This window comes from Oreochromis aureus, linkage group 14, assembly GCF_013358895.1.
Source record: "Oreochromis aureus strain Israel breed Guangdong linkage group 14, ZZ_aureus, whole genome shotgun sequence".
Lineage (NCBI taxonomy): Eukaryota > Metazoa > Chordata > Actinopteri > Cichliformes > Cichlidae > Oreochromis > Oreochromis aureus.
Window position 1 is genome coordinate 40823832 of NC_052955.1, and position 72089 is coordinate 40895920.

The following is a 72089-nucleotide window of genomic DNA, read 5'->3' on the forward strand; positions in this document are numbered from 1 at the left end:
CCCCCCATGGAGGCACAGAGTTAGAAAGATGGAGACTTCAGATTTTGTTGTGATCTGATAAATCATTGGTGTGATCGCTGTCTTGGTCCTTATGCATGTTGTGCATGTTGACGAGTGAATGAGTGTAAAAGCGGCCATGTTTACACAAAATAGCAAACTAATATTTAAATGGTATTTCGGGATTTGTAAAAATGCAAATTACAGACTGATTTCCAATGTCTCCATGTGTTTTTATGTGTAATGTCTTTACTCATATTGGTAAATAAACTTTAGTGAACAGGATTTACAAAGAGGATATAGATCAAATTTAAAAATCACCTCTTCTTTTGTGACTCTGTGTTATTGTACCTACATATAACCAGTCCGGTCCTGTTTGGGCTCTAAAAATATGTTTACAGAACTATTGTTATATTTTTTGCAATTTCAGCTAAAAAAAGGGGGAAAAAAATACATTTTTAATGCCAACGAATTTTTTAACTGGGTAGATCAAAGATATATAAAAGTCACTTTGCCATAAATTGATTGCGTTGTGACAGGAATGCTGTTTGTGGCTCACGATGACTTGATATCTTTCGTGAGGCATACATTTGAAATATAGTTCACATATTATAGGCCAACAAGTCATTTACAGCAGTTCAAATACGGGCGATCACTTTTTGGCAAATACCGGAAGTCAGTTTTTGGCAGACTATCGCCTCCGAAGCCTTGGAGCCTGCCCCAATCGATACGTCATAGCTCGCAATACAGGAAGTAAACAAACCAGACCGAGGAGTTGACGCCGAGAAGCTCACGAGACCTCTCACTGAGTGCTGGACGGCTCGTGCAGGGTGCAGGTCTGTTTGAGCTCGCCTCGCGCTGTAGTTTGTTGAATGCATTTATAAGCAGGCGTCGCGCGCTCCTGGAGTAACGTGTCTTTGGAACAGGTTGGTATCTGCGTGCTGCAGCTCTCTGACAAATACAGCGCGGTATCTTCATTTCAGCATCTTTACAAAACAGCAGCACCGATGCCACTCATATTTCCAGCTACCTCTCAGCCCGTCTCTGCTGCTGTTATTGACGGAGGAAGCAGATAAAGGGCAGACATTAATCTTGACATCTTGCTCCGCTACTGTCACAGCCTGTCGGACGCACACCATCATGAAACAAATGACATTTAAATGGTCACATTTCTGAGCGGAGTTCGGTCTCAGCACGACAGTTAATGCCTTTTGGCTAACGCTAGTACCACCGTTAGCAGACGGAGCTTATTATAAACGATAAATACACACAAATGACCGTAGCCTAGCTACACCGGGTTAGCTAGTGAAGCATGTAAACGTTCATTTACTACCGAAGCACGGTACAACCAACGTTAGCTTTTAGCATACACGCGCTGGCTCAGCAAATAAGTGCCAGTTACGCATTTTATAACACTTCTTCTGTTTGCTGTCAATACGTGATAAGCATCGTGGATAATATGTTTGTGTTACACATTCATTCCTTTTACTTCAACTTAATCCCACTCTGCTTGCACTCAGCTTCTCGTCCTGTTTCCGATGTTACACTCAGTTATTATTGTTTTGGTTCTTTAAGGAGTGATGGTACCCGGCACGCCTGATCTTCACTTCTCCAGTTGAGGCCATTGAGACAGTAACCCCTGCAGCATTATGGCTGAGGTGTGGGGACAGAGGAGTTTGCTGGGCGTCGGTGTGGTGTTGGCCTGGCTTGTGCTGTTCCACCTGCTGGTCAACATCTGGCTGCTGTGTGTCTTCACCAGCCTGCTCTTGGTGCTCGGGGGCTGGCTCGGTTCACAGACTGTTCTGGAGTCCAACAGTGTGATTCACCTGGAGAGGTTTATCACCTGGGAGCAAGTAAGTCTATAATTAATGATGGTTTACTATGAGGTGCCGTAAGGGACATTATTACTGAAACGCTCTCACACACACTACTGAAATGTTAGCTCTCACACACACAACTGAAATGTTAGCTCTCACACACACTACTGAAATGTTAGCTCTCACACACACTACTGAAACGCTCTCACACACACAACTGAAACGCTCTCACACACACACACTACTGAAATGTTAGCTCTCACACACACTACTGAAACGCTCTCACACACACACAACTGAAACGCTCTCACACACACACAACTGAAACGCTCTCACGCACTCCACTGAAACCAGAGGCATTTCCGCTGAACAGGAAGTTGTTTCCTGACGAGTAAACTGATGGAAAAAGTGGTATATTTCAAAACACTACAAGGATGTCTACTCAACAACCTGCTAGTACAGCGGTCCCCAACCTTTTTTGCGCCACGTACCATTTATGGCCGACAATAATTTCACGTACTGGACTTTAAGTTGTCTTGGATAAATACAGTAAAATAAAACCAGTACCGCTACCAAAAAAAGAAGATTTATTCATAACACACGGGAAAAGACCCAGGGAAACCGAGTTAACAATATAAACGATATAAAAATAAAAAAACAATAAATACCCTGAAAACAATAAATTTCAAACTCAAGCCTCAACTCTTGCGACCCGGTACCAAACGACTCACAGACCGGCACTGGTCCAGGACCTGGGGTTGGGGGGGCTGTGCTTGTAGCCTAAGTGAAGCAGCCGCATTACTTAACAATATTTTAGCTTCCTTGAATCAAGGAATGGATTCAAGGTGCAACAGGGAATTAAATCAAGTATGTCCTGTTTCCCTAAGCTTTTATATTGGCAACTCAGTTGTTAACACTATTAATCAAAAATTCTAACGACATACAAGGAATATCAATTTTTAATAAAGACTTCAAAATAAGTCAATTCGCAGATGATACATCTATTTTTTTGAAAGATAAATACGTGGTAGAGAAAACTAAATTTTCTCTAAAGCTTCTCGTTTATCTCTCAGTATCAAAAAATGTGAACTACTCCCGATTCATACAAGCTCTGACTCCTCAATAGCTTTGGTTAGAGTTGAATCTAAAGTTAAATATATAGGGCTGATAATAATATCTAAAAAACCCAATTAGCAGAGAAGACACTAATATTTCTAACTGTATCATGGAGATGAAGAAATCACTTAGCCACTGGTTAACCAGAGACCTCGCTATTTTTAGCAGAAACATCCTATTTAAAGCTGAAGGCATCTCCAAATTGATTTATCCTTGTCACTCTCTATATATCTCCTCTAAAAACATTAATAAGGCTAACACAGTTATTTTCGAATTTTTGTGGAGGAATAAAACCCATTACATTGAAACATCTCAGCTTGTGAAGGAATACAATAAAGGTGGTATCAAAACTCCAGAATTAGAATTTATGGTTGGCACCCTTAGAATTAAATGGTTAAAATCTGAGATAATGAGATATACCCACAACTTCTCCCCATAATTAAACCTTATGGAATCCTAGGGTAATAACTGAAACGCCTTCCTATTCAACTGAAATGCCTTGGTTTTTCAGTAGTGTGTGTGAGAGCGTTTCAGTAGTATGTGTGTGTGAGAGGTAAAGTTTCAGTAGTGTGTGTGTGTGTGTGTGTGTGTGTGTGAGAGGGTTTCAGTAGTGTGTGTGTGTGTGTGTGTGAGAGCGTTTCAGTAGTGTGTGTGTGTGTGAGAGCGTTTCAGTAGTGTGTGTGTGTGTGTGAGAGCGTTTCAGTAGTGTGTGTGTGTGTGTGTGTGTGTGAGAGGGTTTCAGTAGTGTGTGTGTGTGTGTGTGTGTGTGTGAGAGCGTTTCAGTAGTGTGTGTGTGTGTGTGTGTGTGTGTGAGAGCGTTTCAGTAATAATGTCCCTTACGGCACCTCATAGTTTACAGCTTGATTTTTTTAAAATATATATGGATGTGATTATAAACAGTTTGGGCTAAGATAACCATAGACTCCTCTCATTCTCACTCATTATGGTATTATTAATTTTCAGATTCCAAATTCTGAGAAGGATGAAAATGATCTGGACCAGGAGATCCACAACACAGTGAAGAAAATCATCAGAGACTTTGTCACCTCCTGGTACTCCACCGTGTCCTCTGAGAGTGCTTTTGAAACAGAGATTGAAGAAGCCATGATCTCCATGGCCACGAGGCTGAAACTGCGAGCAAGAACAGCTGACAGGAAGGTGCTGAGCTTTAAAGGCTCCTGAGCAGGGAGCTTTCACAAGGTCTAAAACTGTGCTTGCAAGAATTTTCTGTAGTTAATATGAAGGGCAGGCAAACAACAAGTACTTGAAGAACAAGTGTTTGTATTAACCTGCTTACAGTTGTTGTTGTTCTGGATGAGGAGCACTTGTAAATCTGTATTAAAATCTGTAAAGACATTTCCCAAAGTCTTGGATGGTTAAAACCATCTATTAAAATAATGTCTACAGTAATTGTTCCACCAGTGTTGATAAGTGTTAGTAAACAAGACTGTAGCTGGGTAAATATTTAAAAAGGTGTGACCCATTACCACAGGTCATGTGACTGTTGAGGAGTTCTTTGAAGATGGACTCAGACAGGTTTTTTTAGGAACCAGAAATGCACAGACCAAATGAAATGAATATATATTGTCCTCTGAGATTTAAACCAGGACCTGTTAGGACCCAGTGTCCTGCTGACAGTGCTGGCAGTAGCTTATACTCATATTCCAGGTTTAAGGTTAACTCTGCACGATTAATACCTTTTATTGGCATTGTTGTAGCGCCTTGAAGACTGGACTTTTGACTCATCGGGGTTATTTAACAGTCGCTGACTTCAACATTTGAAAATTTGGGCATTTTTATTGATAGTACATTATTGTAACAAAATGTTTACGACAGAAAATAAGAGAAACCGCAGTAGTTCCCTTTATGTAACAGCTCAGACTCTGAGAACCGTGAGCTCTATAAGAAGCACTGTGACACATTGGCAGCAGGGTCCTGTGAGTTCTGATTTAGACTTCAGGTAGTTCAAATCCTCACATGAAGTATTTCAGCACATCGACCAACAGCTCAGCACCGGTCTATGGTATTCACCACAGAGTTGCTCTAACCCTGTCTTCTGCCTATTCGATCTTTGTCAGTGTCACTTTGGTCATTTTTCTTACATCCAGCATAAAACAGAACGGACTGTTTAATTGTGCCATCTTACAAGATGATCAGTAGTATTTGCCGCACGAGGGGTCACACCGTTATTAGTGTATGTTATTTTATATTTGACCATTAACAGCAACGTTCACAGGAATTATTAAAAGATTTCTTTGCTTGTAAAGAAACTAAATTAACATGCAGAATTAAAAACAGAGAATCAGAGAATTTCTCTAATGGGTCGTGTAAATGTGTGATTTCTGCAGGAACTGACCCAGAGGGTCCTCGATCTGTTCAGCTGCCATCTGCAGGACTACATCAAAGCCAAGGAGCTGGTGACCGAGCAGCAGGTGTCTCTGAGAGCAAATCGAAGCAGCGAGAACGAGCAGCTGTGGAAGGCTTATTCCAGCATCAGCACCCCTCACCTCGCCGTGACCAGTGAAACAGTGGAAATCAACTATGTTAGAGCAGTCACAGACTTGCTGCTGCATGTTTTAGTGCCTTCACCTCACTTGGAAACGCGCACTGGACGGTTTGTGGTTGGAGAGCTGATAACCTGTAATGTCCTGTTGCCTCTCGTTGCCAAACTGTCTGACCCTGACTGGTTAAACCTTCTCATACTTAAAATATTTGTCAGCCAACCGCCAGAGACAACAGAATCACCAAATTCATCCCCGCTGCTACCCTCTCCACCTAATGACCCAGAGGTCGCTCCAACATTGCAGACAGCACATGTTCCTCAAAAGAACAGCGACGTTCCTCTGCAGAGAGCGGAGGCTGAAAAGATCAATCACACAGAGACTGCCACGCCCACGCCCGCTGCCTATGATGTGCCCGACTCTGCGGAGGCGGACTTTCCACAATACAGCGCTGAAGAAGATGAAACTGTTCGACCCTTTTTAAGGCGTTACACAAGAGGAAGCAAGTCAAACCCATTTTACCAGGAAAATGACTCTGACCCGGATTCTCCTTTGGCTGATTTTAAACGCAGTTCCAGTGATTCTTTGGTCATGATCGGACAAGATGATGGTCTGGATGACAGTAGGAAAGATTGCGCCACATGTGTCGAGACCAACGACGGGTTGGATTTGGAGGATGTTTGCCACAGTCCAGTGGATGGCCAACCCAAATTCGTGCTGAGTTCAGAATTGGAGGAGCAGACTAATGGCTGTGTCCTGCCATCGCTCAGCACAGCAGAGGGGGGCTCCAGTATCAGCAGGCTTCATTCCTTGGAGAGAGAAGGAATCGCCAACAGAGGCCTTATGGGCGCAGAGCAGACTGGGGTAGTGAATCCCAATGAGCTGAGTGTTGTCAGTACATTGCAGTGCTGTTCCTCTGTTCCCACGTTCAGTTTTGAGCCCCTCAGCAGCCCCGAGGGACCCGTCATCATCCAAAACCTCCGCATCACTGGAACCATCACGGCTAAGGAGCACCGAGGCACCGGCTCGCACCCCTACACACTTTACACCATCAAAGTAAGGACAATGTGTTTGTGACTTTGATACGATTGGGGTCTGGGATGCGGGGCCTCCCTGCTGCTGTGGAACCGGTGGTGGTCTGCTTGTCTCCACCCCGGGAGAAAGGGTTACATCTCCTGGGTCTAGGTGCAATTTCCCCCTCTGGGGGCGAGGGTATAAAGTGTTTTTGGGGAGTGTGATTGTGTGTACTGTGTCCATTTGTCTGTCTTTACGTTGGGTGAGTGCTGTGTATTTGCATATGTGTGCATGAGGGTGGGAATGCACGTTTGTGTCTGCGTGTACCTGTTCGTCTGTGTCTATATGTCAGGTCGGGTCTCAGACTCCGCCTCTCTGGGAACATTCTAGGCCCTCCAAAGTATGGAGGCCTATCTCCCCCCATCACACTCCCTGCCGGTGGCTGATGCCCTCAGGCGTCGGTGCGTTGGTGGTTCTTGGTGTCCGGGGCTGGGCGCTCAGGTATGTACCGGCTCACTCCCGGTGGCTGCTTGGCGGGGCCCGGCGCCCTTCGCTCGGTCGGGCCTTTTCTGGGGTTGGGGGGCCCTCAGGCCTCCAGCCTCTGGGCCTGGGGCTCGGTTCACTCTGGCGCAGCTGGCTGCCTGCAGAGCCCGCGGCACGTCACTGCAGCCCCCTCTGGCTTCTGCTCCGTGGCTGCTGAGTGACCCCACGTCTGGGGCTCTCCTCAGCTCTTCTCAGGGGGGTGGCACAGATGCCCCTCCGATGGTCCTCCCTGGGCTCTCGCACTCTGGAGTCTTTGGATGTCTGGGGCCTGGATCTCCTCCATGCCTGCTTCATGCCCTGGGGGGAGGGGGCTATGGCTCCCCACACCATCTAGCAGATCAACAACATTCAATATTTAGCATTTACTGTTATTTACTGTTAGCTAGGTTAATGCGATGGTGCTGTGTTTATTATGTTGCTCTTTTTTTGCTTGTTCTCCCTTTTTGTTTTTTTTTCCTCAACAGGTGATCCAGGAGATATTTTTTCTTTTTTAAGTGCCCTTTCTCACTGTCCCCCTTCCCCTCTGTTTTTCTTTTCCTTCATCTTTCTTTCTCCCTTTCCTATCCCCCAGTCAAGTCTGTCCCATCTGTAACAACTGAAAAAAAAAAAAAAAAACATAAATAATAATTAAAAAACAAAAAAAAAAAACAGGGTCACAAACTTCATATTTTCCTGCACTGACTGATGGGATAGCAAATACAGTCACAAACATTTGGCCTGTACTGGTGGATTACTTACTATCACTGGGATATCAGTGAAGCCTTACAGTTTGTTTTTTATGTTTACAGTATGAGACAGCAATGGCTTGTGAGAACCAGGCAAGCATCCAGGCAGGCTTTGAGGATGCAGAAATCGTACAGACGGGCTGTGAGAATCCATCTTCTGCTCAGTCTGTAGCCTATCACATGGTCAACAGACGCTACAGCGAGTTCCTCAATCTGCAAACACGACTGGAAGAAAAAACAGAACTGAGGAAACTCGTCAAAGGTACAGAAGACGCGTCAAGTTTTATATTTTACTCGACATTTGAAAAGCAGTGTTGCATTAGACCAGGGGTCGGCAACCCGCGGCTCCGGAGCCGCATGCGGCTCTTTAGTCCTTATTTTGCGGCTCCGGGTGGTTTGGGAAAATAGAAGTATTTCGCTGAAGTGCATTTTATTTGTGTTTAGTTCTTTTTTTTAACTTGTAGTTCTAAATTGGAAGATTATTGTGATTTTGAAATATAAAAATAAAATTATATCTTATTCTTTTTTTCATCGCTCAAAATAAGCGTCACACTCGCGGAAGCCGGTGTACCCGCCGAAACGCCGTGCATTTATCGAGACTTTCAACCCCAGGTAGGCCAATTATGGATCTTTGGATCCACATTATATCGGCAGCTGTCCTCCACCGTGAACTATGTTAAAAACAAACACCGCTCACGCCTCACAGATGACAGCTTACAGTCCTGCGTAAAGATGAAAGCCCCGATTTGCAGACGCTGTGCGCAGAGGTTCGGGACCAGAAGTCTCATTGTAAACATATCACGGCAGACCCGACGATGTTTGCATGAACACGCTTTTCAGCATCTCTTTATTGACCACTTTTCACACACGGTTGCTGTACGCATACAGCCGGCTGTAGCTTCGCAGCTCACAGCCCGACAACACAACAGCAGAGAGAGCACAGAGTTTAAGGCGGCGAGGCGCGATTGCGGGTGCCGCTCAGGTGCGTCCGACTCCCATGCAGCGGCACTGCAGACCACGCCCCGCCACACACATTAACAAGGTAAAATAGATATTTAGGCAGAATTTTGCAAATATCTATTTTTTTTAGCGGCATAGTGCTTTTTTTTTTCAATTACTTTTTAAAAGTCAGGTCAAGGCTTTTGGAGCCTTGACCTGAAAAGGGTGGTGGCTCACAATGGTTTTTGTTTGCTACATGGATCATTTTAGTTCAGCTGGGTGTCTTTCCTTTTGTTATATTTCTTTAAGAGTTCAAAATGTGTTAATTACATAAATAAAATGTAATTTTCTCTGTAGCACTTCATGGATTTCATAAGCAGCACACCTTAGTTTCTCTGTGGATTCTTTTAAAAAGCAGTTAAAAACCTTTCTGTTCAAACAAGCCTTTTGTTGATCTACGCATTTTATATTCTTTACATTGTTTACATTTGATCTTTTACATTGTGTATAAAGTCTATTGATTGTATTGTTTATTTTAATATTTGTATACAGCGCTTTGTGACTGCCTGTCTGTGAAAAGCGCTTAATAAACTTTACTTACTTACTTTAGTTGTTTACACAAAGCACAAAGGTAAAAAACAATATATACAGTGTTATCTTCATTTTAGATTTCAAAAAGTATTTGCGGCTCCCAGTGTTTTTTTTTTTGCGTGGAAACCGAGTCCAAGTGGCTCTTTGGGTGTTAAAGGTTGCAGACCCCTGCATTAGACCTTTGAGAAACTTAGAGAGTTTGTTTGTTTGAGTCTGACTCATCTGATCTTTTTCCAGGCGTGAAAGGTCCAAAGAAAATATTTCCAGACATGCCGTTTGGAAACATGGACAGTGACAAGATAGAAGCCAGGAAGGGCCTCCTGGAGAGCTTTCTAAAAGTCGGTGAAAAACTTTTCTGTATTCCACTCGTGTTGTTTGTTGGCCTGCTGCTACATTTCTGGTGGCTTCTTTTGTTTCAACCTTTTCAGCAACTGTGCGCCATCCCTGAAATAGCCAACAGTGAGGAGATGCAGGAATTTCTCGCTCTCAATACAGATGCCAGGATCGCCTTTGTCAAGAAACCTTTCATTGTGTCACGCATAGACAAGGTGAATATTTCATTCTAACATGAGTGAGTGACACATGAGTGTTTATATGGAAGAAATAACCTGCACTGGTTTGACAGTTTGTGATGCCTCGTGGCAGCTGTTGTTGGGATTTGGTGCTCGATAAATAAACCTGAATAAATGGAATTAATACAGCTCATACGTGTTTACTCGTGCAGATTGTGGTGAATGCCATTGTCGACACCCTGAAGACGGCGTTTCCTCGCTCAGAGCCTCAGAGCCCCACAGATGATAATGACACTGAGGTGGATGGAGGCAAAATAGGTGCCGATAAGAAGACCAGGTGAGACACACATGCAGGCTTTTTGCAGTCTTCTTACTCTTGACTTGCTTTTTAACCCGTCTCAGTGAAGCATGCTCCTTCCTGCACCCCCTGCGTCTATCTTGTGATCATCTCACCATCAGAGCTAGCTAACAGCAATGCTGTGAGGACTGACTTTTATGTTTTTTAGAGTAGCTGCTGCACAAGAGTTTGAGCAGGTCATCCACGAGTCAGAAGGTCAGCGGTTTGAGTCAGGTTAGGTCACAGAAGTCAAACGTATTTTTTAATTTTTGTGCTCCAGGTGCTGAATGTTTGTTTTTCTTACAGATGCAACATTTAGCGATACACTGTGCATTTCTATTTGTACTTTTATGACGTCTTTCCCAACCCGTCCTGCCTTAGACATTGTCATACTGTATACCACCTGTATAATGTAAAAACTGAAATAACAGCAGTAGAAATGGAGAAACAAACAGATCAACTCTGAACAAGGGGAGCCTTGGAGGTCTTGGAAAAGCAAAATGGCACCACAGTTATGATCTGAGTGCACTGTGTGTGTGTCACCAGTGCATTCAGCTCATAAATCTGACTGCAGTTCTTACTGAACTTTTACTGACACACACTGATGCAGAGCTGTTGTTCCCGACAATGAAATCAACCCAGACTTAAGCTGGGAACACTGAAGAGGCCCTCCATGGTTTCAAAGCTGAGTGAGACGCCTGTTCAATAGTATGGATCTTTACTGGTTTAACACATCACTTGTCTTTGTAGTGGGGATGATTGCGGTACATGACGGTTATTACTGTGTAATAAAAATCAGGCTTGTTTTAAGTCAGGTTCAATAATTGCTTGAGTTGTTTTCAGTCATGTTTATTGATGTGTGTTTTGTTTGTTTCAGATCTCGTCTGAAGTTCTCCAGTAAAAACGTTCCCTGTATGAATGGCTCAGACATGAGACCTCCAGTTCTGTTCAGTATGGAGCAGACCAGCACAGTAAGCAACTTCCATCACAGCTCGGGTGCATGCTTTTGAAATGATGCAAAAGCTCAAACTATGGAGCTTCTTTTGTGCCTTTATCAGTGAATCAACCAGACTAAGTTAACAATGAATTAAAATATGAATCTACATGTTTTGTAAATGCAGACCTTCTGTTTGCTGATGATAAGAATATTGTATAGCGGACCAAGAAACTCAAAGAAGTCCGGTCGCTTTTCTTTCCAAAGGACAACTTTTTGCAACTTTCTGCCTTGAAGCAGATGGCCTCTGGCAGCAGTAGACCAAAGGGCTGCCACTCCTGTCAGCTAAGGAAACAAGGTCATAATTCATATGGGCTCACCAAAACTGGACAACAGAAGGGCGAAAACAACATTTCTACTGTGGCATTCAGATAGTCGGGGCTAAGTTCGATTCAACAGTTCAGGCTCGTGGTGGTGGTTTAACCGTGTGGGCTTTTTTTTAGAGGCATACCTTGGGCCTCTTACTGCCAACTGAGCTGACCCTGTCTGTGCCTTTATGTCGATAGTGTGTCAATGGCTGCTCCCTGCAGGCTAATACAAAATGTGTCACAAAGCTCAAATCATCTCAAAGTCATTTCCTTAACATGACAGTAAGTTCACTGTGGTCTCCACAGTCTCCAGGAGAGGAGGAACAGGAGATTTACACCTGAAAACCCTCCCTGAGCCTGGTTCTACCGGAGGTTTCTTCCTGTTAAAAGGGAGTTTTTCCTTCCCACTGTCCCCAAAGTGCTTGCTCATAGGGGGTCATATGATTGTTGGGTTTTCTCTGTATTTATTATTGTAGGGTCCTCCTTACAATATAAAATGCCTTGAGGCGACTGTTGTTGTGATTTGGCGCTGTATAAATAAAATTGAATTGAATAGCTGCAACCACTATGTGACTCCATCATGTCAGCATGGACCAATCTCTGAGGAATGTTTCTGTCAACCTGCTGAATCTGTGCCATGAAGAACTGAGACAGTTCTGAAGGAAAATGGGATCCAGCCCCTTTGCTTTCACTGAATGTTATTAAGTGCAAACCTTTTCTTTTGAACTGTATTATAGAGGACCGTACCAAGCTGATTAAAGTTTAAATAACTATTAAAAAAGACTCTGTTCTGTGATTCCAGATGTTGAATGGGATGTCTCTGGGATATTTGCAAGCCTTTATCAATGAACAGGAGAAACAGACCATGAAGGATGAGACAGAGAGAGGGACCTGTGCAGGATTAAGAGAATTTGGAGGCCATCTGGATCTCAGGAAGAGTCGGGAACATGGTAAGGACATGGGCTAATATTGGCTTCACATTGGTTTATGAATGTTTCAGTGCTGCGTGTGAATTTAAACCAATCAAGTAAATACTCAATAAGACTACTGAATAAAATAAAACTGGCCATCATCACCCTCAGTCACACCCAACAGCTAACACAGCAGCACAGTTCCAGCAGTTCTGTAATCTGTATGTTTTTGAGGGTTTTTGTTTAAACTACTGCAGAAATCATCATGTGGCCTTTGGCTGATGTCACTGCAGTAAGATGGATAAACTTAAACGGAAAAGTTAAAAGCCAGTGTTGGATCTCGAATCACCATTATCACAACTATCATCATGTCTGTGTGTGTGTGTGTGTGTGTGTGTGTGTGTGTGTGTGTGTGTGTGTGTGTCTGTGTGTGTGTGTCTGTGGCTGTCTGTGTGTGTGTGTCTGTGGCTGTCTGTGTGTGTGTGTGTCTGTGTGTCTGTGTGTGTGTGTGTGTGTGTCTGTGTGTGAGAGTCATGCTGGCTTGTCTGCTTTCGTTTTCCTTTTTGTCTGACTAGCTCACTGACTCATTAAGTCACTACCACTTTCCATTCAGTATCTGTCTGTGATTACAGCTGGGAATTCTGTTCCATATTCCAGTCACTGCTCCAATGCATCAGACCATATGTTCATATTTTGGCAAACTGACATGCTGCTGTGGATACAAAGAGTGAGGCAGCAAAGCAAGAATTAGATGTGAAACCTAGCTTTGTGTTTGAAATGAAACGTCCTGCTTCAGACGTTCTCACAGAAGCCATTATATTTTGTAGACTAAACAGACGTGTATATGAACACAAATGGGTGTTGGTCTTTAACTTGTCATGGGAGGATGGCAGTGGGTGCCTTGGGGGGGCATTTATGGGGAATTCTGAACCGTGGGCTTCACGTGTCCTTTCCCCTGCACTGTCTGTCCAGGCAGCTCCCTCACCAGCACCAGACAGAGCATTTCCTGCTGTGTGAAAGCAAAGCTCCTTCCTCTGTGAGATTAGACACTTATGAATGGGTTTAATGTAAATATTTATGAGTGCACTGCGTGTCTAGAAAACAGGAAACTACAGTCTATTACTACATTAGGTCTAAAACCGGCATCTGTGGCAGAGATCCCGGCTGCTGCCCAGGTTGGGCGTTCCTAATCTGTATTAACCATCATTGATGGTTGGTCAGTCACTAGTTAATCTTTAATCAACAGTTGTTGTGCTGCTAAGAAATGATAAAAGATAATTTATTGGCACAAACAGGTATTTCTGGATGTCTTGGTATACACAGGTGTGAGGGAAATGTCCTCGTTCCATCAGTTTCCTCTGAGTTTTCAGGCTCATTGAGTCCTCGAATATGATCTGTTCATAGCAGAGATTGTATAAAAAGTTGGATGCCATGATGTCTCCCTGAAGTGTGTCAGAAATGTTAAGACATTCAGACCAAACCCAAAACATTAACTCTTATCTACCTTTAACTCTTATCACAAAGGACTTGTTGCATCATGCAGTGCTCCATCATTATAAAGAATTACCACAGGAAAAACCGAGGCCCTTCCCTTCTTATGCTTGATGCTGTAATGAGACATTTACTGTTTAATAAATCATTTTTTCACAGTCAGCCAGCGAAGTGTGAAACTATCAGACTCTAGTTTCTTCTTGTTTCTATAAGAGAGGATGAAGTACATCATAAACTGCTTTAAATATTGTATTGGTATGATGGACAGGCACATGTCTGCTAACAAGTGCTAAGTAACAGAATAATATAATGCTAGAATTTCATCCAAACTGAAGCACAAATTTCATTAACAATTGTTTCAAAAAGTATCAAACATGATAGCGGACCAGCTAGGCGGCTAGCCAAGGTGAGGCCAAACAGACAGCCATCAACTACAACTGTTGGTGTTACTACAACTGTCAGTAAGAGCTGCCACACCCCTACTTTAACATTAACGTACATGTTTTGCTTCTGTTTTGCTGGTTTGTTTCAATTTTAGTTACAACTTCAGACCCAAAATTGGGAAACTGTGAAAATGTAAATAAAAAGAATGCAGTGATTAGTAAACCCATATTTTATTCACAACAGAACATAGAAAACATGTTTAAATGGAGAAAATGTTAATGGATCTTAACAAAGTTCCAAGTAGAGCTTCAACATGCAACAAGAAGAAATTGGAGTGAGACAAAACATTATTTTGAGCATGCAGTTTACTGAAAACAACACTTAAACTGAAACAGGCTGTTTTTTGTGGATTCACTGTCATTTTCTGTCAGGTAGTCAAACTGTCATGATGCTCTGATGGCAAAGGCAAAACAACGTTCCCTTTTTGAACGTGGTCGGGTTGTTGAGCTGCATAAGCAGGGTCTCTCACAGCTGCTGAGGTGGGACGCAGTAAGACAGTCATTTGGAATTTCTTAAATGATCCTGAGGGTTATGGAACAAAGAAGTCAAGTGGGAGACCCAAAAAGCTTCATCAGCACTGAGCTGGAGGATCCAGTTGGCTCTCTGTCAAGACACTGGACGATCCTCGACCCAAATGAAGGTCGTTACTGGTGCCGACTGCAGCCCCATAACCATCAGACGGCATCTGAGACTGAAGGGCTGCAAAAACAAAACACGTCTTCAAAGGCCTCGTCTCCTTGAACGCCACAGAACTGACCGTTTGGACTTTGCTACGGAGCACCAAACATTGGACACTCAAAGGTGGAAGGTGTTAGCCTACATCAGCTCATGGCTCAGTTTATACTGTTCTACACAAACACTTGACAAATCTTATCTGGGTCATGCTGTGCATGCTTTATCCTCTACCCAGCTGCTGTGCAAATGCAAGCTGCTTTGCAACCCACCTGTCGTCACTCCACCTCATGTCTTCTGCTGCCAGTGATGGATGCTGTTATGTGCTGGCTTGCCATGTATTGCACATGGAAGGTCAAGGTGACCCTTAACAGAGCCCTGGCTCCATTACTGCAGATGGGATTCTTCACTCTGGTCTTCCTGATCGAAAGTTCATACATGTGACAGCCAGTAAATGTGTATGCATTGTTGTAGTTGATGTGGCTTTTCTGCAGTGAGTTTTGCCAATATTACAAACATTTTGTTAGTTACAGCAGAGTATTTAGTACCGAGGCGTGTGTTTGACCTTTAGGTCAGCTTCTGTTGTTTTCTGAATCAGATTTTACTCTTATGTTTAAAATTCAATGCAAAAATCATTTAGAGGCAAAGCTGAGTGAGAAACCTGTTGCTGAGGCATGGTAGCATTTGAGTCCAGCCACATGAGGGCACTATTGATAAACATATGAAAAGGAGCATTGGTATGCTCTTCAGATCTACACTGCATCAGTTATACAAAAGTATGGGGCCAGCCCTCATTTCTTTATATTTAGCTGGGAAAATGTGAAATAGGTGCAGCGATTTAGTGAAAGACGAGCAAACATTAAAGGAAATACAGTATATAAGGAAAAATAGACTGTATTATTCTAATGAGCTTGAAAGTCAATATTGGGTGTGCCCACCTTTATTCTTCAGCACAGCCTGCACTCTTACAAGCTGTCCTGTGACTCCTTAGTCACAAGCAGGAGCAGCTCTCCAGGCTTCTTGAAGGACACTCAAAGCTCTTCTTTGGTTGGTGGCCTCCTTTTGTCCTGTTCTCTGTGAATATGCTCAGAGAACAGAGAGGTCTGGACTCTGGGGAAAGCAGTCCATGACTGATAGTATTTAATTGTGTGTTTTTGTTGTATCTGGGATCGTTGCTGTACAGAAAATTGAACCAGTTTGTGAACAGACACTTTCCAGATGGTATTACCAGGTGCATCAGTCTGATGGTACTTTTATTGCTTTAAATGAGAATCTGGCTCAAAACTTTTGCACAGTTCTGTATGTTGAATGTGTCACCGAAAACAGATTCTATTACGTTAATACATGTATGTCTTTCTACGCCATGCTGAGTTAACAGTCATGTGATCTTTAGCTGTACCACAGTAATAATGTGGCTGGATGTATTTATGCATTTATTTCTTTTGTTTGTTCCTTTTTCAAAGGCATCAGCTTTGAATCTGAGATGGCGCTGGCTGAGGTGGCTCTGAACATCCTGTGTTTACTGATGAAGGAGCAGTGGAGCTGGCTGTGCATGGAAAACATTCAGAAGACCATCAGACTTGTGTTTGGGACCCTTATTAACAGGTGACCAGTTTTTTAACAGTGGTGAAAGTCAACATACATAGAAGAGGATAGATTTACATTCATGCATAAAAGGAATAAAAGCATGTTAATGGTTGGCAAAGTTGTGCAGTCCACCACTGTGGTACAGGCTGTTCCTACCTACACGACTCAGTTTTTATTATACCAAATGTAATACATTTCAAAGTAGTGACTGAAAAGCTGCAGCACACACAGACAGTACACGGGCAGTGACTGAGTAGACTGAGATGTTAGCCTTTGTGAACACTGTGATAGAATCGGTTTACACGCAGTAACTACAACATTTTAATAACATGTTGTTGACATAAAGTTGACGTTCAGTTCAGACCTGTCGCAGCACTTGCACATTCAGCCTCATTCTGGATGGCGTCTGCATTACTGATGGTGCTCCAGGTAAATTAACAAAACAGCCACTTTCATGCTAACAGAGTATAACGACGCAGCAGCACGGTGACTCAGTGGTTAGCACTGTTGTCTCACAGCAAACCATGTTTTTAACTGTGTATATGTTTCATAGTTTGGAGGTTTGGAGTCTGAGCTGTCATTTGGCAGGAGGTGCGAGACATCCTGCAGAGGTCATAGTCCATTACAGGGCAGGATGAGTTAAATCACACAGCAGCTTTAGCTATATATTAAATGTATAAAAATATAACCCACCCATTGTGTTAATGATTAAAATAGGGGCGTAAAAACAGCCAAAATGTGGGAAGAACAAACATCTGAAGTACCTGTTACATTACTGTGGTGTGAATCTATCACAATAATATGCATTTACATTTAAATCTGTCTTTCTTTTTTGCACTGTAGTGGGTTAAATTCAGTTCAATTCAATTTTATTTATATAGCGCCAAATCACAACAACAGCCATGATTTGGCGTAAATGTCATAGCTCAGGTGTTCTAGCACTTTCTAGTGGATCAACATCCTTCCAGGTCTGCTGTAGAGTTTGCCTTTGGTTTTCCTGATGACCATACGCAAACTCTGGAACGACTTCACCCTACAGTCTGGTACACGTTGAGTACGGTTGTCATCACTGCACCAATCTGTCTCTGGCCCCCTCGTCCATCTTACCCCGCATGTAATCAAGCCTCAAAGCCCCTCTCTCAGGGAACCAGCTTACTCCAAACCAGACCTGGGCAACGCACCAGAATTTCTTCATCTTCTTAATTACAATGATGTTTATTCGTGTAACATTCCAGAGACTAAACCTCACTTAGATGCTGTACATGTTGTGCTTTTGGCACCTGAGAGCTACTTAGTGCAGCTAAAACACTTCATTGGTGCCGAGGCATCACTGAGCTCATTTCTCACTCTCTTCACCAGCAGCAACGTTTTGAAACAGCCCAGAATGACTTTCCAAGTAAATCTGGCCGATGCTGCTGCAACCTGAGGTGCTTTTTACAAGGCTTTCAGCTACAAAGCGTCTGCGTATCTGTGTGCCGTAAAGTCTCCGGACGGAGCCAGGTCAGGACATGAAGACACATGTTTCCTCGTGGAAATTCCACAGAGAGGGCTGTTTATGAGCTGGAAAGGCAGTCTGGGTTTTGTGCAGTCGTTAGAGAAAAGGAGTTGAAATGTTAGACGAGGCTTCGGGACGATCCTTTGCAGCGGTCCGTGTGAAAAATGTGTAAATAAAAATCTAATTCAAGGAAAGTGCCCCCACTTTTTTGAATCCCAGTGTTTTCATGTATGCTGTGAGTCTGTGTGAACATGCATGTCTGCACTGCCTGGCCTCTGAAGAGAATGCAGACACCAACTCCCCAAACATTTGTCACAGATGGGTATAGCTCCCACTGCCAGTAAACCGGAGACAATGTTCTCGGGTTGTGGCGTTTGTGCCGTCAGTCCTGTGACCTCACGTTCCCTGGGGTGTTAGCACCAGAATATCTAGCTTCATATTGATACCGAGTCCTCTATTTTAAGAGGGTCTGCCATCCAAGTATGTAAGGCCTTGTGCTTTTGTTTGGCCTCGTCTATATTAGGCAGCAGGCTGTCAGCGTCGCCCTGACAGCTCTGTCCTCTCATCACAGGTTTGTCTGTGCAGATGAGGTGAGATGCTGTCGATAGAACCGCTACATATGAAACTCTCGTCTTATGCAGTTTAAAGCAAATGAACTGTGGCTTATAAACAATAACACAAGCTTAAATAATAATTCCTGGAAGAACTGCTCACAGTGTAAATTATAAAAAAGCTTTATGTAAACGTCCTGCTGCTGAAAGTGAAAATGATGTGAATGATGGTGTGATGGCTCCACTTACAGCCACACAGTGGTAATATTCACCATGTTAGTGTAGAGGCTTATAAGTAACATTGCATTCACATTTGTCTTTCTTTAAATATAGGAATTCATTTACAGGACAATAAATAACTGGTTTTGGTTTAGAATTAATTCACATATCTACATAACACTGCATTCTAAAATAAGTGCGCACATTTTAGTTTACACTGTTATGTATGATTAATCTTTTGTTTTCTGAGTTACCTTAGTTGCAGCTGTTCCAGTCCCTTGATTAAGGAGCCAAGAGGTGGAAAAGGGGCGGAGCGAGCTTTAAAGGAAAACTGCAAATTGGTTCATGCCATAACTCGGGACCATGGGGGGGGGTTGGAGTTCATTATGTTTGGTTTAGTTAGGTTTTGTCTGTTTTACCCCTTCTCGTGTTTTTTGTGGGCTGATCAGCCACTATTTAAGTTTCCCCTTTGTCTCGTTAAGTTAGGTCAGTTTGTTTGAGTTATCAGTAGTTTTGTCAACTTTGAGTAGAGTTCTGTTATTTTGACCTCTTTTATGGGCCCAAGATTTTGATTCTTTTTGCATGATTTAACCAATTATGTTTTTTGGGTTAAATAAAAAATCATTTCTTTGGACTTTAACCTGTGCCTAAGTCTCTTTCACTGCTCGGTCCATCACAGATGGTTAGAAGTGTTTTAAAATGTCTCAGGATTTAGTGATAGTTACCAGAAGCCTGCCTCAGCACCTCGGGGGACGGTTGTAGCCTTTCTTAAAAGCAGCTCGTTGTCAGTGAGAGGCAGACGTGTTGCTCATTTTTCTGCTGTTTCACTCAGGGCTGAAAAAACCTCTCACAGGCATCCATGTCTGTCAGAGGATGATATTTATATTCTGCTGCCTTCCTCCACCATCACACTTGTTGGTTTGTGTTGAACTGTACATTAATATTGCATTTTAAAACTTGATGCACTGACCTAGCTCTGTCAGTATTGTATTTAGCCAGTGTGATACTAGTGTAGGATTAATGAACTATAATCTGAATAATAAATTAGAATGAAACCAAAAACTGAAACAATGAGCTTATTTTTCATCTCTTCACCAGCAGGAACAGTTTCGAACAGCCCAGGATGGTTTTCAAAGTCAAACTTGTAAAAAGTGTTTTTCTGTTATTAACAGCGGGACACATTTTTCTGCATCAGTGTGCAGTGCTAGTTACTGAAATAATTAGGGTTAAATGGATGGGTAACTACATCATGCTTTTTACTACAGGCCACGTTTAACCATCACACTCACAGTGATGCACAGGGGCTCGTTTGAGTGCAGTCCTTTGCTCAAGTCCACATTAGCATGCAGACTGAAGGAGTAAGGGTTTGAAACTTACTTACAGCATGTGATCGTGTTGCACTTCTGGTCATTGCAGTTTTGTTTTTTGACACTTTTCAAACTGTTTCAGTCTGATTTTTAAATGATTGATTTATCTAAAAAGGGCCCAAAAATCTGCAGAGTGTATCCGAATGCTTTGTGATAGTGTTACTCTGCCACGAACAGCATCCCCGCTCTGCTGTGCTCACTGGGTGAGTGAAGAGGTCAGAGAGTAACAAAGGGCAGAGATGTGAGAGAACCTTTGGGTTCTTCTAACTTTGTCTCTGAGTGATCATGGTACACATAATTATAGTTGCAATCACAGCATCTCCTGTCCAACTCATGCTTGGGATTCTGTCTCAGTCAAGCTTTCAGTTATTCACTGTTGATGATTACCAACGTTTAACAATGATATTCAGAGACTGGGACAGACCTAGAAATATGCAACTGTTACATATCCACTACACTCAGTTCATATGAATTTGCAGTAAGACCATGCAGTGCTCCTAGCTGCCATGAAAGTCCGTTCAGGTGCAGAAATACCTGGAGCCTACCTTGCTGAGGTTTTTATATATTTTTATAGCTGTTTAGTGGGAAGCAGCAGAAACCTCGTCGCAGGTCAGTCAGGCTTGAATTTGAAATGGCGAGTTGATAGAGAGCTTGTGTGTGTGTGTGTGTCAGAGAGAGATGACGCCAGGATCCAGTGGGCCAAATCTGGGTCTCTGTGTGTGTGTGTGTGTGTGTGTGTGACATGTCTGGCTGGAAAAGCCGTCTCTCCTATAAATGGGGTCCAAGGCGAGACTCTGGTTTGGGAGATGTCTGATTTTTATGGACTGGAAAGTGGGACGGTTTAAAATGAGTATAGTCTCTTTCTGTTAGACGGCAGTCTGGACGGAAAATTCAGCTGCAGCCAGATTGTTGTTAGTGTCTAGATGTGCTGGTGATATAGCAGCGAGTGCAGATGTCTGCGTCAGGCGTCTGTAGTCCATGTTGTGTTTGGTTAAATGTGGCTGTCAAGATAAAATGTCAGTTGAAAGTTGTAGATGACCATCCTGAGGTGAAATAAAACTGTGAACAGGACACACTGAGACCTGTGGAGGCTTAGAAATGGGTACAATCATGTAAGGTTGCAGTAGAAGGAAGTATGACACTCCTGTACTCTGTGGATCGCAATCGTGTGATAGGAAAACTGGGTCAGTGATGATGATGATGATGATGATGATGCACTGTAATGAATGCAATTAATCAAATGCAACAAGGGCCTGAGATTTTCTCGGAAAGCCGTTGGACTAAGTTTTAACTCTTGTGCAAGTGACTCTTGTCTGCACACTCCACCTTCGTACTGGTTCCTTGACAGACGCCCACAAACGATTCTCGGGAACTTTGTCATTGGTCTGAAGGACGTCCTTATATGTTCACTACACGTTTGGCTTCACCAAACTGCATGTGGCATCTCTCCTCTGCCAGTCTCCTGTTGCACCTGTCATACAATATGATTCTTTATTTTTACTGCCTAAAACAGCTCATTAATAATTCCATAAACAATTCAAACATTACCACCAGACCTCGCTGACAGCTTGATGATGGAGGTGAGGATGAAAGGGAGCATGGAGGATTTAAGCCCTGTCAGCGGCTGTCACGGCGAACACTCGCGCTCTTTTTTGTTTGCTCGCTCTGGTTATTCCTCTGCCGTGCTGTTAATTACTACCCAGAGATCCCACTCTGACATCCAGTGCTCTGCTTGGGTTTCACTCGTGGTGAACAAGTTGTTTGGCCTCGCTGACTGCTGCAGTATTTAGCCCGTGATCACACTGTGGCATTTGGACAGAAGCGTAAATGTGCCGTCAGAACTCTGATGCTAAGAAAATCATGACTTTTCTGTCTATTTGATCTAATTCTCTGTGTGGCTGCTTTGAGCAGGCCGATTGCTTCAGAGCAGTGGAGCGAGGATTCACGAGGAACACTCGCAAATGTTGAAGGACCTCTGTGTAGACCTCTGTTTGTGGCACAAAAAGAGAGCCTGGTGTGCGCCCACACTCAAGGGCGTCCACATGCTCACGTTCGCTTAGTGCCAGTCTCAAGTTTTGATATATTGGAGCAGTGTGTGAGGAAAGGTGCTTGCTCTATGTGTTTGATATAGCAGCTTAAGTAGGAAGACAAGCAGAAAGCATCAGAGGAATAAAGGCAGACGTGTTGTTCTTGTCTTGCAGATGTTTCAAAGGTTAAAAATGCACGACTGATTTTGATCAATGAATGATCTACATAACACCTAATTTTCACTGGTTTAGCATCATGGATGCATCTTTGAATGTTTGGCTTCCAGAGCCACAAAAAATAAATAATTTTAAAATGCAACATTTTTTATTTTTGCTGGAGCTGGAAAACCAGATGTGTCTGTCGCTCCGCATAAACCACAACACAGTTCGAGCTCCATGCTGCTGTCTCGCGTTGAGCACATCCAAATGCAGTTATGTTTACCCGCATCATCATTAATCTGCTGCAGTGTCGCCACTGAGCAAAAAAAGATTGTGCAAGTTAAATAGTTCAGATGCTCTAATCTAAACTTATTACATGTGAAAATATGTATTAGCACACACTTAGACCAGGTTATTATGAGTGTAAGAGAATAGTCGTGAGTCAGGTGTTGAAGACGAGGATATTTTTAATCTTCCACTTGTGACTTTATGTTGTTATTGATAGAATTAGAGTTCACATTTTATCATAACAGACAACATCATGCCTTATTACTGCATGAAGACCAGATGCTTGTTTTTGACAGTGCTGTGGGCTTTAAATCAGTGATTGACCTCGTTGACACGGAGAACATGATATCAGAGTCGTCCACTGTTCTTACTGTTGTGCTGCTGTCCCAGGGCAGGTGTGACACGTGAACAGAGATCTTGTGTCAGCAGGAGACTAAAAAGTGCAGGTGGGCAGAGGGGTGGGCCACGCATGACAGAATATTGGTATAGATGGTAAGCAGGGAGCGGGGTGTTGGATGTAAGAGAGGCTTGTTACATAATAGTACAGGCTGTCTGTCAGCTTCTGTGGGCTGGAGGAGGTGTGACATCCATGAACAGGCCGTTACTCACAAGATAAATCAGACTTTGTGGGATCAGCTGTTGTTTTTATCTCAAACTGTTTAAGTTGGAAGTTTTCTCTGTATCATGTCACCGACATGGCATTATTCCCTCTCGACAGGTGGTCCTCCACTACAAATATTGTGTTATGTTACGCTCCTATTCCTGCTGAACTATGCAATCGTCTCCCTGGGACATTACAGATCAGATATCTACATCATAGCCCCAGTGTGCCATCGGTCAGAGCTCGCCTTCCTCCTTGTCTGTTTGTCCTTAGCTAGCTTTAGAAACTTGCAGAGACACCGAGTCCTTGTTTGGCAGGAAATAAAAGTTAATATAACTCTTTGTTGTTCACATTCTTGATAAAGTTAGATGGAGGGCGAGAGGTGCATGTTTAAAGGCTGTGAGGATGTTTGCAGAATAAACATGTCTTAAATAAGGACAGGAGCAAGATGGAGTTGTGTCCTGACCCGTTGGCCTCTTCACTTCCCTGGTGTCATGTTTTCACCGCTCACCTGAGCCTGTGGCCTGAGATGTGGCTCCAAAGTCACGGTTGATCTTCTGTGTCCAGAGACATACTTGAGAAATGACACGTCTGTCAGAGTCTGGCTGCGAGCTTATTTTAGTTCAAACAGGACCTGGTTGTACTTTTCTGTCTTTACCTTAAATGGTTACTGAAAAAAATCCCCCGGCCGTGCAGCGCTGCTTGGCCTGCTCAGCTGGTGTTTTTGTTCTGTCCCTCATTATCGATTCGCTGCCAGGTTTTCAAAGCATCTTGCTTTCCTCCTGATTGTCGCTGATTGCTGGTTTAGTATATTGCTCTTGTTTCTGTAGGTTTGCCTCTATACTCCACCACAGTGGATTGTAAATAATACTATCAATATGGCATTGACGTGCACACTTTCAGCTTTAATTCAAGGTGTTTAACAAAAAGTTTGCATCACATTTAAACAAATTAACATAAATGTAAATATAACAGCTGTTTTTAATAACTGGATGAAATAAAGTCTGCAGCCATGCAAAGTATGAAGGCGCTCTTTCATTTCAAGGCTCCTCAATAATGACCGGCCAGAGAAGCTGTGTTTCTGGCTGAGCACAGACGCGCTTATCCGGCAGTCTTCTTCTTTCAGTGGGTACCCACAGCTGTAGGTGGGAGTGGGAATGTAGATCAACCACTAAACGTACAGCTGAAACCTTCACGCTCAGCGTTCACAACAGGCTAATACATCATCTGCATTCCTGAACAAACCTGTACCTACGTATATATCTGCATGAAGTTTGAAGGATGATGGCTGATTACATGCACATGATTGCAAATTCCTTCTGAGCAGATCCTAACATGTGTATCACAGTGATTTTAATGTGGTTGTACAGTATGTTTTGTTTAATTGAAGCCACATTAATCCTCGTGGCAGAAAGCTTTGCTTGGGCACTTTCCTCTTAATTTTCCCTGAAAACATGTGTCTGACAGCAGAGCTGGAAAACAACTCTGGTGGTTTTCATGGTGGCAGTAATGCTGTAGTGTCTAAGTTTCTACCAGACCACAATCACTCATATAGAATTACTTGGCGTTTGTTAGCCGTCACTGGTCGAAAGCGCTGTGCTCTGTTTGTATGTGTCTAAATCTGTGTGTGCGTGTGCCAAAGGGAAAAGTAACATCTCTGCTGACTGCCATGCGGCTGCAGCAGTGATGACAGTACACACAGAGTTTGCTGGATGTCACTGTAACGTGGACACGGACCCTGACGTGTGTGTGCATGCTTGCACCTTTTAACTGGTCCCCTGCAGTTTTGTCCTTTGTGTCACGTACGCCGGTGTGTGCACTGCTGTGACACACATGGAGCTGTGAAAGTGTGAGCCTCTGTGGGCCATGTGTGATGACAGTCTGGCTCATGCTGTAACATTACATGTCTTTGTTTTGACCAGGCATGGGGACTGAGGCGCCACAACAGTCCCAATAAAAGCAGCCTGGCATGTGTGCGCTCACACTCAGGCATACAGAGAAAAGCTGAGCCAGACTGCAGGGCCGAAGGCTGGAAGTCAGCACCGTGGCCTGAATGAAGGTGTTGATGTGATGAGCCTTGAGCGGATGTGTGTGTTTCGCTGAGAGTAGGCGCATCACATCAGGGAACACTGTGGACTAGTGTGTGCACTGTGGCTGTGTGGGCTACTCGATGAATACGTACAGATTCTGTTGATTTTTTTTCAATTCCTGAAATGGTGTGTTATGCCTTATAGCCATGGCCTAATGTTCTTCACATCATATTTCACATTTTGTTCATCATACACAAATTCTGAATACATTTAGTGTAAAGAAAAGACGACACTGAAAGCTTCTCCTTGAGTTTTCTTATAAACAAACCAAAGTTTTTGTGAAACAGCTGGCTGGGATCTGTGCCAGAGGTGTGCACCAGGTCGGCGAGCAGAAATGAGGCCACAGTTATTAGTACAGCCTAACCTCTGGACGTGCACAAGGTCATCAGTGTAAGTCAATCTAAAGCTAGGATTTGTTTTTGTCTCCATGCTAAATATAACAGTTTTCTGAAACTAAATGTTACCTTTCAAATAAACTCTCAGTGAGTGAGTGTCTTCGTTTGGTAACCTAAGCTAAAACCTGTCAATAACCATAAATGGTGTGTTGGATAGAAACAGGTTAACATCCTCAAGAACAGAAATGGAACAAGGTCCTCATGTAAACCGTTTCCCCAAAGATGAGATCGTTTAAGTGAAAAAGGAGGAAACGGAGGTCATGATGTGGACCGGTCAGAAAAGGAGTCACGCAGAGAAGAGCATGTCCAAAGACCAAAGGCTAAAAGGACACTGAGTTTCTACATATAAGCACACCGCAGAGTCTCATGAGAGCAGAAGCTGTGGTAGAAGTGAATGAGAGCAGGACTAAAAGAGAGTGTGCGATCAAGTTTCTGGGTTCTGTCTTCTGCTTGAAGCAGTCCAGCTCAGGGTTTTCACCTTTAATAGTACACTGCTCCATAATGTTTCGTATTAGTGGGTCCGTCAGCACGCTGCTGACATAATACAAAGTCTTTCACTTGACTGTTGGAGATATTAGTGCACTAAGAAAAGCAGTAATACTTTAATGGATGAAGGAAACAGACTTACACTTTAAGAATTCAGGCTCCATGAAATATGACTCACTTAATTTTTTTACATGTTAAATATCTCCTTTTTAAAAATAACCTATTACATGAATAAAACTTTAAAAAGTACAGTATAGTATAGCTATGGAAAGTCATGACAGCCCAGTAAACTGTGACATGAGGAGTCATCAGTGTTTCCAGTACAGTTCAAGTGTATTTGTAATGGTAGCAGCACAGCTCGAGCATTGTCAAATCAAAGTTGTCTATATCAAACAGTGCATTCAGAGCAGGATTAAAATTGCTGTAACACTCATGCATTTTCAAAAATAATCCAATCAGAAGTAAATCCTGTCCAAATGGGTTTAATACTCCTCAGGAAGTTCCCAAGAGGCCCATTGAAGCAGGACAAAGAGTGCAAATCATGTGGTGACTGAGCTCTACCATCACAATTAATCCCAGACATTCAACATAATGTCCTTTTACTTAACTACCCTGATATTCATCTCCAGCAACGATAGAGCCTTTAAAACTTTACAAGTTTTCATTGTTTCTTTTACTCTAAACTCCTTTGTAGTAAAAATACAGTCAGAGCTCCAAGGTCAGAGCCAGGTGCTCGCCTAAACCGGCTCTCTGCAAACTGAGAAGCTGGGGTAAAATTAGAGGTTACTCACGATGATGACGTGTTAATTATCTAGTGTTAGCAGCCAACCCTCGCTCACAACTGTCATGGATATAGATGGAAGTGGAGACTAAAAGTGATACTACATCTTTATTTATACATTGCATTTATGGATATAGTAGCATAAAGGTGTTTACAAAGTCATACTGGCTACTGCTAAATCAACAGGTTTGCTACGTGTTCTGTAATTTTAGTCATGTATCTGAACAGATATGAAGCATGCACGGCCAGTTTTGATTTGTAGCCAACATCACCAAACAAAAAATGCCAACCAAGGTAAAGTCTGACATCGTACTGGGATAATAGCTTTGCAACAAGTACAGTCAGGAAATTTCCTCATTACTAAACATTCCAGATCCAACTGTTAGTGGTGTTATAATAAAGTGGAAGTAATTAGAAACGGCAGCAACTCGGCCACAAATTTGGTCGGCCACATAAAATCCCAGCGTCGGGTCAGTGATACTGAGGCGCACAGAGATCGCCTGCTTTCTGCAGACTGGATCACTACAGACCTCCAAACTTCATGTGGCCTTCAGATTAGCTCAAGAGCAGTGCCTAGAGAGCTTCATCGAATGGGTTTCCATAGGCGAGCAGCTGCATCCAAGTCTTACATCACCAAGTGCAATGCAAAACAAAAAGCAGTGGAGTAAAGCACACAGCCATTGGACTCTGTGGAGACATGTTCTTTGGACCAACGAATCACCCTTCTCTGTCTAGTGGTGTGATGGATGAGTCTGGGTTTGGCGTTTGCCGGGAGAACAGTGCTTGTCTGACTGCACTGTGCCAAGTGTAAAGTTTGGTGGAGGGGGGATTATGGTGCGGGTTTGTTTTCAGGAGTTGGGCTCAGCAACTTAGTTCCAGTGAAAGGAACCCTTAATGCTTCAGCATACCAAGATATTTTGGACAGTTTCATGCTCCCAACTTTGTGTGAAGAGTTTGCGGATGGCCCCTTCCTGTTCCAACAGGACTGCACACCAGTACACAAAGCAAGGTCCATCATTTTTTAAATTTTTATTTTATTTAACCAGGGAAAAAAATCCATTGAGATTAGAAAATCTCTTTTACAAGGATGTCCTGGCCAAGATGAGAAGCAGCAGCACAGTGTGCAAAGTGCAAAACAAGCCAATTTCTATTGTAGAGCAACAATGTATAAAATTATTCACATTTACCACAAAATATGAAGTAGTAAAATATATAAACATTTAACATAATTTAAAGCAATTTGAAATTCCAGCCATTTAAATTTTACAGGTACAGTTTGTGAACCTGTCAGTCTTTGTTTAGAGATTCCAACCTCAATCTGAGACTCAGATCAAGACCACAGACTTAACTCTGTGCTCGCAAGGGGTACTTTAAACCACAGCCAGCTCCTGATGTTCTGGAGGGCAATGAACTCGATGTAGATATTTGATGACAGTTTTCATAGAATGGGTTTGTATATAAAAATATACCAGTGCTTCATCCTTTGATTATTGAGTGAATTAAATCCAGCAAGGGTATACAAAGTGCAGTGATGAGTCATGAAGTGTGTTATATTGGGTAGGGCAGCACGGTAAATGGGGTCTAATTTAGCTAAGGTAGGCAGGCAGATGGATGGACGGCATCACCGTAATCCAACTGAGATAAAAACGAGCTTAATACAAGTCGCTTACGGGAAGCAATAGAGAAACATGATTTTAATCTATACAAAAAATGTACATTTGAGCTTTGTTATCAAGTATGATGTTTAAAGTCGAGATCCTTATCAAATACCAGGATTTTTGTATGAGTCAGCAACCTGTATGCTATCACCTTCCAGAGTTTCGATGTTCAGAGCTTCAGACAACATAACGTTGGTTTTGCCAGCATTCAGGACTAATGAAGAGCAATCTGACAAAATCAGTCTGTTTGTGTATATTTCATCCAGAGAAGGCGCTGACGAGTATAGAACTGTATCATCTGCATACATACGGTAGGAAGAGAATTTGAGCTGCTCACAAATGTTATTATATAAAAACATGGATCGGTGAGTTTGATGTGGAAGAACTTGAGTGGCCTGCACAGAGTCCTGACCTCAACCTGATCGAACGCTTTTGGGATGAATTAGAGCGAAGACTGCGCGCCAGCGTTCTCATCGCACATCAGTGTCTGATCATCCAAAAGCATGGCCAAAAAATCCCATAAACACACTCAAACCTTGTAGAACAGGGGTGGGGAAATATAGTTATGGTGGGGCGTGGTCTGCGGGGCCGTGCAGGGAGGGCAGATGCACCTGCGGCATCCTTAATCACGCCCGCCGAGTTAAAACACGGGGACTCAGGGGTTGGTGTGTGTTGTGGTGTGATTTAAATAAAAAGGCTCAAAACTATGATCCCTGGACCCGCCGAGTCTCATTCACACCACACTGGCGCCGAAACCCAGGAGGCGGCATGGCGGGTCCTTACTGGAGCCAGGGAAGGGAGGAGCTGGCCCAGCAGGAGCAGGCGGCGGAGGTGCGCCGCCAACAGGAAGAGCGAACGCCACCTGGGGAGGATGATGGAGCTGGCGGCACTGCTCCAGGCCTGGGCGACCTCGTCACCGCCACCCCCACCGGGGTATCCTGACGGTGGGAAAGCGGTGGAGGAGCCGTGTGGGGCACCTCGGCAGCCGGAGGTGGTGGACAAGGCGCGCGGGGGTCTGCGCCTGCCGGAGGAGGGGGAGCAGCCAGGTGAAGGGCTGCTCCTGCCGCTCGAACCGGGAGAGGCGGTGGCGGAGGAGCCGCGCGAGGAGTGATCTAAATAAAATGGCTCAAAACTATGATCCCTGGACCCGCCACCACAGTATTCAATTCAATTCAATTTTATGTATATAGCGCCAAATCACAACAAAAGTCGCCTCAAGGTGCTTCATAGGTACAGAGAAAAACCCAACAATCATATGACCCCCTATGAGCAAGCACTTTGGCGACAGTGGGAAGGAAAAACTCCCTTTTAACAGGAAGAAACCTCCGGCAGAACCAGGCTCAGGGAGGGGCGGGGCCATCTGCTGCGACCGGTTGGGGTGAGAGAAGGAAAACAGGATAAAGACATGCTGTGGAAGAGAGACAGAGATTAATAACAGATATGGTTCGATGCAGAGAGGTCTGTTAACACATAGTGAGTGAGAAAGGTGACTGGAAAGGAAAACTCAATGCATCATGGGAATCCCGGCAGCCTACGTCTATTGCAGCATAACTAAGGGAGGATTCAGGGTCACCTGGTCCAGCCCTAACTATATGCTTTAGCAAAAGGAAAGTTTGAAGCCTAATCTTGAAAGTAGAGATAGTGTCTGTCTCCTGAATCCAAACTGGAAGCTGGTTCCACAGAAGAGGGGCCTGAAAACTGAAGGCTCTGCCTCCCATTCTACTTTTAAATACTCTAGGAACAACAAGTAGGCCTGCAGTGTGAGAGCGAAGTGCTCTAATAGGGTGATATGGTACTACAAGGTCATTAAGATGGGGCCTGATTATTTAAGACCTTGTATGTGAGGAGCAGGATTTTGAATTCAATTCTGGATTTAACAGGAAGCCAATGAAGGGAAGCCAAAACAGGAGAAATATGCTCTCTCTTTCTAGTCCCTGTCAGTACCCTTGCTGCAGCATTTTGGATCAGCTGAAGACTTTTCAGCGAGTTTTTAGGACATCCTGATAATAAAGAATTACAGTAGTCCAGCCTGGAAGTAATAAATGCATGAACTAGTTTTTCAGCGTCACTCTGAGACAGGATATTTCTAATTTTAGAGATGTTGCGCAAATGGAAGAAAGCAGTCTTACATATTTGTTTAATATGTGCATTGAAGGACATGTCCTGGTCAAAATGACTCAAGGTTCCTCACAGCATTACTGGAGGCCAAGGTAATGCCATCCAGAGTAAGAATCTGCTTAGATACCATATTTCTAAGATTTTCAGGGCCGAGTACAATAACCTCAGTTTGATCTGAATTAAGAAGCAGAAAGTTAGCGGCCATCCAGGTCTTTATGTCTTTAAGACATTCCTGCAGTTTAACTAATTGGTGTGTGTTACCTGGCTTCATGGATAGATCGAGCTGCGGCAGATATCAAGCATACCTGCCACTGTTGTCAAGTCCTGTGATCTTGTTGTGTGTTTCAAACTCTTCACCAACACGAGCTACACAAGTTGCAGAATTTTGGTCTATTACCCAACAATAGTTGTGTTTCAGCTTGGGTTCTGCCAGTGGTCAGTGACACTGGGGACAGAAGATCATCAAAGTGGATTACAGTGATAATCGACTTTCTCTGTGCCATCCTCCTAAATTCTGACGTTGGCCCAACCATAGGCAAATGTGAGTCTGTCTCTGAGTGTTAGCTCACTGACAGACTGGCGACCTGTCCTCAGTGTCCCTCTCTTAGTTGATAACGCTCATTTTTTGTTCACCCTCTATTCTTCTGAGTAGAAATAACCAGATTATCAGACTATTCTGACAGTGCAGTGAAAACATGAATTGGGAATAAAATTAAAAGAATACTTTTGGTTCAAGATGTTTGCCTCACATTTGATGTCCTTCCAAAACAGCCCGGACCACTGGCATGTCGATAGTGTTGTGCAACTCAGTGGTGGTATGAGCAGCAAAATAGTTGTATGTGTTTGTCTTGTTTAGTATCTCATGTTTTCATGTGTTTAGCTCTGAAAAGAAGTCTAGGCTTTTATGAGAACTGTACTTTAGCCTGCAGCTAAGACATGTGGAGCTAATTTAAACTAAAAGCTTTGTCTCTGTGAGTGCTGATGCACTCACTGCGACCACAGACATTTAAATTGTGTCTATTTGGTATTACTGACTCCACATCCTGTCTGTGTTAATCCACGAGTCTGTCCTGTGTAAATCCTGACAAGTTTGTCTTTAATGCTCCAGAGTTTAGCGATGCAGGCTCAAACGATCACTGATGACAGTCTGTATGTAGGAGCGGCTGTCACGCCTTTGTACAGTCTTTGTTCACATTCATTTTCAGTGCCTGACATAAAAACAAAATAAAACATTAAGACTATATTAAATAAGTCAAACCTCATGTGATGTTATTGCCTTTAATTTTAGAGTCATTCCTGTGCTCCCACCAATTTCCAGCACAAAACAGGAAACTGAAAAACATGTTTACCAACTCTCTGTGCTCTTAATGGTCTGTTGTGGAACCTAAAAAAACCCCAGTCCACTCACAGAGGTATTATTGTGAATGGATTTGTTCTTACTTTCTACTCTGATTACTCGCAGTGCTCTGCACCTCGTTCTTACAAACACTTTTTTCAAACACATTCACACCAGTGGATGCGTCAGACTGGAGCAGCCAGGCATCAAACCACCAACCTTCTGATTAACAGATGACCCGCTCTGCCTCCTACACTGCAGCTGGCTGAGTCCCTTATTACTGTCATAACTTGAATTTGCCACAGCGATTGTCCAACAGTAGAGCCGGAGACTCTGAGCTGGCATGTGTGCTGGACTGAGCGGTATCATTTTGTAGGTACGAGTGTTAAAGTAGGGATCTTGTTGTCCTTGTTGTGCGTGCTTTTGTTGCACGTTTGCAGGACAGCCATGATTGTAATAAAATTTACCGCTTGGCCTCGACGGTCTGTTGCCAGTTATTCTTTCCTAGCACTTCAAACATTGTCTCGTCATTATATTGATAGTATTTGATTAGCAGGCTGGAAACTTGGAATATTTTATGCACGTCATCTGCAACGTGTCTGAAGTTAAAATTGGCTTCTGGACCTAACGCTGCCAGCAGCTTCATTTAAACTACAGCGTGATGCCAACTAGGACACTATTTTATTTAAAGTTACACAGTTACACACTGCACCATTTTTATTTGCCCTCATTTGTTGAAAGTCCTCTGAGGCCTTTCCTACAGTCTGCGTATAGAAAACGATTTTCTTTATTTGGTAAGAAATAAGGACAGTCCTGTTATTGTTTTTATGCTGTTTAATGTTTAATGTTCTTTGCCTGAGAAGGAACACATGTTCATAAATCACTGTATTATGTAGACACTGTGTGGGATCCAGTTTAAGGATGTTTGGTTCAAAACTTCATGTATGGGTAATAATTTCTTACTGTGAGGCGACAGTGCTGATCTCTGCAGCACCGTGCTGTCTGGTGGAATTACTGGAGTTTTAATATTACCAGCCTAGATGTTTGCTTATTGTCTAATTATTAAGTAGTCACATCCTGTGTAAAGTTTTGGAAAACATGCATCACTGTTGATGTGGATGTAGCGATGGAGGCCTGAGGGTACATCTGTCACCATCTTACAATGCTGTGATTGCAGCCATTCCCCCACTCTCTGTGAATGGGACTCATGGTCATTGATCAGTGGTCATGACAGTTTGCATATTAAGTCATTGTGTAAATGTCCTGTTTGTTGGAAACCTGCAGTCAGCTGAGACTGAAGAGGTCACCTGATGATGCTGAAAGATGAACAGAATCAACCTTTTGGGATTATTCACCTGCATAAAACGTGCATCACCACAGTAATAATGTAGTAATATAGGACTGTAGTGACTGACTCTCAATTTAAATTAAAGCTTGAAAGAGTAAAATAAAAATGTCACAGCAGCTGTGACAGAACTTGAGTTGACTTTGAGAGACAAATGCTTAACTGTAAATAATGTGATAGTTATGTTTCCAACTCCGGCTCTTCCAAAGCCCGTCTTTTGTCCCGTCTCCCTTCCCTCACACCCAGAACATGGCTGGCCCTCCCTGAGTCTGATGTCTGGTTCTCATGGAGGTTTCTTCCTGTTAAAAGGGAGTTCTTCCTTCTTACTGTCACTAAGTGCTTGCTCACAGAGTATTGTTTGATTGTTGGGGTTCAGACAGCTGTAGTTGTGATTTGGTGCTATACAAATACAGTTCTACTTCACGGTTTATAGAAATAACAATTCTTAATTAGGTGAGCTCAAAGTTGGAATGATGTAAACATGGATCCTTATAACGCTCGACTACAAAACTGAAACTGTGTCAGAGAACTGAAGATTAGTTTCAGCTTCATCAAATATTAGTTGTAGCTATTATCTGTGTTTTGGACAAATTAGACATGCTAACATAAACCAAGCCAACATGCACTCATTAAATAGCAATAGGTGTTTAAAATGAGGTCTGAAAAGCCGTGTACTGAGGTCTGAGAAGAAGCTGCCCCTCAGCCTCTGCTGCCAGCCTACACACGAGTCATTCATTATCTCCTTCACTTGTCAAAATTAGCATCGGCTTTCCTTCTCCTCACTCATACGGCTCAGCTCTGTTTGCTTTTCCAGTCGGTTAGACTGGGCTGTGTTCCAGTAAAGACATGGTGTAAGTGATTGTGTTTGTGTTGTTGCAGTGTCTGTAGAAAGTGAACTCCCCCTTCACTCTGGCTGGAGGAAGCTTACCAAATGCATTATTGTTAAAACTAAACAAATCGTTGTCACTGGTGATTTCTGTGGCTTCATGTATCTGTGAAGCCCTAACCTCTGTTTGTTGAGTTCATACAAAGTCAAGCAGGAGGCCGTGTGCGTGTTGTACCAACCGTAGTGCTGTTACAGCTGGATGCTGTTAGCATGAACTGATTGCAGAGAAAGAAAAGATCAGAAGGTTTACTACATTTACTATCTGATGCTCAGTTTTCAAAAGCACGGAAAAAAATCAACATGTGGATTTTTTTCTTTGGAGCTATTTCCCTAAAGACAACAGCTGCTACATAGAGTGCTGTATTATTACTTAAAACCATGCACCTCTACATACATTACCCCAGTTATGAAGGTGTACTTCAAAGTCTCATACACAAAGAGGTCAGAAGTCTCACACCTGACCTGTTTGCTGTGTTACTCAGAGAGTTTAACATCCTGCATTTCTTCAGTTTTATAGCTCTGCCAGTAAATGTCTTCTCTGTGTTTATGCTGTTGTAATTTCAGTTAAAATCACTGTAATGTGTCAGCTTTATTAGCTCCAGCATGATTTGCTCCGTTTCAGTTTGAAGTACATAAAGAAGCTGAACACTACAGCATAGTAACAGGTAAAATTACAGGATGCAGTGATGTGTGTGCTACAGTAAACACTGCAATTCACGTTCAGTCAGGATTTAGTTTCTTTTTTGTTCTAGAAAATTGACAAATGTTATAAATCATAGTAGCTAAAGTCAGAAGGTAAGATTTTATATAAATCTGAAACTGGAAAGAGAGACAAATTTTATTTGCTGCATCTCTGCTTTCTTCGGTGGACTTAGTGAGTGCACAGAAACATAAGAACCAGCCATGTTTCCAGCTTGATGCTGGTCAGTCCAAAGCTCCAAACTGTTCCTGTAAATGTGTTAGATTACTGTAGCTTGTCAACTTTAGCATGGCAGGCCCTTAAAGGACTGATAAGTACATTTCTCCTACAAGTGTCCAGTAACCACAGACCTATAGTGTGAAATCATGGCACTGAATTACACGCTTCAGGGCGTTCCTGTATTTATCTGTCAGGAACTGTAGTACTTCCCCTTTGCATTCATAACTAAGTCTGATTTATTATAGTTGTATCTTAATTATGTGAATATCAGTGTTTGCTTGCTGAGCTTTAACCAGCACCAAGATAAATTCATTGCTGTCATTGGGAACTAGGCTAATCTTACATTACCTGTGTTGAATTTTGCACTGTAAGTTGATAGCTATTATTCTAGGTGTTCACTGGATTGCAAGTGTTTCAAATAAATTCACATTTTTCAACAACCAAACCTTTTCAGCCAAATGGTTCCCTTGGAAAACATCATTCGCTGATTCATTCTGCTGCTTGGTAACTGAAAGCATCTGCAGCCACAGTTTTGCAAAGCTTCACAGAGGAGAAAAGCCTCTCTGTGGGGATGTCCATGACTTCCAGATTTCAGCCAGCTATTCCAAAGATTCTCAAAATGTATTAAAACAGACAATTTGACACTGATAGATGATGATTATGTTCGACTTAATACAATTTAGGGGGGAATGTGTATAAAGTATATAAAATATCTCTGTCACCCCCTGGTGGTGGTGGTGGGAGGGGATGTTCCTCAAGCCTCAGGTCCTCTGCCAGAGGCCTGGGAGTTTGAGGGTTTGGAGCATCATCTCTTCCTAGGATTGTAGTCTTCTGGACAAAGCCTGGAATCTGCTGTCCAGTTTTGGGGTCACAGCTCCCAATGCTCTATTACCACTTTGGACTTTACCTTCCACATCTGCTCCACTTGTTCCTTCACCCCCTGGTACTTCTTTTGTGTGCTCCTTCTTGCTGATGTTACTGTCTGCTGGGAATGACACATCTATTAGAACTATCGCCCACCACTGTGTCTGGCTGGTTGGCCAGCAGCTGCTCATCTGTCTGGAACTAGAAGTCCCACAGGACCTCAGCCCTGTTGTTCTCATCCACCTTTGGTGCCGTCTCCCATCAGAACTTGGAGACCTCTAATCCATATGGTATACTCTCCTGTACATTATCCTAGTCTCTTGTGCTTCTCAGTGTACACTGTAACAGCTTTCATCAGTTTATCTTGCTACTATGTGCTATTTAATCTCACTAGGCTTTATCCAGTCTGCAGCCTGGGTGCTGTCAGCTCTGATGGACTCCAGCCTCTGTAGCTCTGGTGCTTAGGCTCTGTGCTGTCCCTTTAACCAGCCTTTTCTGCCCACCGGTAGAGTATATGACTCAGAGGTGAATTAGATTAAATGCTTTGGTTTGTTTCTGTGAATTAAAGTTCTTCACTCTTAGAAACACTGAAACAACATATTTCCTAAAATAGTCTGACCAACCATACCAAAAGATATTTTACTTATTTATTTGCAGTTTTAGCATTTTTGTTTGAAACTTGATGGCCTGTCAAAGTTAACTAAAGTTCTTACAGACGTAACTTGAGTCTTGTTGGAAGCTTTTTTTCTTTACAGTTATTTGTGAGTTTTTTTGGTGGTGTTAGAATGAGTAAATCATTGTAAACCAAAAGTGATGCCTGGCACAGCGTCCATCCATTGTTTCTCTGTGCTGCTCTGCGCTGTGGTAACTTGGGCCTCATTCCTGTTTTCTTTTCTTCGGAAAAAATGTTGCATAACAGCGTCTGTATGGATAAACATTTCGTGCCCTGGAATTCTTAGTAGTAACTGAAATGTAATTTAAGAGGGACTTTGTCATTAAACCTTAGCTATCCAACTTTCACCTGTCTACTCCAACCTCAGCATGGACATTCAGTGGCTTGACCCATACGCCCTACGCTGTGATGTTGTGTTTAGCTTTTACTTTGGCTTTAAATAACCTCCCCATCGAGTCTGGGTGGTGACTGATGGTGTTTCCACTCCTCTGATGGTAAATCTTGGTCTTAAAGAGGTCAGGTTAGAATGAAAGAGGTCAGAATCTTCCAGCTAAACGCAGCCTATTGAATCTAATCATCACAAGACCTTAAATTCAGCAGTAATGTGAAAGGCTTTAGGGAAATAGGATCAGTTTGAGACCTGTCAGTGCAAGACTATGCCAGGCTATTCTGATGACCTTAAGAGCTTCAAATCTGCGTGGGAATGCAATTAGGCATTGGTTATATCTAAAAGGATTGGCTGGTTGGAGGACATGATCTCTGGCATTAGGGAGGTCAGGCATGAAGACGAGGTCACAAAACATTGAACTGATGAAGTCAGGAAGTTAACCAACTGTTGGTATTTGGCCTTGAAATTAGATGCATGTTTATGTAGTTGGGGCAAATGTTAAAAATCATCATTGATATATTAATCTGGGATTTGGGATACCACAGTGGTACAGTCACAACAAAGTTCTGGTGTTTAGACTTTTACCATCCGAGGGTTATTTCTGATTCTAAGTGGCTCTAAAGGTGTGAATATAAAAGGCTGGCCCTGAGACTGGCAACCTGTCCAGAGTGTGTCATATCATTGTTCATTATCACCTGTGAGACGATGTGGAAAATGTAAAAGTAATTAAAGCACCTTAAAAAAAAAAAAAACCCAAAAAACCCAAGCCTACATTGCCAGCTGTTCTGGTTCCAGGTGCACTCCCAGTCAAAGGTTTGGACAGAGCTTCTCATTTAATAGTTTGTGAAGGCATCAAAACTATGAATGAACACATGTGGAAGTGTGTAGTAAACACAAAAGTGTGAAATAACTCACAACATGTTTGATATTTTACATTCTTCGTAACATCCACCCTTTGCTTTGATTACTGCTTTGCTCATCTTGGCGTTCTCTCCATGAGCTTCATGAGGTCGTCACCTGAAATGGTTTCCAACAGTCTCGAAGGAGTTCCCAGAGATGCTGAGCACTTGTTGGTCCTTTTGCCTTCACTAGTGGTAGTGGGTCATGCTTCACAGTGGGAACCATGCATGTAGAGACTATCGTTCACCTTTTCTGCCTCACACAAACACACAGCAGGTGGAACCAAAGATCTCAGATGTGGGCTCATCAGACCAAAGCACAGATGGTCTCATGTCCATCCTTGTGTTTCTCGGCCCAAACAAATCTCTTCTGCTTGTTGCTTTTCTGTAGTCGTGGTTTCTTAGCAGCTGTTTGACCATAAAGGCCTGATTCACACAGATGTGTCTGCTGCTGGAGCTCTGTGCAGCATCTATCTGGGCTCTAATCTGAGCTGCTGTTAACTTGTGATTTCTGAGGCTGGTGAATCAGTTGAATGTATCCTCAGCAGCAGAGGGGACTCTTGGTCTTTCCTGGGCCGTCCTCATGTGAGCCAGTTTCCTCGTAGGGCATGATGGTTTTGCGACTGCACTTGGGGACACATTCAAAGTTTTAGCAATTTTCCGACTGACTGACCTTCAGTTCTTAAAGTAATGATAGACTGTTGTTTTTATTTACTTAGCTGATTGGTTCTTACCATAATATGAATTCTAACAGTTGTCAAATACGGCTGTCAGCTGTGCACCAACCTGACTGCTGCACCACACAACTGATGGTCCCAACCCCATTAATACATAACTCCATATATCTTGCTTCATATATTTGATGTCTTCAGTTTGTATCTACAGTGTAGAAAGTAGTAACAATAAAGAAAAAACATTACATGAGGTGTATGCAAACCTTTGACTGTTGGTGTACTGTTAACACTGAGAGGCAGCAGATAGTGGACGTGCGTTTGCAAACCTGTATATTGCACCAGTTCAGAACCAACACACTAACATGGGGACAGTGAATACTGTCACATTGTTTCTATTAACTGAAAGCTCTGTGTTTTATTTTTATTCATTTCAGATGGCTTGATGTGAGTGTGTCCAACCTCACATGTACCAGGTACTGGGTGGTGTACCTGCAGGTCATCCAGGAGGCTGTGTGGCCCGGTGGAGTTTTGCCAACTGCCCCGGTGTTTGAACGCAGCCAGCAGCAAAAGGATGACGCCAAACAACAAGCTTTACGCTGTCTGATGAGACTCTTACCAAGTACGTGTCACATCTCATGCTCGTTATAGCGCGATCCTTGAATTGATGTCATTCCTGTTACAGTATTTGCTCTTATTCAGTCAGTTTGAGTTGTTTTTACATCTCACTCTTTTTTCTGTGTCTAGATCTGGTCTCAGATGTGTTGGGCTCAGAGAAGTACAGACTCAGCTGGCAGACTGTTCTGGACTCTTTTCAGGACCCCCACATCAACAGGTCAATATACCCACTTTGTGCCCTTTAGGTAGCGAGCCTGTGTGCCGTCTGATGCAGCGAGGATGTTTTGTCATTTGCACCTCTTCTTCTCAGAAATGATTTATCATAAACACATCATCATAAAATTATACAAAATATGGTTCTTACATCAGATTTTGCTTCCTGTTGTCATGCTCAGTTTTTATTTGATTTCCTTAATTAATAAACAAAATGATGTAGTATCCATCTTCTGTGGGACGCCATATGAACTAATGGTAGAATCAGCACAACCTGTAACAGCTCCGTTTTTTGTCTATTTGTTTGCATTCGAGCGTCCACAGTTTTCAAGATATAACTTTTGTCTGAAGGTAGATACCAGTAACAGCTTGAGGTCATTTCATTTTGGTGAAAATCAGTAGAAACTTTAGAGTGGTGTAAAAAAGTGTTTGCCCCCTTCCTGATTTTAGATTTCCACGGCGCTGTGAAACACAGTTATCACAAACACGTAATTGCAGTTGTTGCTGCTAAGAGTGACCCAACCAGGGAATCACTTTTTCTCTTCAGCTTCACAGGATTATACTCGGCCTCGGAGGGCATGGTTAGCTAAGTGTTTGACCTTCACTCTTACTCCACAAGGTTAAAGTTGATGAAAGGTTGTGGAGAGATCAGTACAATACCTTTTTTTTTTTTTTTTGCGGTGCCATACGATGTCTCAATACTGTTATAAAGTTTTGTAAAATCACACACTGCATATCTTAAAATCACAAGTTTTTACAGAAGCCAAAGACTTCAGCCAGTACTGTTTAATTCTGGTTAATCATCAGCATGTTGTGATAAAGACTTCATAAAACATTAAAGTTTTAGTATAGCCCTCACCCTTCAGAGGGTTTCATAGCGCGGCCCAGCCAATTCCAGTTTCCAACAATGGCAGCAGCTACTTAGTTTAAATATTACTCTTATTACTCTTTCTGGGTCACAAAATAAACTTTTAAGATATTTTCAGGTGAGAATGTAATAATAATAATAATAATGATAATGGATTGCATTTATATAGCGCTTTTCTAGGCACCCAAAGCGCTTTACAATTCCGCTATTCATTCACTCTCACATTCACACACTGTATATATGTAGCTGTGTAAACTTCAAATATCTGCTCGGTTTATCAAGACATCACGTTTGCAAACTGCTCCAACGTTTTCAGAGACGTCTGTTACCCACCAGCTCGATAGCTGACCGGGAGGGCGGGGGTCACTAGAGCCAGCGAGAACAGCGAACCTCCCGCACGTCGTTTTCACCCCCCCCACGGTCTTTGGCTACTCAGGTTAAACATGATATATAAGTTAGATAACTTAAAAATGTTATTGTTTGGCTTTTTTCAGTGTTTTATTTGTTCCTGAGTAAATCGGTTTGGCTGAGATTAAAGTTTTAGTTTTCACACAGCTGAATAAACGTCAAACAGAGAAGTGATTGTGAGACGGTCGAGAGTTTACTCCAGTGTCCTGTTATATTTTAGATAGTAAGGAACAGACGGCCGAGTTTATTAAACTCCACCGAGACAATCTGCAAATTTCATTAAAAGTTGAATAAACTATCATCTTGTCTTTATCTTTAGTTAGTACATACCTGAAACACTTCCAGCTGTAAGCCAATGGTAGTTAGAGCAGATGCGTGCTGGTGCAATCAGCTGTACGTTTTACGTTCAATGGATGCATGATCTGATTAGTCGACTATCCAAATAATCGTTTGTGGCAGCCGCAGTGTGTACTGTTTCTAACAAAGCTATGTCTCCACACTGACTCTTCTTTTATGTCACCAAACCAACTGCCATATCTGTAAATGAAGATCTTATAAGCTTGACTGGGTTCGTCTTGATGGATGCTCAATCATCCAGATAAGTAAATGTCCAAAAGTTGATTCTGTTCATCTGGACGTAGCGTTTTTGTGGGAGACTTGGATGAGTGCCGAAACGTTTCTCCCACAAAAACGCTACATCCAGATGAACAGAATCAACTTTTGGAGGTTGACTGGGTTAGCTTTACTCACTGTAGGTGGTAACTAGCTGATCTTGTCCCCTTCCAGATCATTAATTGTTCCACAGTCAGAACAGCGACCTTTCAGTTTTGGTGTGGAATCAGGGACCTTTAAACTGAAAGCTGATATTTTTAGCCCCCAGTATGAATGCTGTTTATGAGACTGCAGGGAGCAGTCTCATAAACAGCATTCATACTGGAAGGTATCTGGACATGTTGGGGAAATCATCCAAATTTAAATCAGGTATATTGTTTGATTGTTATGGGAAGACCCCTGAGACTTTTATGCACACGTCTGATTTTATTAACTTCTGCTGCCTGCAGACATTTGAGACTTTGCTGTAAATTGATTCAGTTATACCACTCGTGCCTGTTAGTGTTACCATTTGGATTTTTTGAGTTCTGAAGTAAAAATAGGTCAAACAGTAAGTGTGACATACTAGTTAACACTGCTTTTAGACTTTAGCAAACTGGCAGCATGAGATTGAGGTGTGACAACCTTACACAATATTTTCAGATGGAAATATTCCTGCAACCTTTGGATGGAAGGGTTAAAACCTTCACTTTTTTCAGCTACCAGCAGGTTTGACAGTGCTGTAGCAGACACTTCTCTAGTACTGACCAAAAACCTCATAAACTGACATTTTATCCAGTTTCTCTTGTAGTTCTGGGCATTCTGACACTTCAAGCTGAGATGATGTACTTTAAATGTATTGTGTGCTAAATGTGGCTATGCTAGCATTGTTGTGATAGGATGCTTATGATAACATTTATCTCAAAGCACTGCTGTGTCAAAGTAAGTCAGAGCAGGTGATAGATTCTCATTTTTATTTTGAAAAGTGAGCGTCAGTCACACATCACAAACTGGTTGCAGTTTTTTGTTTTGTTTGTTTGGTTACAAAGAGGCAGCCTCGCTCCTTGTGATTGCCCTGTGATCACGAGCAGTTTCATGTAGCTGAATGTTCACCTGCACCTGCCGTGGGGGAGGTGCTTATCAGAAGCCTTTAAAACCTGGGTGGTTTTCGACATTGACTGATTAAACTCTGAGAGAGTAGCCATATTTTCACCTTTTTTTAACCCAAGGACCTGATGACATGTGATGACAAAAAGCAGAACAAGTAGAAAAAAAAGAAACGTAAATTCATAATTGGATTTCATCGTTTTTGGGCTTTTTTGCTGCTGATAAAGTCCAGAGAGATTTTTGAATCGGAGAGAAGAAGAAAATTCCAGTAATACCCAAAACTAATCTGACAAAATCAAAACATTTTCTTTTCTTTTTAAAAGTGTATTATTATTATTTATTTATATTTTTACAGCAGTAAGAGTCTAAAAACCGTAATAAACTCACCCGCACCTCCACACAACCTGGTGGGAAGGAGGTGTCGACACTGTAAGAGCAGGCTTCAGCCTGCCCGCTGCCTGGTGTGCCTGTTGGCATGTACTGGCTGTCACACAGACCTGGGTTTGGCAGAGAAGAGGAACAGCAGACTAAGACAGCCATGATGTAATCTGGTCCATAAGTTTTTATAAACAACAGAAAAGAAAGAGAGCAGCTGACAAGAGAAAGCTCCTGATTCTGCCTGAGTACTTGGTACACTCTGATGGACACGGTTTGGCAGAGACAAACAGGTGTATCTGATCAAGTGGGCAGTGAGTGTACGTGCTCAGTCTCACACAGACACAGAGGCAGGCTCACCTGGAACGATACTGCACAGTTTACTGTAGGTCTGAAAGGATTTACAGATGTCAAAAACAAACGGTGCAAAGAAGCAGTCACGTCCACATCATGTGATGTTTTTACCTCTTCAAAGGAGGTAAAAACATCTTTTATAGCTATTCTGTGTGTGTGTGTGTGTGTGTGCGTGTGTGTGTGTGTGTGTGCGCGCGCGCGTGCGTGCGTGCGTGTGTATGTGTGTGAAATCTGGCTTTTTTGAAATACCATTATGCAGTATCGGTGTCTTTAATAGAGCAGTCACTTGGACGTATAATGTATGCAGGAGCACTTGAACTCTTTTAAAGATGACATTTGACAGCAACTCTAACAGGCGTCCGAAGGGGGAACAGTTAAATATAATCAGTCCAAGCTTCTCCCTCTGGATAAATTGTTACAGGCTGAATCTTAATGTGGACTTTGAACTCGTCCCGCTGTGCCCAGCAGCACTGCTCTGCTTCCTCATGTGGTTATTGTTGTTTATTTCTGTGGTGCATTTACATAATTCTTTAATCATCTGCATCCAGCTGTTTACTATCATTTCCGAAAATTGTGCCACAGGTTGATTGGAACTGACACGGCACCTTCAGTGATTTGGGTAAAGGATATTCTGTTACAGAAAAGTTTTAGTCAGGCTGCTCGTGGGACTGGATTGAACCACAAGTGAAGAAGTGTCCACCAGTGTGTTAACATGAGGCTTAGACCACTGCAAGGAGTTAGTTGTGTGAGGAAAACAAGGAAAATATGGCTTGCTTCTTGTTAAGGTATGTTAAGATTGCACAAACTATACCAAAAACCCATCACTAAAATACTGTGTTGAGCTCCTTTCAAAAATATACTAATGTAACCTATTCTAGTCATAGCCATCGTTCTCCATCCATTATCTTAACTATATCCTATCATGGCTGTCATTGAGAAAGAGGCTGGAGAACATCTGAGACAGGCCGTCCGTTCCATGGTAGGGCTTAGACGGAGTCAACACATCATGCCACCATCTAAAAAAACTGCTAAAAAACCAATTAATATCCATCTGTCTGCAAAGGGTTACAAAGTCATTCCTAAGGCTTTGGGACTCCATCCAGCTACAGGGCCGTTATCCACAAATGCAGAAAACTTGGCGCTTTCCCAGGAGTGGCCGGCCTACCAAAATGACTCCCAGTAGCACATGAATGTCTCATCCAGGAGCTCACAAAAGAATCCAAAACTAAATCTAAACCTGTCTAAAGGACTGCAAGCCTTCCAATATGAAAGAGCCTGGGCAAAATTGGGACCAAAAAGGACACAAAGGGTCTTCTTACATTTGCCGGAAAGACACTCGATGACCTTGAACGTGACAAGAATATTCTGTGGACTGACGAGACAAATGTTGAATCTTGAATCATTAAACCAACACTGAAGCTCCAGTGCATTTGGAGGGTGATGCACACAGGTGTGGAGTGGAGCTGAAGTGAAGTGAACTGAGTTGATGACAACACTGTTACCAAAAGTGTAACAAATAGTGTCGCACAAAGTTACAGAAGCATCATTATTGAGCTTTCTTACTCGTGCCACCTCATTTTAACCACGGTGTGCAGTTAAACACTGTCCCTGGTACGTATTCCTGCTTTTAGACCGATATCCATGCTTCCCTAACAGAGATGTGATGAATCAGGATGTATCAGCAAATGTTGTTGTGTTTTGAACTGAAGAATGGATTAGCTGTCACACAGAGTGATGTATGCTAAATGCTATAATAAGCTCAGATGCTGTATCCTAACACACTTTCACCAAAACGCCTTTCTGAATGAGTGTGTTAGTAAAGAGCAGTGTCTAATCACACAATACTGACACTTTAACAGGTTGATGACGCCAGCTGTTTCATGTCACTGATTGTTGGTGCTGTGTTCCCTCAGACACCTGGTGTACTGCATATTTGATCTGCTGCTGGAGTTCCTGGTTCCTGAAATACCTGAAGAAAACTTCCAAAGAAGCCTGCTGCAAACCCTCTGCAAGAACCCAGAGAAGCTACTGGCATGAGGAGATGCATGTAAACCCACCTTCCATCATCTTAGCTTGTCTCATCTACAACTCCCAGCAGTGTGACAGCAGGGCTGCTTCTAATATCATGTTCTGCACTGAGAGTGTGAGTGGGTGATTTTGGTCAAGTTGCGTCTCTGTCAGCCCGACTCTTCAGGGTGACTAAGATCTGTGTCTAATTATGTGTTGATGTAGTGACATACGATATGATGCTCTTGAACATGGTGTCCTGGACACACACACACACACACACACACACACACACACACACACACACACACACACACACACACACGGACTACATTTGAAACAGATGTGATTACATGAGAGCACCTGGTGTGTGTTTGATCTCACAGTGCACTGTTCAGATCTAAACATGTGGTAAAGCCTCCTGCGATATCCACTTCCAGCCTCTTCCTGTCTGCTTAACACCCCAGATTTCATTAAACTCCCTTCAGATGGTCTTCACACCCTGCCCTTATTCCCCTCCACGGTCTTTTGGTAGAAAAGCTTAAGAAGCAGGATTGCTTCGTCCTTTTCCACTTAAGTCTCACAACACTCTCTCAGAGTCGCTGTATCAGCTCGTTTCTGACTCATCCTTCAGTATCGCTCCGGATCTGTACAGAGCCACACATGTGATTGTTATATTATACATCTGGATACGATCTAACCTCTAAGTGAGGTGAAGGGTTGGACAGATGATGTTTTACTGGCCTGACGTCACAGTCCTTTAACAGTTGATGCCTACATAACATAAGAAGAGTCAGCACAAAGACGGAAGGATGGAAGGAAGAAATAAAGGATGTAGGAAGTGTCTTGGCCTAGATCCATTTTAATGTCTCGCTTTAGTCTTTGCTTAAATTGCAGAGCTTGAATTACTAATTAACCAGTTTTCCTAAAGAGTTGATACAATATGTCATTACTCAACTTTTCCTTTGATCTATGTACACTGATGACTGATGAGTTACTGCTGCGTTGAGGAAACAATTCTGCACTTTTTCCCAGCCTGTCAGCATAAATAGAAGCTGTTTGCTGGGGTCCATCGCACGTTCTGACAGTTGATTTTCCAAAAACAGCAGAACATCTGACCATTGTGTATTTAAGGGTCATTCATTCTCTGGATAAGAATGTGCCGGCTTGTAGATCCAGTCTTTATGTGTAGGTTGTCCAACGTTGCTTTGTGGGAGTACAGGGTTGAGATCTGTCCACAGTTTAATATCACCTCGGTGTCTGATGAGCATCCTCGCTGTGAGTGACTCCTTTATGTACTGTCACACTGAGCTATTTCAGGAAACCTTTCACAAACTGTGCACACGTAGGTTTCTTTCTTTGTAACGACAAACTCTTCAGCTGTGATCAGTCCTCAAACAGAAGGAAGGAAGTGATGACACAGCTGATAGCACCTCTCATAGCTCAAACTGAAAGTTACAGCTCAGTTTTGTCTGTCGTGGAACAAAAATGACCCATCTTTGCACTTTGCCGTGTTTTACTTAGTGTCCCAAGTTTTTTGTGGAATGGGGCTGAATCAGTTACAGCGACTAAAAACCTAAACTGATCAACGGCAACATGAAACCCAACTAATGTTGTGCAGCTCCCCTCCCCACCACCAGAACAGCTGTGACTCATCAGGGATGTGGGAACTGGACCTGTGGGGGTTTCCTGTGGTGCCTGTGTGCAGGTATTTGGTCCTGTGGGTGTACTGCACATATTCAGTCAGATCTGTGAAAGGTTGGAAGCTCGGCTCCACGTTTAGTGTTGTCCTGCTGACAGAGTGATTTTGCCATTATAGATTAGCTGCTCTACATGATACCCATATGGATGCTGGGACCCGCGGTTTCCCTACAGAACAGTGCACTGTACAAATCTCATCAGTTTATAGACTTCAGCAAGTTTCACATTTTTAATTTTCAGAGTTTTTCTATTGTGCACGCTGAAAATGTTCATAAAGACGCTTCTTGAGCCAGTATATATGACCTTGTTGCAGACCTGCCTGATGACCATGAAGTGATGCTGGTAACCCTCCCATGAGAGCTGTAGCACATGGTCTGCAGTCACTTTGAACATATTGTTGAAAGTTCTGGCACCTTTAACGGGCAGCCTTAGGGTCTCATGATCACATAGAAAATGTTACAGTTTCTCAAAGCGTCCTTATGAACAATGTTACAGCACTTCATTTGTTGTTACCCTCCCGTCTTATGTTGAGCACATCAAATGTGACTGAATCTGCACATTCGCCTTGTTACAAACTGAGATGATGTTGTGTTTTGCACTCATGTCCTTGTGAAGTTGTATCAGTCTTGTCTTAACTTCCTGTCTTTCCTTTCCATTATATTAATGTGTCACTCGGTGTATTTATGAAATTATTTATTTGTGCCCATAAAATCGAGACAGATGTGCCAGTGACAGAGACGACAGGCCTCTGCTGTCAAGTGCTTCTATGTCTCTGTGTCCTGCCTTACAGTGTGACTCTGCAGTGGAACCATGCCTCAGCACAGCCCTCTGTACTGAAACACTTTACAAGCTTTGTGTTTTTTAACCGTGTCAGACTCTGCTGACTGCTGTGAAGGATGTGTGTAACAGATGGAACAGCACGTTATCTTCCTGCTGTTGCTGCAACCGTGACAGGTAGTAGGTAGGTAGGTAGTAGTTATTAGCGGTGTAACATTTACAGCAGCTGGTCCAGCACAAGCAAAGTGTGTTTCTCTAAGAATGAAGACGTGCTGTTCTACGTGGGAGTGATAGTATAATATCTCACACATTAAACTGAGTGGATATGCAGAGAAATCCTGATGTGTGCCAGGCTACAGTGTTCCTCTAACCCCTGCAAGCTCTCAGCCTTTCACATAAAGCATTTCCTCAAAGCTTACTGCCAGTTTTCTAAAATAAATGACTACGCGCTGGAGGCTTTACATACATAATGGTAAATGAGACATTTTTCCCAATAATGAAAAGGTTTTAATATAAGAAGATATGGAGCCATGAGTGTCATGTGAAAAAATGGATTACCAGTCAGAGTCAGTACTGTAAATACTTTCACGACAAATCAGTGATGCTGAGTGATGCTAGGGAAACAGGAAGGTCCTAATGTGGACATCTGTGAGCACAGCAGCCAAATTCACTGCTGTTCAAATCTTCAGTTCCTGAGGGAACAAGATGGTTGGTTTGAAAGGTTTGTTTCATGCAGATGAACTGTGCTGCACCAAGGCCCAGTATGAGCCAAATATGGCTCATTTTAAACTGTGAATCATGCAAAGCTACTCTAATGGAGTCTGAGAAATACAACATGTGGCTGGAAATAAAATAGGCCTGCTTTACTTAGTAGTAGATGTGAGACATTATCTTTGTATTGTGTTAATGCCAAAATATACAGTAAAGAGCCACATTTTTGTAAACAGCACAGACACTAATGCATTATGTTAACCTGTTTGACTGCTCGGTTCCCCTCCTCGGTGTTTGTTGCCCGTCTGCACCGTGACTTGTGACCGTGTGCTCGTGCTGTCTTTGTAAACCTTCACATTAAAAAAACCCCAAAACAATAAAGTGACGAACCTGAGCTGTTAAATCTGCGACTGTTGTTCACACTCATTATTTTCTTGGCCCCAGGTGGAGGTGACACTTTTTACAAGAGGCCTGTGAGCGTCGTCTTTTATGAGATTTTATATTAAAATAGACGTTGACTGTCTCCCCAGAATTCTGCCTGCATTCCTCACAGTTAAATATGTTTTTCCACAGTGTCTTTATTGCCCCTGTTGTGTGGCCATTTTGCTTTCTCTGTCCTGTAAGCACCATAGTCATTTCTAATAGCCCACAATAAGGATCATAGATGATTCTGATTATTTTAAATTGGATTGCTTTCAATTAATCCTAATGTTTCACTGCTTTTCTGTCCTCATATACACAGTCGCTGTCACACAGTCCCCAATCATCATCCACTTGGAGAAGTGAAAACTTTCCATTATTCCCACCATTTCTAGGAATTCTGATCTACATTTGATTAAAGGTTGAACCTGAAAGCACATCCTTGGCAGACGTTCTGTGGAACGCCTAAGCAAACATTCCATAAAACACTGGGAATAATAAAATGTTTTATCATCCATGCTTCCATGGCAACCGATGATAATACAGTTTCAGAATGGAATGAGCTGCTTTGAAGACACGTGACATCAGCCACATAAAGGTGAAGGGGGCCTTTGACTGGATTTTGTGACGGCTGATGCCAAATGTTCCGGTTCAGTTCATGTCGTGCAGTCGTGTCATTGTATGGTCAGTATCAGCATGGTGCTGTATGAGCAGACAGCGGCATCACTGCGGAGGAAGAAGCTTCCCTGAACAGTCAGAGAGGTACGTAAATGACATACGACTGTACCATGTGAACACACGAAGGGGGAACCCACCGTGGACACATGAAACACAAGCTTTAACATGTTGTCCTCTTAAGGCAACCAGAGAAAAGGTACCAGCATCATTTCTGTCAGATTCAGATACTTTTTTTTCGTGCAGGTTCTGAAAGCAGCAGGCTGTAATTAGTCGAGTGTTTGCATCTTTCATGAATATAATTTAAATTCTTTTTTTAATCTAAAAATGAAAATGAAACGATTATCAAGATGAGTCCAAAGTGATCCTGTGTTATTTTTACATATTTGTGGTTGTAAGACAGAAAATTCTCCCACTGAACTTTGACCAACCAGATGTTTGGAGCTTTTAATTTATTACTGACATTTACTACTGATGTTTGCATCTAACCAAGCAGTTTTTACCCAGACCTGCTAAAGCTGACAAAACAAACTCCAGGATATTGTGATGTAAATGCACCACAGATATAAAATGTCCCAGACAGAAATAGCTCTGTTGCACTGATAGATGTTATCGCCTCCTCTGATCGTACCACACGATCAAACATTAGCAAACGCTCATAGTTTCGATAACAGAGTCCCAAAGAGAGCAGCAGTGCCAGTAACAGCCTCAGTTCCTGGAAGTCTATTCAGGGAGCTTCTCAGAGGTCTGTGGGGGCGGAGGACCCACAGAGGAAGAGTGACATCTATTAGGTTTGATTTCTTAAAATACTTTCAGACGATTTTATGGCAGAACAGTTAATCTTGTGTCAGTGTCGTAAAACACTAAAAAATCAAGTGAAATCTACTACAGTAAGTTTGGCAGAACAGCAAAACAGCCTTTAAATGAAGTAATTCCCCCCAAATTCCATGAATTTTCCTAGCTGGTCATCCAACACAAGCAGTCCAAGACAAATCCGACACGACTGAAAATTCCCTCCACACCGTGCATGAGTCGTTCCCTGGATCATGGAAGGATTAGTGAACGTAAACAGGAGATTTCATGATTTTTCTTTTCAATTTGACATGTCCTCATCATCTCACAATCCTTCCAAAACATTCCTGCATCCAGATCCAAAGCGTCTCTAATGGTTATGGAAAAGTAAAAATTGTAATGCAAATCTCGTCATATTTGATGTAATGGTAAATGGTAAATGGCCTGTATTTATATAGCGCCTTTCTGGTCCCTAAGGACCCCAAAGCGCTTTACATATCCAGTCATTCACCCATTCACACACACATTCACACACTGGTGATGGCAAGCTACGTTGTAGCTACAGCCACCCTGGGGCGCACTGACAGAGGTGAGGCTGCCGGACACTGGCGCCACCGGGCCCTCTGACCACCACCAGTAGGCAACGGGTGAAGTGTCTTGCCCAAGGACACAACGACCGAGACTGTCCAAGCCGGGGCTCGAACCGGTAACCTTCCGATTACAAGACGAACTCCCAACTGTTGAGCCACGATCGCCCCGTAATGTTAACAAAAAACACCAAAAATCATTGCATAACTTCTGTGGCAGAGGTAACTTTGTAGAGTGTCCACTTACAGAGACACACTCACATCCAAATCAATGTCTGGAATTCCCAACCAGAGAGGAATCAGCAGGTTTGACCCCTAGTTGCTGCGAGCCGACGCTGCCTTACCGCCTTCTTCCAAACGCTCTTAATTAAATCGAGGCACGGCCCAGTGCGGTGGGGGGATGGGTGGGCAGATTAGCGTCGTTTTTGTACCGCAAGTAGAGTTGCGCTCACTCTGACAGCAGCGCTGACGCTCTGTGTGATCCTGCACAGGGTTTGGATAGAGGCCATCGCACCCACATGACCAGACCACCTCATAGAGTCTCTGTAGCAACTGCAGCCCCGAACACTGGAGGAGGCTGCAGGTTTGGAGCAGGTCGCAGGTTTCCATGACAACAGCCCATCCCAACTTTATTGCAAATTAATAACCTTCAGGCCAGTTCTACAAAAAATAGCTTAAAACTTGTGTATGTTATCACTACTGCTGATATGTGGCGGTAAATGTAAAAAAAAGAAAGAAAAGGATTAAAGTGAAGTGTCTACAAATAGACGACAGCCATCTCTAAATCAATCTATGGAAAAGAAATATCAGCTGGGCTCCGTCCAAGTTTCCATCAAGCACAGAGCACTGAGACGGTCTCGATCAGCAGCTGTCCGATGGAGCTCTGCTGAAGCCTGAGTCAGTTTTGGTGTGTTGAAACCACTTTCTTAATGAAAGCTCAGCATGTAAACACAATATGAGGTCAACAATGAACCTGTTTGCACTTTGACATTTTGTACTGTAGCTGAGGAGGTGAAGCAGGCTGCGTGGGAAGATTCCTATCCCTGCTGCATCCTTCTTCAAGCACACAATAAAGAGCTGTGTGTGTGTGTGTGTGTGTGTGTGTGTGTGTGTGTGTGTGAGAACAGGTGACTGCAGCTCTTGGTGCTACAGCACAAAATGTCCAGTAATAACACGGTGAACTCGGAGGCTTGATCAGTCTGCTTATTAGCATCACCTAAATGCACTGTGTGAATCCTGCTGCGCTGTGATAAAGATGTGTCTTCTGTACAGGATGAAACACAGACGCATGTTTAAATAGCAACATTGAAAGACATTTGTTGGTGTCCAACTTGTCCAAAACCCAAAGTTAAATCTGCCATGTCATTATTGAACCCCCCCCCCCACACACACACACACCTGGCAGCATGCGTCCAGCTGCTGTTGTTTTGGGCAGTAAATGACTTTAAAGTCTTGCTTCTCTGCTGATTTACATGGAAACCACATGTTCTTCATCTTCAGCAGGTTACGCAATCTGCTCTCATCAAACCTTCCACACACACACACACACACAGATACAGACAGACATTCTTAAGTACTGTCTGACACTGTGGGCTCTTGTTGAGGGAGGCACTCCACCTTCTGCAACTCTTGTTTCCCTTTCTGTATTACATAATAGAATACACACACACACACACACACACGTGCATGCGTGGTTCAGCTGATTGCCCTTTAAAGGACAAAACTGAAGGCAGAATCCCAAAAGATTCTATTTTCAAAGGCTTCGTTTTCTGTTATTTAAGATGTGAAACAGGGAAACGTGTTTAAAAGCTCTGTGAGGTGTTTGGAGTTTGTCCTTTGGGAAACTGTTTTTGCATCTTGAAACGAATGAAGCAAAAATCACCCACTTCAGTCCATTTCTTTTCTTTTCTTTTTAAAAATGAAAGCGTTTTATGCACATTCGACAAAGGGCCAGCTCGTGCACACAGAATCCCAACACACACACACGTTTTTGTGTGTTTTTGCACCCAAGTTTTGCTGCTGTGAACAACAAATCAGGACTCTTGTAATGTGCAGAGAGTTATTGTTGTTACCCTGAAACAATTTGCAGAGATGAAACATTTTTAGTTTGATGCAAAATTAAACTACACATGTGGTATGATCACACCATTGCCCCCCCAGTGGATCATAAAGTTAGACTGCTTGTTGTTTTGCTGCCGTACAGTTTTTGAAGCACTTTGGAACACAATTCATTTGACAGCTTCAGTTTCCAGAAATCATGGTTGGACATCAGGGCGAGAGAAGGAAGTATACAGCCTGACATCTGAAGCAGGAAGGAAGTTGGCTGCTTACTTATTTAACACAGGATTTAACTGGAACCCAACATCTTTATATCCAGTAAAATGCTTTAAAACTGAACATAAAATCAAATAAGATTAATATAAAAATATATGGAGTCATATTCACCTGCACACACTTCCCTGGCTGACTCCTATCACTGCGTAACATCATGTCTTCACTCACAGCAAACCTGCTGGATGGCACCAGCTGATTGGACGAATGTGTAAGACACATGTAATCCCTCTAGATGGCGTCATAAGCAAACTGATGCTGTAAGCTCCATTCATGGAGGTGGCCACAGGGAGGCGCTGTATGATAAAATAGGAGTAATTCACCTGTTACAGTCATGAGTGTGGAAGCAAGGACAGCAGAGGGTAAACTCTCCAGAAGCCTGGGTACAGTCAGCTGAGACATCCACATACACTTTAGTTAGAGTGGTAACAACTGGTTAAAGGTGGGAAATTCTTATTTGTACTGGTGATCCTATTGTAAATATTATGATCAATTTATTCTTTTACACATTAGTTATTATGGCATTAGTAACACAATAAAATCAACAAGAACAAAGAGTGAAAACGAACGAGCTGTCTTCAGTCCTGCTGTTTCAGCCTTTAAAGGGAAACTAATTTGTGGTTTTAACCTGACAGAGAGCAGCCTTGAACTTTTAGTGCCCTCGTGTAATGACATAAAAACGAACTTTAAAAAAAAGTCTGACCAATCAGATAAAAGATTGAAAGATGTTTTTGATACCCATTATTTATTGCAACTTTGAGCAACGAATAGTAAATAATAAACTGGGACTGAACTTCTCTAGTCATGGGACTTCTCTTAAAATCTTATATCTGTGCCCACAACCAGGTTAGAGTTGGTGTCTGAATGCTTGAGATGCCTCCACGAGGTTATTGAACGCCCATCTAGGGTTAGGGTTGGAGTAATGTCCATCCGGGACGTAAAGGTGGTCGAACAGGCTGTCTACCAGTTGGAAGGTGGGTAGATCGACCTCACCTCCCTGAATCCATTGGTATTTAAATATGTCCAAAGTGCACAGGCATAGATAAACACTGTATGAATGTGTGCGTGTGACTGGGTGAATGAGGCTTGTACCAGTTCAGCTCTTTTTACAGAAATTTCTCCTGTTTGGCAAACCAAAATGGGAAGTCTTGAACTGGAATTCCATGAAATTAATTTCATTTGAAATGTAATTTATGAAAATGTATTAAAGTATTGGAGTATTTATCATGTGGCTAAAATAAAATCCACAACGCTCGACAGCTTGGACTTACGAGGTTCAAATCTAGTGTTTCCTTTGTTGCAGTTCCCAACTCCTGTGATACAGCTGTTCATATAGCTACAATTTTACAACTACAGTATATTGATTAGCACAAGGATAATACATAATAAGATAATAAGATGCAACAGGGAGTTGCCCTAACTTAATTATCTAATGTACGCTTAACGTAGTTTTTTAAAGCAACGGGTTTGTCTAAAGTTCTTGGAACTAATTTGATTTTACAGTGCAGTTGTATTTCACTGTGTTAATGCAGTGGCTCGTACTCTGCAGGGTGGACATGTTTTGTTTGCAGACTTCATTGGAGCTGAAGTCTTCTTTCAGTAAAAGTAACTCTTGTTTCAGAAGTCCGACACGAACAGTTTGTTTTCATTCATGATGGCAAAATCTATAGGAAATGTAAATGCAGACCTTTACCCTTGAATCGATCCAGCGGGGTCTGTGAGGTACAGCTGTGCAGACTGTATCTGTATAGGGACAGAAATGGACTGTAGCGTTTCCCTATTTCTGAGAGAAGAGCAACAACAACTGGGGGTGGGGGAGTTAGCTCCCAGTACAGCCAGTTGTTAGCTGGTAACCAACTCTGGGCCTCGCTGTTGCAATGCAGTCAAAACAAGCTCCACAGCTGTATTTGTAACCAGACCCCCCCACCTCTGTGTAATTGACTGGCACTATATTTGTTATTGTTTCACCACAGAGCTGTGTGGAGCCGGGCGAGTCAGGGGAAATCAGCCAGACTTCTTCAAATGGTGAGTTTAACAGCGTGGCCTCGGCTGGATTTGCTCATCAAGACTTTGTTATAGACGGTGATGTCATGGTGAGGAAAAGGTGGAGGAGCAATGGCCTCCTGTTAGTGTGCCTCATTAGCTCAAAATATGTTTGATTCATAGAAGAACATTTGTTTTGGCAGTTTTTTTCTCACAAACTTATGACAAGGACAAAAATACTGTTCTGTGTGTGTCTGAGTGCTGCAGAGAAACATCCAGAAACACTATGCTACTTTTAAAGAAATAAGTGAAGATGAACCCCATCTTCACAGCCTCTGTAGCTGGGACTGTTTCCTTCAACTTATTTTGTTTCTGTGGTTTTAAGTAAAAAATGTGTTAGAATGTGTTTTATTGATTTTGTTGCTCTGTTTTATGGTTAATGACTGTCATCGTGGTCAGCAGGCAATGGCAGCACCAAGACATTTTGGGTCATTTCATCCTCCCAACATTGTGGGAACAGTTTGGGGATAGACCTTCCTGTTCCAACTTGACTGCACAGCAGTGCACAAAGCAAAGTCCACAAAGACATGGATGCGTTTGGTGTGGAAGAACTTGACTGGCCTGCACAGAGTCCTGACCTCAACCCGATGGAGCACCTTTGGGTTGAATTAGACTGCGAGCAAGGCCTTCTCATCCAACATCAGTGTCTGACCTCACAATGCGATGGAAGAATGGTCACAATTCCCATAAACACATTCCTGAAGTTGAAGCTGTTATAGCTGCAAAGGGTGGGCCAACATCCAATGAAACCCTGTGGACTAAGAGTGGGATGTCACTCAGGTTCACGTGCATGTGAATACTTTGGGCAACATAGTGTCTGACAAGTTTTTCCATCCATTTTCTTGAAAAAGTAACACCTTAATTGTTTTGGTATTATTAGCTGACATTAGCACGTATGTTTCTTTTTAATTTTTACTTAATATTGGTGTTCCTGTCAGGAGTAATGTGGCATCATCAAACAAAGTCAATGAAACCAGGCTCACCTCACTATTTCCTCGCACGATCACTCCTTCTGGCCATTTTTAATATTTTCACTGAATAATTCATGAGCTGGCAGCCACAGGCACATGTGGAAAGAGGCTGACTCCTGTACCCCACAAAGTGAGAACACATGGGTGCTGCTGAAGTAATGGTGGCACATGTTGATGCTGTCAGGCCAATTTTCCTGACCGTCTGGTCTACAGTTGCACTTGTGTCTGAAAAAAAAGATGAACAAAGCAGCTCACAGTGCAAAACTTTGTCTTTTCTACCTCAGGTTTATGTGCCAACGCAGGTCAACACAGGGCGCTACGCAGCCGTACAACCTCTGGGCCGACTCCAGAGAGACAGACGTCTGTAACTGCAGGTTGTCCATGCCTCATGGAGCTTGGATACGTGTTTGAGGAGGTTGAACCAGGTGTCACAGTTTTCCCTCATTGGCAGTGGACACAGTTTGGTCTTTTAAACTGTAATTTAAATGTGACAGTTGCAATATTACTTTTTCTGTGTGCCCAAGGAGTCAGAAGGTTCCTGGTTCTCCCTATGCCTGACTCTGAGTTCCTTACTAATTTAATTACAACAAATACACACTTTAATTACTGCTTGGCAGTATTTTGATTCATTTTTAGACAGATAAAATACCTGCCTCCTTTTTCTCCTTCATTCCTATTTTCTGTTTTAACAGCAAAGTTTGAAGTCTGAAAAGTTCCAGATGTTTGTAGAAAAAGTGCTTTATGATAAATTAGAATTGTAACAGCTGTTATGTATGAACCAAGATATATGGTGTGCTATACAAGCTATTGCAAGTAGGGGGCACCACGCCCAGTTATGTGTATGTGTAACTTCTGTGTTTTGTTAATAAAGAGAAGACGTTGAAATGTAAACAAACTACGGTGTGTATCAGTCTGACTCTGTATAAGCCCTAATTAGTGTACTGACACCACAGGAGGGAATATAACAACAGCTAAGACTCATTTTTACAGGAGTCGTGTGACATTTTCTCAAACATGACTCTGTAGTATCGTAGTGCATTTATCATTCATGTGTGTATTTACAGCTGGCCGGTATGTGGACTGACCTTTGACCTTGGCATTCTTAGCACCACGCGCAGGCCAGCCTGTGCTTTAAGCTTCTATACACAAACTTGTTTCCATAATCAAACAGGCACGGGCACTAAAAACAATGCTTGTTTCTGTTAAATCAAGTGAACAGAAGATACAAATTTAAACTCAAAGACTTTAAAACCATTAATCCTGATTTTAAATGAGTTTCTGTCTCAGTGTGTGTCTGTCACATGAACAACAGTTTATAGTCTCTGCTCAGTGACGGCTAGGACTCATTTTTTAAAAAGGTTTTTGAAGCACAACTTTCAGTGTAATACTAAAAATTCTTTACTGTCTATTAAATGTTCTAGCAAAGCCTTGAAGTTATTTTCAGTACGGGATTTGAACCCATGCTGTTAGTATTGCTCTATAGCAGGCGGAGCTAACTCGCCCATTTTCCATTGAAAGCATTCAAGAGAAAAAAATGAACAAATCGAGCTACCATCCACAAATGAATACATAAAAAAACTACTGAAACAAACTGAATGCAAAACAGGAAATAGCTTTAAATTCCCTTAAAAGTGCAAGGCTTTAGGTTCATATTCAATTCAATTAAGTTTTATTTATATATGCCAAATCACAATAACAGCTGCATCAAGTCATTTAATATTGTAAGGTAAAGACAATAATACAGAGAAACTCATAAATGCATAAACTAGTTTTTCATCATCACTTCGGCTAACATGTTTCTCATTTTTGCACAAATGGAAGAAAGCAGTCCTACATATGTGTTTAATATGTGCATTGAAGGACATCCTGGTCAAAATGGCTCCTCACAGTGTTACTGGAGATAATGCCATCCAGAGTAAGCAGCTGGTTAGATACCATGTTTCTGGAATTTTAAGGGCTGAGTACAATAACCTCAGTGTTTTCCAGTAATATCAGTTCATATTACTACAAAATTGTTTTGAAATTGTTACCAGCCAACAGGAAAAAACAAAAAACAATTAAGAAGAAATAAAGTTGCTCTTAAGGACGTTTATCCCTTACTGATGCTCACTAGGGAAAATTACGATGTTACATTACATTATAATACTTTAGACTCATTTACCATCCTTTACGATCCTCAAGCAAATAATCCTTCAATATAAGATGATTCTTCAGGTAGGCGTGCACTACGGCAGCATGTCCCACTAAGGACCATCAATAGGATTAAGAAGCCATCAGGTTTTTCACTTCTCCAATACAAATACAAGTGAGACATGTCAGACATATACTGATCATCTCCAGGATCAGTAAAGTTATTCTTGTTCTTTTTTGTAATGCTGAAACCCAGGAATATCTCGCTTAACCCTAAAACCTGTGTTATAGTGCAGACCCCCCTAAATGGACTTCAGTCGGCGTATCTTTGAGGTGTCACTGCTGCACTGTCATTTAAAATTTTACCCCAGATTAGCTAGCATGGGCGCTGAACTGGTGGCTGTGGTGTTAAGAGCACACTGGAGTGTATCCAGCCCTTTGTACAAACTTTTATCATTTTCCTGCTATTTCAGGGTCAAATCAACTGGTGTTCAATGATGGGAAGCAAATCTGAACCCCAAAGACTTTTAAACTGTTGTTCTCTGTTTTAAACTGTCTTATACTATCTACTTATTTTACAGCTTGTGTTCACTGACGGCTTTGACTCATTTTTCAACACAACAGTTTTGTCATGTTCAGTTTATTCTTCACATTCATGGTTTTCACTTCCTGTTTTCTGTGTCAGCATGTTGCCTGTGTATTGTGTTCCAGTTATTTCCATGTGTCATTAGTCAGACTAAGTTCAGCTGTGTACTCACTGGTTTCTAATCACTCATCTTCCAGCGTGTCCTCAGTTTCCCCTAGTTCATTGTCGATGTTATGTTGTCGTTCCCGCGTGTGTTCAGCTGTTCAGCCAGCCATTGGGTCTTCAGTCAGTCAGTCCTTTTGTTCCTGCTCTGTTCGTGCACTCGCTCCAATAAAACAACATCATCATCCTGCACCGTGAGTCCTGCGTTTGGGTCATCTCTTCCTTGCCTCCACACACAACCTCTGACAGAATGACACGACCCGTGCCACGAATGAAACACGTTTTTGACCCAGCGGACTCAGCTCTGTTCAAACGGCAGGGGGCAGCGCTCTCCGTTTGGGCGGAAAAGCTCAGGGGGAAACAGCAGCTCTTCGCGGAGCGAGAGCACGTCTTCGAGGCGACTTGCCTGGCTCTGGGCGGGCCTCACAGATGCTGCGTTCTCCTTTTTTTTTTTTTTTTTTTTTTTTGCGTTTATGCTGCGTTCTCCTACCTGCTGCCTCACCTGCACCGGAGCTTTCGCCACGGAGAGTGGGCGTCTCTCACCGAGCTTCAGCCTCTCACTCTCTCGCCCTGCGCTCCTCGCTCACACACCGCCAGCCGCTTAACTCACCGGCCTTTCCAACTCGCTGTGCCGCAGCAGCTCCACCTCCCACCTTGGCTCAACGGAGGCTCCCTCGCTCAGTGGCTCAGCTGTTCCTGCTAAGGAGAAGCGACGCTCACGCTGTCATCGCGCTTTCCGTTTGGAGCAGTAGCATCCGGTGGTGAGTGAAATGGACTTTTTTCTTTCACCTCACCGCAAGCCAGAGACTGTACACCATCCACCCAAACAAAAGACTGTTTATTATGATTACGTTCTCGACTATCCTATTAATACTCACCATCCTGCTTCCAAAGAGACTGTACCATCATCCCAGGCCATCAGTTAAAAACATTCACACCGCTAAAGCTGATAGTTTCTCCCACTCAATCATCATTTCCTCACCCATAGTTCAGTCTTTTCCTGTTAGCAAGGTGCCTCGGATTCAGCCATCCCCTTAACCTGTTCATCCTTCTCAGGTAAAGGCAGTTAAGGCTCAGCCCATCCCTGTAACAGCTCCCAAGGCGGTTAGGGCTCAGCACGCACTGCACCAGTCCCTCGGGATGATGCAGCTGATGGCCAGCCAACACCCATTCCTGTGCCAGCTCCCAGGGCGAGGGCAGCTGAGACCCAGTCCACTTCGGCACCCGTTCCTGCTCCTCGGGTGGGGGTGACTGGGGTCCAGTTAGCTCCCGTGCCTGTCAAGCGCCCAGGGTGAGGGTGACCAGGGTCCCACCTGACCACCCTAGAGGCTCAGCTGAGGCTCTCCAGCCAGTGTCCTCACGCTCTGGAGGCTCGGAAGAGCTAGCCTGTCTACCTGCTAGTTCACCGCTTCCTCCGCCTCCTCATCCAGCTTTTCAGCCCCTAGCGCAATCCCTCGGTAAATTACCAGATCTGTTTTCAACTCAAGCACCAGGTTTGCTAGCCCAGGCTGCAGCACGGTCACCATCTCTAGCCCAACCATTAGCTCAACCTTCTCCCCAGTGTGCAGCTCAGCCACTAGCCTCGCCAACCTCAGCGCAGCCCTTAGCCTCACCTCCAGTAACCCACTCTCCAGTAGCCCAGTCTCCCGCTGTCCTCCAGTCTCCCGCTGTCCTCCAGTCTCCCGCTGTCCTCCAGTCTGCTGTTCAGCCTCCAGTCCAGTCAATTCAGTCACAGTTACATGTAGTCACACTCCTTGTGACTACATGTAATAGATGTTATTGAACCTGTTCCGTGCATGTATCAGTGTTCTGTTGGTCTCACAGCATGTCCTGTATTTACAGCTGTTTTTCCTGTTTTTAGATGATTCATTTAGCTTTTGATTCAAATTCTTATGTTTCTCGTTAAACTGTAAAAGCTGGGCACTCAGATTTTGTCTACTGAGCATCTTGATCTGGGCAGATTTGTTTGGTTTGATTCTTCCTAGCCGGGTGGCTAGGCTAATCACTCTGCCTGGGTGTATAATCTGTCTCTGTCACAGCTGAAAATTCCTGAACAAAGGATTTCCATACTCTACCAGATCAAATAAGGTGACCAGCTCTTGGATTTGCTGGCAAGCTTGCCTTAATCACTCTACAACCAGAGAAGAGCTCAGTGCTACTGTGCCATGGCCAGCACTAGCCCAATCGCAGGCTACAGATCCAAATTAAGTGGATGGAGCAAATTAGGTGCCAGACTAAAGTCTCTGGTGAGCTCCACTTCCTACTCATCCATCTCCAGCTCCATCATAGACCCCTGTAGAGAATTTGACTGGACACGACTCCCAAAGGAAACCTGCATCTCTACCAGCCGTCACACAGGCTGAACCCCCATGGCCTGGCACTGCCTCGTACCCAATCCCCAGCCTATTACAAAGCTGAGAGGCCGGTATGTGGATTGGACCCAGAAGCATACAATAGACAATAGACTGGTTTACTTATCAAAATTTATTTAACCTGGGGGGAATAACTGGGACGTGTGATTGGAGTGAGAGTCTCAGGTGTTGAAACCACTGCAGACACAGGGAAAGTGGGGTCAGTGCAAGGCAGAGAGTAACTGACAGGTAGTGAATCGTGGTGAAGTGAATGCTTACCTTCCAGGGAGAGGGAACCAGGGGTCTCGGGAGGGCAGCCGAGAAAGTGTCCAGGAGAGGGTGGTAGGATCAGTGATCCAGACGTGAGTGGCGAGCAGGAGTGGAGTACCGTGTGTTTCCAGAGGAGACCCAGCAGAATCACAGATGTGCATGCACCGAACAGCGTTTGTGAGGCAACTGAAAGTGAGTTGAATAATGATCCTAAGTAAAGGTAGCAGAAAGCACAGGGAGACACTCGAGAAACCCAGAGCGTGAGAACCACTTTACCACCACGGGGTAGCAGACCATCAGGGAGAGCAGAAGTCAGCGCTGGTCCTAAATACTGGTCAGCTCATTGCTGCTTGATGGCCTGCAGGTGGAAACAGCAGGTGAGAGAATTGAAACCCCACCCCGAGGGCAGGACCTGGACAGCAGAGCCACAGTGGAATAATACGCCACACACCAGAAACACTCACATGGACCATGACACAGCCAGGATATTCTGTGACCTTGGTCCTCGCTCCGTCTTGCTTCAGGATGAACTGCCACCCTTTCATCTCTGCTTAATCCCTACTCTCGCAGGGTGGGTTGTTTCAGTCCACCTGCTGAGTTTGCCGACCTGGTCGTCATAAGACTGTAGTGACTATTGCACCGAAGTCTTCAAGATATGGTTTGATGTGTCCAGCAGAATCTGATGTCCTCTGGGTACCAGCCATTCTCAGGTTTGTTTCCCCAAGCTGGTTACTGCTGACAAATTTAATAACACATTTTAATAGAGATTTTAATATCCATCCTCTTTTCAGGGTCTCGGGGGTGCTGGAGCCTATCCCAGCTGTCTTAGGGCGAGAGGCAGGGTACACCCTGGACAGGTCGCCAGTCAGGTCTAACACATAGACACTCACATTCACACCTATGGACAATTTAGTTTCCAGTTAACCTAACCCCACTAACTGCATGTCTTTGGACTGTGGGAGGAAACCGGAGTACTCAGAGAGAACCCACACAAACACGGAGAGAACATGCAAACTCCACACAGAAAGACCTGGTGGTGTGTACAGTGTCCATTTCTGTCTGTCTTTACGTTGGGTGAGTGCTGAGTATTTGTATATGTGTGCATGAGGGTGGGAATGCACGTTTGTGTCTGTGTGTGCCTGTTGGTCTGTGTCTATATGTCAGGCCGGGTCTTAGACTCCGCCCCTCACCACACTCCCTGCCGGTGGCTGATGCCCTCAGACGTCGGTGCGTTGGTGGTTCTCGGTGTCCGGGGCTGGGCGCTCAGGTATCTACGGGCTCACTCCCGGTGGCTGCTTGGTGGGGCCTGGCGCCCGTGGGTCAGTCGTGCCCCTTCCAGGGGGCCCTGGGACCTCAGGCCTCTGGGCCTGGGGCTCGGTTCACTCTGGCACAGCTGGCTGCCGGCAGAGCCTGCGGGCACGTCACTGCAGCCCCCTCTGGCTTCTGCTCCGTGGCTGCTGAGTGACCCCACGTCTGGGGCTTTCCTCAGCTCTTCCCAGGAGGGTGGCACGGATGCCCCTCCGATGGTCCTCCCTGGGCTCTCGCACTCTGGGGCCTCTGGATGTCTGGGGCCTGGATCTCCTCCATGCCTGCTTCATGCCATGGGGGGAGGGGGCTATGGCTCCCCACACCCTCTAGCAGATCGTTACATGGAGAAACCTTTTGAATACACATGTGCTGATCCACACAGGTGTGCACACAGGTGTTCACAGACACAAACTACACCTTTCTTGGCTGCAACCTCAAAGCACACTGTGCGCTGTTGATCTTACGTACTGCACAATAACATGTAATATTTATTATTTACTATTACTGACATTTACTTAGGTTATTGCAATGATGTTGTGTGCTGTGTTGCTCTCTTTTTGCTTGTTTCCCTTTTTTCCCTCTCAACAGGTGATCCAGGTGATTTTTTTTCTTCTTTTTTTTAAGTGTCCTCTCTCGCTGTCCCTCTTCCCCTCTGTTTTTCTTTTCCTCTCTTTCTTTCTCTCTCCCTTTCCTATCCCCCAGTCATCTCTGTCCCGTCTGTAATAACTTAAAATAAAATAAAATAAATAAATAATAATAATAACAAACGTCAATCAAATGGATCAATACGGCAAGGCCGTGATGATCCATTTGGTAAAGTAAATCCGTTTGGCATCTTTCTTGGCCTTCAGACAATAATTCTGATGGCTAAAGAACCAAACGGGACAGGCAAAAAAAAGACCCCAATAAAAAAAATGTAATAATTGACTCAACTGGCTGTTGTCAACATATGGAAGAACCAACTCATCGTTTGAATCGCTCTCTGGATATCGTCCTGACTTATGAACCAATGCTGTAATCAAATTTGCTTCAAACCCATGTGCCAACACTCTGCAGTGCAGTTACCTAAACTTCACTCCCACAGAGGTTAACTGTTTTTTTGTGTTTTAGTGTCTCATCCTCACTGTGTATGAGCCTGGATAGTGTGGCTCCTGTGAAAAAGAAAGCAACAAATCAGAGACGTTTGACTCCTTAAATCAGATAACCAACAGGCTGGAGAGGAAATGGCATTGCACTAATCTAGAAGATCCTCATTTGGCCTGGGAAAAAGTGTTACTCTATAGAAAAAAAAAGCCCTGCATACAGCTAGGACATCTTAATATTTATCACTGATGAAGAAACAACCCCAGGTTTCCTTTCAGTGCACAATACAGACTCATAGCTCTGTTGAACCTGTAACCTGAATTTCTTCACACTAAAAAATTACTCACATTTGTCCCACAGCATTAAGTGTAGTAACTTTAATTATTGCTGATATTGATTTAAATGTTGCATTTTCCGAACTAACTTCAATAATTTCACTGGCACACAGAGTGATCAGTGAAAAATTAAATCACAACGAGGACTCTGGAAAATCATTCACACAATGCTGCTTTGTTTTGTTGCACAAAACAGATGTTGATTAAAAAATTCCACCCAACATCATGTTCATCGTTGCCAAAGCAGAAGCCTTAAGCTATCAAGAGCAAAAAACAAAGGTCCCTTTGCAGCAGGAAGAGGCAAAAGCTTTGGGAAACATAAACCTCATGCTGACAAAGACTGTAACAATGACTCTGGTGTCTCTGGTTTTCAGTTAATCGTGTCATATGATATCTCACTGTGGTAAAACAGCAGCACGCGCCCTTGCTGCTTAAGGCTTGAAGACATTTCATACATATCTGCTAAACTTGGTCAGGTAAAGCTGAGAAGACTGGAGACACTGAGTGACCACCCAGGCCTAACACAACTCACCAGGTACACCTCAGTGACTAGCAGTACGCTTTGGAGGAAATGGTTTGAGAGCTGTGTGTAACAGATGATTTACTGCACATTTTATGTGCGGGAGGCTGAAAAGCAGCCAGGAATAAACCAACACTGAACACCAGATGCACACTACTTTAAACTTTTTATTAACATTCATCTTTTATAAGCTGACACTGCATCATAGAGATTCTCATGTTAAAATGGCCAACTGTACTGTAAAATATTAAAATGTCTCCCTTGCACAAAGAAGTGTTTCTTAAGCTAATTTTCACCTTTGTGACAATTATACTGGAAGGAGGGGTACGAGTGGACAATTTATCCATTTGAAATGTAATAAGATCAAAATTATGCATCATTACAAGCATGGGCTGAGTTACAGTGGGTAATGACACGGCTGGTTGACAGCCAGGCGATTCAGAACTGTCGACAAGACTGAACAATGAAACCTACACAGAAGTTCTAATTAACTAACTTATCCAGAAATTCCTGGTTAATTCCTGGGATGGCAATGAGAGAACTGGATGTGAGCTTGAGAGGAACCAGGCTGGACTTAGTAATAAACAAAGCTCTGAAGGTAAAGTGTGCTGGGATTTTCAAAGCTGGCGGTAATGGCCCAATGGCTAGTACGGGCTTACAGGTGAGTTAATCTGGAAATAGAAGATGGTGTTGCCTGATGAGCTAGTTTTACTTTATTTGAGTACAGCAGCGATGAATACCAAGCAGATTTTGTAAACAGACTGAGATGATGGTAAGTAGCTTTTGAGGTATTGGTTTAATTCAGAAGGCCAGTTAGCGGAGAACCACTTTCCACCATGATAACCTCAAAGCAAACAGATGAGCTGAATGTCATCAGGGGAGAACAGCTGATCATCACAGAAGATGACGATGTCATTCAAGATGGTGAGAAGATGTTGGCAGAACAGCATTTCAGCTTGGAAGAGCTGTCCAGAGAGATCGTGTCAGTAAGAGAGGGTTTAGATGACATGAGTGAGAAAAGTGAGATTCCTAAATAATCACTAAAGACACAGATAATGATGACAAACCCAAAGCACTGCATGCACACTGACACATAACAGTTACTGAAATAGTATGATACACTCGTCCAGTACCAGAAACTACTACCCAACCTCCTCAGTGTCTGTCTTTCTTGACTGCTTATCCACTTGTCTGTAATTCCTGCTGTTTGAGAGAGGTCTGCCCGTTATTAGAGATATGTCTGAATCATAGACACAAAATAAGAAGATGGCATGGCTCATTGGGCCCTTTAGTCCAGAAAGCATCATCACATTTAATCGCTCTGTTGTGTTTCTGTGCCCACTGGAGGTTCACCTGACCCCCTGGAGGGCATGCATGTCCAAATGTGCCTTCCCCTAAGCTGGCTGACTTTTTGGCACCATGTATGCATGAATGGGTTAAAATAAAAACTAGATACTAAATACAAATACTCTGTGACTGACTGGACTAAAGTCTGACTTCAAAGTTTCTGTAAAAAAGAAAGAAAGACAGAAAAAGTATCACTTTGGATCCTGATGACTGTCACATCTGGCATTACTCCCAAAACATGCAGTACCCAAAGTGACCACTGTGCCAAAAAACAACAATGACTAACACAGTAGTGTTTAGACTCATTTTTCTTTGCTATCACAACATATGCTCACAACAAGCACGTCAACATAGGTGACAATGACGTAGTGATGATGTGTTGTCTTCTATTCAGAGGCTGTTACACGACGTGACAGCTGATACTGATTGGGCCAAACAGATGCAGCGCTCTCTCTCTCGTGTCATTCTTTTGGTAAATGAGCTGATGAAACCTCAGTGGACACTCTTTGGTGGGAAAGTTAGAGTATCTGAGGAGTTTACAGATATATTACCACATATCAGCACTGGCTAGTTTGCCAACAAGACCACCTCATCAATTCCTCCATGATGCTAATTATCATGAAGGAATTGTATGGCACTGTTATATAACCATCCTTTTTTCCTGAGACACAGCTGCTTTCAGGTAATATTTTCATCACTAGTTGTACTACAACAAGTAAGGAAGACGTAGGAGGAGGGAACAAGAAGAGGAAAGATTATGGCATTACACGGAAATCTGGTGGAGGAATAAAAGGAAGACCAAACCATCTACTGAAATCTGTTCTTTGATGGAAGAGAGGGATGGAGGTTAATCTTACAGACATTTGTATGTTTAAGCACCTTGTTTGTCTGGTCATTTCCAGGCTCTGGCTTATCAGCGGAGGAGTTCATTTATCCGTATGTCATCTCACCTTTTGTTATTCTTCGAGTGCTCTCCCACAGTGGAATATCTTTCAAGGATTTGTGCAAACACTCTCTATTATTGTCAAAAAGCTGTTTCCTGTCATTTCACCATTACCATCTGACCCTTAACTTTATTTTGCTAAAGCTGTTTCAGCCTGCAGGCTTTAACAGAACGGTCTTGACAAACTGCAGAGGTTACTGTGATGAGCATGAAGATTTGGCTCTCTTTCTGTTAGTTTTGATATATTCCCTTCTTCTAAGACTGCTCTGGATACACTTAGCTCAGTGATAAAGAAACAAGACTATATGCTGAAAGGAACAGATTGATGATTATGTGGTTTTCACAATCTATTTTTTGGGTGGTTGCAGTAACACAGGAATGACAAGATGACTCCAGGAAGTCTCTCCAACAAGCCAAGAAATAGTCCAACTCATAACACCAGTGAAGCCACAGACTCTCATTTCATTTTCAATTAAAAAGCCATACATAACAAGTTTATTAGTGGGATGACTCGGAGAAGCCAGGCTCTCTGTTCCCTTGCTTTTCCAGTTTTAAAGGGGACTTGTTGTCCTCATGTCCAACCTCATGTTTTTATTCTTGGACTCTAATAGAGTAGCTTTGCATGATTCACAGTTAAAAATAATCCTTCTTTATCTTATACTGCTCCTTGGTGCAAACCCTGAGTTCACCCACTGTCTGAAACAAACCTTTGGTTCTTTGAGTTGAATCCTTATGACTGGCTGTGCATCCTGAGATGAGCACATGAAGGATATCCTCTCTGGATGACAGAGGCAAAAGCAGGAAAACATGCCTGGACTAACTATTAGTAGCAGGATTACGTTCACATATGCTGACCTCAAACACTATGACCACTGACAGATGAAGAACACTGATTAACTCTTCATCATGGCACCTGTTCATCGGTGGGATATATTTGGGAGCAAGTGGTCATTGTGTCCTCAAAGTTGATGTTAGAAGATTGTGGTGATAGAAAGGCATCAGAATACACAGTGCATGGGATCAGGATCTGAACCTGATCAGGTCTGGACCATGGAGCAGTGGAAAAACCTTGGGTCTACCATCCAGTGGGTGTCACTTTCCTAAACATTGTTGCAGACCATGTACAGCCTTTCATAGAAACAATATTCCCTGTTGGCTGTGGCCTCTGTCAGCAGGATAATCCCCCCTGCTATGTTTCAGGAATGGCTTGAGGAGCTTAACAACAAGTTTGTGGTGCAGACTTGACCCCCCAGATACCGAAATCTCAATCCAATCGTGCATCTGTGGGATGTGCTGGACAAACAAGTATGAGGATGTGTTGCATTTTTGTGGCAGGTACCACTACAGCATGTCTACTGGAGTGCAAATCTCAATAGGTCAGGGCTGTTATGGCTGCAAAAGGAGGGCCAACACAACACTAGGCAGGTGGTCACAATGTTATGCCTGATCAGTGTATTTTAACCCCCTTCCTGGGGATCGTGCTTCCTCCTGCTCTTAAACCAGGCATCTTTCACATGTAAGGTCAAGGTTTTATCAGAGATGAAATCAATATGAACACAGCCAAAATTTCCTTTCCACCAAATCAAACTTTATTAATATTTTGATGTGTATGAGTGTGAATGCATTGGGATTGGAGTAATTGCTGATGATGACTGAAACTTTAGAGCAGGGGTGGGGAACTGCAGGCCTCGAGGGCCAGTGTCCTGCAGGTTTTAGATGTGTCCTTGATCCAACACAGCTCATTTCACTAGCTGGGCCGTTTAGTAGGTAAAGCGTTTTAGTAGGTAAAGGTCAATGCTTGGACATGAATTGAACTGCGGTTTGGGGAAGGCCTCAAAGGGGACTGCCGATGGCTCCCGGGCCTGGCAGATCCCCAAAGAAGGCATCCCCTAGAAGCAGTAATAACTGTGCGATACGAAGGTCGAAGACCTCAGCGGTAATAATTCGATTTTCAGTTCAACTTGTTTATACAGCACCATATCACAGTGACGGATGCCTCAAGACCCTACGATGATGTCTAGAGGAAAAACCCAACAATCATATGACCCCCCATGAGCAAGCACTTTGGCGACAGTGGGAAGGAAAAACTCCCTTTTAACAGGAAGAAACCTCCGGCAGAACCAGGCTCAGGGAGGGGCGGGGCCATCTGCTGTGACCGGTTGGGATGAGAGAAGAGAACAGAACAAAGACAAGTGCAGGGAGAGCGAGCGCTGAGTGACATCGCCACCCAAAGGAGAGGAAACTGGTGGCAGGCTAGCGAAGCTGAACAGCTCTCAGTAAGATAGTCGAGGATTCCATGGAGTGGAGTGAATGAGCTCGGACAATTAGGAAGGAATGGCAGGAGAAGAGATCAAAGGAAACTGTGAACAACGGAAATCTTAATAGATGAATGAGGGGAACCCTCGATCAGGTAGCTACATGGCTCGACTTAAACTGAAGCTCTGACAGAGAAGTACGCTGGATTTGAGATTTGAGGTAAGGCTTGACAGCTCGTAAAGCTTGTGTGAGCTTGTCTTTGAGTAGAAGATGGAGAGGGGGTGCTTAGCAGGTTAATTACTTAAAATAAGGTAGCAAGCTGATTTCTGAAATGAACAGAAGTGACAGCAGCAGCTTGGGGAGGGTTGATGAATTGAAAGACTGATTAGAGGAAAATCGTCTTCTATAATAATAACCCCCAAAATCATCAGAGAGTAGAGTGCGAGTCCACTGAACTTTATGAGAGATGATAAGCTGTTTAGACGTCGTCAGAAACTAGAGTCGGCTTAGAGAGCGGTCTCGAATGACTGTGTCGAGGGCGGATACAGGATGATGCTTGTGAAGGTACGGGAGAAGTGAAGGGACGCCATGAAGAATTATGCGCAGATTTCCATTGTTTGCAATTTCCAGTTACTGGATTTAGCGGAGATAAGACGACTGGACGAATCAACGTAGCGGACCGTATGTCGGGTGGCAAGAAAACTGCTAGAAGGTTGTCAGGATTCGGTCTCTCGGAAGCGCCGCTGTGACGTTCAGTGTGTTTCTTGGATTGCCGGAGGAAAAGCGATGAATGCAGAGCTTGAGTAGTTGTTCGTCTGATGCGCTGATGGATGAGAGGGCGATTTTAGCGAATGGAAGGGTGAGTAATATTATATCACTCCTTAAGATAAGCTGTGTTAAAGGTATTCACCAAGAACGGATCCTGTTTGCACGTAAACGAGAATGACAGCTTGCAGAACTGGGAGAACCGTTTGAGAGTGTTTGGAGGTGTGGTACCGCTCCTGAAATTCCAATACATAATCTTCAATTAAATGGCTAAATGACCTCCTCAACTAATGGTTTGATTCAGGTGTGTTGACCCAGGGTGAGATCTAAAACCTGCAGGAAACCGGCCCTCAAGGCCCGGAGTTCCCCACCCCTCATTTAGAGGGTTATCATATGTGAAAGATGGGAAATGCTAGACCCTCTAGTGGTCATGTGCCTGCGGACAAACATGACAATCCACCAGTTCAGTCAAATCAGCAATCCAGTGTTTAAAACTAAGCAAATCTGAAAACATAGTTGGTTATTCCCAGGCCCAGGTTCACCTATATACTGCACTATGCCAAATCTTGTGTGATTTTTATGAATTTTCGATGACTGCACCTAAATCAGTTAGGGACTTCAGCTTTGAGTTGGGAGATGTGGAGATTGATGGATGGGAACGTCTATCCTGAAAGCAGCTGAGATCTCTCTATTCTGTCTGGGGCGAGGCCAGATGGACGAAAAGCAAATGTTCCCACTGGGAGATGAGCGGAGTGCAGTTTTCCTCTTGCAAATTCCTCCAGGAGAGAGGCGGATTAGTTAATCAGCTGCACCTGTTGCACGACTGCTTGGTGGGAACACACACACACATATATGCATTCGCATACACACTCATGTCCACATCCCCATATGGATGTACCAACACACGTATACACACAGACACACACAGTTAGACATGGGAACAGGTCTTTCTGATTGCTCTGCCTCTCTGGAGGTAGCTGAGGTCAGAGGCGAGTGTTATGCAGCGCTGCGATCACTACTTTCGCTTCTCACCAGAAAGAGAGGGACTTTCCACTGCAGAGAGCTCTAGCACAAAATGGTTTATGCATTCATGATGTCATCCTTCAGTGTGTCACAGCACATTTGGAAGACGTTAGTGCTTAAATTGTGCTACAGCCTAGTTTCAACACATGCATGACATGGCTCAAGTGCATATTCCAGTCGCCCATTTGATGTCGGAAAGAAACATAGATGGAGATAATGGTCAAGGTCACAGAAAAGACTCCCGCCTTGGGCCGTACCAGAGTGTGGTTTAATTCTTTGCTTGAGCCTGGGCCACATGACAACAAGCCAAAGGAGGAACCGAAAAGGCATATGAATTTGATGATAACATCTCCAAACAGTTGTGCATTTGTTCATGCTCAGACTGAGGGGCTAATGCGGGACAACACTTTCCTGCCCCCTATTAATCCGATTATCTGATTGGTCATTGTAGTATTTCCCTCATGAGATTAACATTCCTCTTCTGTTTGACTTGATTGTCACCATCGATTCTGTTCAATACATTGGGCAACGTGCCGAGAAATTTCCCACGATGACAATGAAACGTCCAAGGCTGTTAATGTCAGCGTTAGGACCACGAAGCCATGCAGGATATTGGTGACATGCTTGTGAATATGAGGATCATTTAACATCAGCTGTATATGCATTTTTACCATTAGTACAAACTGTTATAACGAGCCAGAAGCTCATCTATGCCCCACTGATCACACTGTGAATGTTACATATCA

At 43.2% G+C, this 72089-nt stretch overlaps 1 protein-coding gene across 6 annotated transcripts; it reads left to right on the plus strand.

The window, feature by feature from the left end:
- The first annotated feature begins 748 nt into the window (after positions 1-748).
- snx19b (sorting nexin 19b) lies at positions 749-56689 on the plus strand. Of its 6 annotated transcripts, XR_004198919.2 has the most exons (16): positions 758-923; positions 1573-1850; positions 3894-4088; positions 5279-6487; positions 7777-7975; positions 9481-9581; positions 9672-9791; positions 9968-10092; positions 10970-11063; positions 12197-12344; positions 16376-16517; positions 39153-39337; positions 39463-39550; positions 45163-45296; positions 55224-55275; positions 56549-56689. XR_004198919.2 is itself a non-coding variant. In XM_031730533.2 (14 exons), exons 2-14 carry the CDS (start codon positions 1647-1649, stop codon positions 45284-45286), a joined length of 2934 nt encoding a protein of 977 aa, XP_031586393.1. In that variant the 5' UTR covers positions 749-833; positions 1573-1646; the 3' UTR covers positions 45287-48968. The 6 variants fall into 6 exon arrangements, 5 of the variants coding, with proteins under 5 accessions (XP_031586393.1, XP_039478568.1, XP_031586401.1 ...); XM_031730533.2 differs by lacking the exons at positions 55224-55275; positions 56549-56689 and having other exon boundaries at positions 749-833; positions 45163-48968; XM_039622634.1 differs by lacking the exons at positions 55224-55275; positions 56549-56689 and having other exon boundaries at positions 45163-48968.
- Positions 56690-72089: the final 15400 nt, after the last annotated feature.

Excerpts from the sequence above, each read along its gene's own strand:
- snx19b (XM_031730533.2), top strand. The coding sequence starts at position 1,647 with ATGGCTGAGGTGTGGGGACAGAGGAGTTTGCTGGGCGTCGGTGTGGTG. Across the intron at positions 9,792-9,967 it reads TTGTGTCACGCATAGACAAG|ATTGTGGTGAATGCCATTGT; the intron begins GTGAATATTTCA and ends TTACTCGTGCAG. Across the intron at positions 39,338-39,462 it reads TCTGATGAGACTCTTACCAA|ATCTGGTCTCAGATGTGTTG; the intron begins GTACGTGTCACA and ends TTCTGTGTCTAG.